At 37.5% G+C, this 62,446-nt stretch overlaps 4 protein-coding genes, 1 long non-coding RNA gene and 1 pseudogene across 7 annotated transcripts; 3 read left to right on the top strand and 3 right to left on the bottom strand.

Moving 5' to 3' along the window:
* Positions 1 to 20,657: 20,657 nt before the first annotated feature.
* LOC148295785 (uncharacterized) lies at positions 20,658 to 22,175 on the bottom strand. The gene is made up of 3 exons (XR_015834783.1): positions 22,065 to 22,175; positions 21,802 to 21,979; positions 20,658 to 21,253 (listed from the first exon to the last, which is right to left on the bottom strand). It is a non-coding gene; the product is annotated as an uncharacterized LOC148295785 (long non-coding RNA).
* A 9,842-nt stretch (positions 22,176 to 32,017) lies between these two features.
* LOC110766982 (G-type lectin S-receptor-like serine/threonine-protein kinase At2g19130 pseudogene) lies at positions 32,018 to 34,758 on the top strand (annotated as a pseudogene).
* A 2,576-nt stretch (positions 34,759 to 37,334) lies between these two features.
* Positions 37,335 to 44,347, top strand: PYR4 (pyrimidin 4). 3 transcript variants are annotated; one of them, XM_021970403.2, is made up of 9 exons: positions 37,335 to 37,492; positions 37,672 to 37,738; positions 37,839 to 37,984; positions 38,074 to 38,255; positions 38,850 to 38,986; positions 39,780 to 39,945; positions 40,099 to 40,215; positions 40,431 to 40,591; positions 43,929 to 44,347. In XM_021970403.2, the coding sequence occupies exons 2-9, from the start codon at positions 37,709 to 37,711 to the stop codon at positions 44,121 to 44,123; spliced, it is 1,134 nt and encodes a 377-aa protein (XP_021826095.1). In that variant the 5' UTR covers positions 37,335 to 37,492; positions 37,672 to 37,708; the 3' UTR covers positions 44,124 to 44,347. The 3 variants fall into 3 exon arrangements, with proteins under 3 accessions (XP_021826095.1, XP_021826096.1, XP_021826094.1); XM_021970404.2 differs by having other exon boundaries at positions 37,349 to 37,492; positions 37,615 to 37,738; XM_021970402.2 differs by having other exon boundaries at positions 37,359 to 37,423.
* Positions 44,348 to 45,135: 788 nt separating this feature from the next.
* On the top strand, positions 45,136 to 45,444 carry LOC110766993 (uncharacterized). The gene has a single exon (XM_021970416.1). It carries the CDS (start codon positions 45,136 to 45,138, stop codon positions 45,442 to 45,444), a length of 309 nt encoding a protein of 102 aa, XP_021826108.1.
* A 1,606-nt stretch (positions 45,445 to 47,050) lies between these two features.
* Positions 47,051 to 47,815, bottom strand: LOC110766983 (ubiquitin-like domain-containing protein). Its single transcript, XM_021970407.2, has one exon. It carries the CDS (start codon positions 47,813 to 47,815, stop codon positions 47,051 to 47,053), a length of 765 nt encoding a protein of 254 aa, XP_021826099.1.
* Positions 47,816 to 56,491: 8,676 nt separating this feature from the next.
* Positions 56,492 to 58,311, bottom strand: LOC110766984 (transcription factor bHLH162). The gene is made up of 3 exons (XM_021970408.2): positions 58,034 to 58,311; positions 57,178 to 57,522; positions 56,492 to 57,083 (listed from the first exon to the last, which is right to left on the bottom strand). Exons 1-3 carry the CDS (start codon positions 58,211 to 58,213, stop codon positions 56,934 to 56,936), a joined length of 675 nt encoding a protein of 224 aa, XP_021826100.1. The 5' UTR covers positions 58,214 to 58,311; the 3' UTR covers positions 56,492 to 56,933.
* Between the last annotated feature and the right edge of the window lie 4,135 nt (positions 58,312 to 62,446).

Genomic DNA, 62,446 nt, shown 5'->3' with positions numbered 1-62,446 from the left:
TGCGATACACATGCAGTAAACAATCAATAAACCTTCAATAAACATCCAATATTCGCGCTATAACATGCGATATACATGCAGTAAACAATCAATAAACCTTTAGTATACGCCAATAAACAATCTACCTATTTCAAGAACAATAATTTAAACTCAATGCCAATCCACCTATTTCAAGAACAAATATTACAAAATGGGTTTGAAAACTCATTGGTGGTGTGTGCAACATGTCTTTTTGGGGAGAACTTTTACAATCCTTGAAACTGTGCACTTAATTGGTCATTAAAAGAACAAATAATATTAAAATTGATAAAAGTAATAAAACTAATACCAAGTCCTTAATGGACTTCAGCATATTCAGCACCGTAGCATCATACGTGTCATCTGGCTGTTTTGCTTGAGCGGAAGTTACATCAACCCATTCAAATCCATTGCAACTGGTGGCTCCCTAATTGCAGGCATCATATATGCAAAATAATTGTGTCAGAGTTAGACCAAGGTTTTTTTCACCCACATACATATTCTGGAAATGAAAACTTACATAGGAGGTTAGGCACTTCCAAAATGGCTTCCCTCGATTTTTGTCTGATTTTGAAACCCGAAGCACCATTGCAGCTCCACAGTACGGACACCTCTTTGTTTGAGCGGGAGATGAAGACGAAGACATGTTGAATCTTCTCACTTGTACCTTTTCTCACTTAGATCTTCTCACTGAAACCTCTTTGGAATCATACCTTCTCACTCAGATCTTCTCACTCAAACCTCTTCGGACTCAGAGCTCTCTCATCTCTGCCCAAATGCGATTATATCCTCTTTTCTGTCTGTGGGTGGGTTGGGCATGCTTTCGACACATGTACCGTCAGATATGGGGCACAAACCAATATAATATTTAACTACCAAAACCCAATATGAAAATGGAGGGAAAACTGCCCTAAACCCTATATTATTTTCATTATATTTCATTAAACCAACTAGTTGGATAAACATCCATCACATTTTAATAACATTACTACTATATTTCGGTGTGGGAAAATGAAAAGTTATGTGATGGGACGTTCTGTGACTAGTCAGTAATCCGTCACATTTGTTTCATTGACATAAAAAGGGCGGGAAAATCCTAAAATTGCCTATGCATATAGGTTCTTAATTTACTTTTTGACTGTCTGACTTTGCATTTCGATGACATTTTCCTTCTCTTTTGTTTTTCTCTAGTTTTAGGGTGTTGGTTCAGTTTCTTTAAAAAGGGTCAAGTGAGAAAAACCTCAAGTGGAAACACATTTTCCAAACGGTACAACAAACACACCCTATAACAGAACCAAAACCCCATCTATTCTCATTTCTCCCCTCTTCCACTCCTCAAATCGTTCCATTCCAAAAAAATAGAAACACATGAATTCCAAATATTTCACTACAGTCGGAGGAAAGAGAAAGAAGCATATCCATTTGGAGATGCCCCAAGCCTTCATCCCGGAGTTGGCTTGGTTTAAAGTGATGTTATACGTGGCAACCCAATCTTCGGAAGATCTCTTCCGTATGGCATCTGTGTGCCCATTATTCCGGACGTTGGCAAACACTCCACAAGTGTGGAACACCATTTCAATGGCTAAGTACCCAGACCATCCTAGCTGGTACCATGCTAATCCTGCGGTCCAGCTTTTCTTGCAACAATGCAGAGCTTGCGAGAACCCTGAGTCGATATTTAGAGAGGCGTTCGAAGTGTTTTTCATGCATGGTAACGTGGAAGCGTTGTATGGGATGCGCATCGCAGCCACGGCAGGCCATATGGAAGCGGCATATATAGTTGGACTTCTTGGCATGTCTGGAATTGGTCAGTCAAAAGAGGATGCATTAGAATTTTTGTGTTCTTTGAATCAACGTAACAACATTGATATGAAAGGAACCAGGGATGCTTTGAGACGAAGATTAAGCCGAGTTTGGAATGTTGCAAGACATATTGTAGATATGTTTTACTATGGGAAGATTAAGTTCAATCATTGCAGCGCTTGTAACAACAACGAATGGTGTTTTGTTATTGAAGGCTGGCCTACTGAAGCAAAGATAAATCCTTCGTTCTGGACTTGTTGCAATCGATGCAAATGGCACCGTGAGAGTGTTTTTTGGTTCAAGGTAATGCGTGTGTATGTTGTGCCAGGGAATCCATACCCTTATAATTAGTTGTAGTATGTTTTTAAGGTTTTTATGCTTTCTTGACTTGCTTCTCTTCAGTTCTACGTTGGCTGGCTACGTTGGCCAAATGTTGGGTTTTAATGTATTTTGTCTGGTGTTTGTGCAGTCATAAACCGTTTTATATATAAATCTACGTATATATATTTGTATACTTGAATGCTTACTGACATCAGAGATGGGTAATATGACATCTTACTGACATAGATATTTTGCCCAACTACAATCTTAATATTTGGTAAACGAAAAGGCGTGCATGGAGTGAGCTGTCTGTTCACCAGTGCTTGGAAAAGACATTTTCCCACTTATCATATCCAAAACTAATTTTTTTCTGATGCCATACAATGGTTGACATGTATTTTTTTCATTTACTTTTTCAAAACATCCCTTAACCCTAATAAAAATTAGAAGTTAAGAAATTGAAGAAGAGAGAAACTAATTGGCACCTGAAATGGTCTTTTCGCATAACAAAATTACAAAAAAAAAAAATTAGGGTCAATAAAATTAATAAATATAGAAGGTAAAAAGTCATATAATAATAATTTAGGGTCAAGAACAATATCATAATAATTTAGCGTCACCACGAAACGGGGAATTCAGTAAGAAAGATGAAGCCTCAATGAATTCGTAGCAATTTTCGGAAGTTTTTTTTTATCATTTTTGTGTTTTTAGTTATGAATTTTGTAAGGCAAAACAATAAAATAAGAATTTAGGGTAAAAAGCAAGAATGTTTGGTTGCAACTGACGTACACTTGTGCAAGTGGTGAAAGGTATGCACTGAGATCGCGTCATGTGTCAACTTGCGATTATTTGGGGTTTTTTAGTGCAAACAACTTGAACAAATTGTAAGAAATAGTCGGAAAATCGTAAAAATGCCCCGAAAATTACTCCGGCCTCCTTGTGACGTTATAAAACTAGAGGAACCTATAAAGCATCCATTTCGCAATGAAAAAATCCAAATTGTTTCAGAGAACTGACTTTCCTCTTAACCCTAAGTATATATGTCTGTTCACTTTAACAAGTATATTTCCTTAATATTCGTTATATAATTTGTAATAAGACAAGAAATAGTTTCCTTTCAAATATAAGGATGTAACATAATCTGTTTTTGTTTTGTTATAATAATGTACATATATAATAATTGCACACTGCTTTGAAGCCATCATTGCAACTGCGCCTAGAGCTTTGAACACGTCAGAGGTATTCAATAAGTAGTCCATATGCAACTGCGTCTAGAGTTATGAACCGTCACAGGTATTCAATAAGTAGTCCATCGGGAATCAGTACAAAATATCCATCATGTCCAATCACATAAAATAATGCCATACTTTTTTGAAAAACCTCACACCACTCAAGCAATTTTAAAATATTAGTGAATATTTGTCCTAGTCTATATAAGTGATTATATATTCACTCTGCATTTATTTCACAGTATATGTTAACTTTGAGGGATTCCACAAACATATAATATAAAGGAAGAAAACAATAGTAGGAGATGAACCAGTACAAAAAAACAATAACATAACGCACTCACAAATGCTTTTCCATAAACCTTGCCCTAACATATAATAAATAAAGGCAACATTGCATATGATGCAACCATGTCCAAATCTGATACGTGATCACACAAAAATGGACATGGCAGCAACATATGACTGAAGTAGATGGCCACGTTGCATCACGTGTTCTCATCATTAAAGACATCAAAATATGAAGGTTGAAATCTTCCATAATAGTAAGCATCAAAATAGGTTTGAAGCAGAGTTGAACGAAAATTCCAATTCCACTGATTTGCCTCTGCTCAAACACGATAACCAAAATGGTTACTTCCCTTGGTGAGTATATTTGTTAACGTCGGAAAAGGTAATAGATGACCAATCAAACCCGGGTACGACGAGTTTTGCATAGGACCGGAAGTAGTCGAATCCAGCTTGCATCACACGCTTCTTTGACTCCACTGCATTAGATGAGTTCTTGTATTTTTGAACAGCTACACTCCGAAGTCGTTTGTGTCTACGCTTCATGCGCTGCAACTTCGCCCTATCCAGATTGGCCTGCCTTTTGTCATCTTCAATTTGGCCTTCAACAAATTCCAAACGTGCCCTTGCCCTTTGGATTTCATCACCAAGTTGAAGATGCCTCTCCTTCCAGAATCCAAGAACCCTTTCAGACTCAAAACTTCCAACAAAATGGTCATTCTGTCTAGGAATGTGACACTGCTTGTCTGGTGACTCACTTGCGTGTCGAAGGCGGTCTTTGTTTGGAGGGGTGTTTATTATGCTGACATCAAACTTGGTTAGTAAATCCATTCTATGGAGGGAGAGAGTTTCAGTCGATGGAGAGAGATTCGGTGGAGGAGTCAGTTTTTCGTGGAGGGAGAGTTTCTATGAAGGATGTGATAGTAATACCAATAAAAAGGTTCCCGCCAAAAAATATTTGGTTGACAATGTATAAATTAATTTTTTGTCTGATACAATCTAAGTTTAATCCTAACCACTGTGGTTGGGTTCACTAACTAGATGTCACTGCCATTGAGTTTCTTTCAACGACTGACAGTGGTGTAATGAGGTTGACATGCTTGAAAAGCAAAACCTGACACCTCTTTTTAAAAATTAAAGTAAAGTACATATGTTGACTACACGCAAGCTTTAGTATGTTGGTCTATAAAGCTATGTCCCCTTCCTCAAACGAAATTGCATATGCAATCCTCATCCTCTAAAAACAAATAGGATTATTCAAGCATGTCATTGATCGGTTCATAATTGTATATTATTTCTTACCCTTCTAGCTTATGATTTGGTTATGTTTTTGAGTTAAACTTGTGCTTTTAATCCTTTTTGTGTTTATCTTTCAGTTAATTGAGCTTTAGGTAACAATGATGGCTTTGGAGAACATAATTCATGCAATTCAAGCATGTTAAGGCCTAATTTGGATGAATTGATGAAGAGCTTAAAGACAAATTCATTATGGCTACAGCCCCCTGCCAGTCCAGTTCCGTAGGTCATATTGCAAGCTTTGTTTCAGCAACCTACATAGCTCGGATGAGGCCACATTCTTCATGAAAGTTTCTCCAATTGGTGTGTACTATAACATATCCAAAATTCAGCCCCATTGGATAAATCTGGAGTCCGTTACCTAGCAAACACAGAACCATGCTCAGGATGGATCTTATCAGCGCGGAAAATGAGTTAGCAATTTGTTTCGGCCTTAACTTCTTCCTCCGACCTTGGATTGGCCCAAATAACATATGGATGGAAAGAAGACATTCTGAACTTCAATTTAGAGTGCTTAAAGTCCTAATTTGATTAAGAGAAGCCCAAGTTGTAAGCCCTTGAAGTTGCTGGTCATGCTGACCTCAGCATGTGCTGGTTGGATGCTTGGTCATGGTGAGCTAGGTATGAGCTATCATTTCTGGTTGGAAGCTTGGTCATGGTGACATGAAGATGAGCTAGGGCTGCTGGTGGGATTTAGTGGTGAAGTGCATCAACCAATTCAAGATTTTCTAATACAAGTGCATCACCCATTTCAGATTTTCTAATACAAGTGCATCAACCATTTCAGATTTTATAATTCAAGTGTTGTATGCATTAGTCTTATTGAATTCTGATTTTCACTTCCCCTAGGCCTATAAATAGGGAAGTTCTCTAAGCTTGTAATAACACCCCAAGGGGGGGGAGCTCTCAAACACTTCTCTAGAGCTCCCTTCCCTTCTCTCCCTCAAATTCTCTTAGTTTCCCTTTGTAGTTCTCAATTGTTGTAATATGATCCTTTTACTAAATCTTCAAACACTTCCCAAACACTTCTCTATTCTCTTCCAAGCATTCTCCAATTCCTCAAACACATGTCTCTTCCCTTCCAAAGTTCTCAAAGTTCTCCAATTTTCCAAACACTCTCTCTTCCAAAATCCACAAAGTTCCCAAACACAATTCCCATTCTCTTCCAAATTCCCCATGTTCTCAAACACTTCTCCCATTCCTTCATCAAATTCTCTAAACTTCTCAAACACCCTTCTCTCCCTTCCCTAAGTTCTCAAATTCTCCAAGTTCATAAACATTCTCCAAACTTCTCAAACACTTTCTCCTCCCGTCTCTACGTTCTCAAATTTTCCAAGTTTCCAAAATCCACAAAGTTCCCAAACACCACTTTCCTTTCTTCTCCAAAAAGCCTACATATTCTCAAACACTCTCCAAACACTTCTTCCATTCCTTCATCAAATTCTCAATGTTCCCAAACACTCCTCCCTTCTCTTTCTCAAACACATCTCTCCTCTCTTCCAAAAGTCTCCAAATCTCTCAAACACATGTCTCAACCTTTCCAAAATCCTCAAAGCTCTCAAACACATGTTCTTCCAAAATCCTCCAAGTTCTCAATACTTTCTTCTCCCTCTCAAAGTTCTCAACACTTTCTTCTCTTCCTCAAAGTTCTCTTAATTTCCTTAATGTTTTCGTAGTTGTAATTTATTTTTCTTGTAATGTACATTCTTTCTTCTTGTTTTGTTTCTTTTGTTTTTATTTATGTTTTGTGTAGGAAAACTGAATTGGATCATTCAATCACCAATCCCTGTGGAATCGACCTCGCACTTACATACGCTAAACTATCAACGGTTCGTGCACTTGCGAGTATCACAAGTTGAGGATGCAGTTGAACCCATTTTGGTGCAGCTGAATCTACGCAACAAGTTTTTGGCGCCGTTGCCGGGGATCGGTAACATTGTTTGATTCTATTTGGCTTTCCTACTTTATTTTTTTTTTCTTAACTGGACAATTTCAAGTTTTAAAGTTAATGACATTAATGGACAAGTTGTGTTTGTAGTCCAACAGAAAAGGACAATTGCCCAACAAGCAAGAGAACTGGGTTTAAGTCCCAGCTTACACAACCCATTGGTGCTTGTTGCTTTGAAGCATGGAATTGGACGTGTGTTGATTTTTCCTTTTCATTTTTAGTTTTTTTTTTATATTTTGTAATCCTTTAATTCTGTTTCAAGTTTTTTGTGTTCGTTTTAGCAATTTATGATAGCTTAATAAAAATGGAGAGAGATGGCAACCTCAATCATAAGAATGGGGAGTGTGGAGCAGTGGGAGAAGTCGCGACCTCCAAATGCATCCATGCTCGACCTAATCGCTTCAAGGGGGAGTATTCCAATCCTTTCTCTTTAGTTGTTTTGTTATTATTTTAGTAATTTTAATTTTCTATTTCTTTTATTAAAAAAAAAAATTAAAAAGATTTTTTATATTAGCTGACTCGTGGTAACTCCAGTGAGCGTCTCCGTCAATACAGTGTCTAGGAGTTCTTTAGGCGACACCTTCGGTGTCTAAGAAGTTTGGGTTTTAAGTGGGACCTTTGTGACCCCTCCAACCTTCCCGGATCCCCTGGCTTTGTTTTCTGAGGCCCTTAACTGGTCATCCATGAGTTGCTTGTATATTTGTGTGTTTTATAAAAAAAAAAAAACAAAAAAAAAATTAAAAAAATTAAAAAAATTGAAATTTGAGTTTTTATTTTTTTTATCCTTGTAAATTGCAATTTGGAACTTCTTTGTTGTTTTTTTTTTCTTTGTGTGGTCAGTTAGTTGTAAATAATAATAAATTAAAATAAAAAAAAAATCAATTTGGAACTTCTTTGTTTTCTTTTATGTTCTTTTTTTTGTTTTGTTAGGTTAGTTTATTTATTTACGTGGTGTGGTTAGTTAGTTTATTTCTGAGTGTTAAAAACACATTTTTATTTCATTTCAAACATTACAAACAAAGAAAAAAAAAAGTAAAACAAAAAAAAAAAACAAAAAAAACAAAAAACAAAAAAAACATTCAAGTAAATTAAAAATAAAAACAACTTCTTCATCTTCATCTTCATCTTCATGGCATGCCTCTATTGTCTCTTACTTGCAGAATCTGCAGCAGCTCCACATGGTCCTCATTTTTTCTCTGCAGTGCTTCCACGTGCTGATTGGCACAGTAAAGCCGCTTCTGCAAGTCCGCCACCATAGCCTTCAAGGAAGTTATTTCCTCGCTCATCGCGGCACACTCCCGTGTTCTCGCCAGCAATCGCATACCCAAATTGGTAGCCGAGACCGCATGGAGAACAGTTAAATTATTGGACTCCTCCACCGCTGCTTTGTCAGACCTCTGTGCCACATGCAGATGATCTGTCGGTGTGAGCTTGCTGCCAATCATGCCTCCAAGCAGCGCTGCTCTGTTCGGCATTGCCTCAGAAAAGTTCGGTATTACCTCAGCAAAGTTTGAGGCCGTACCGTGATGATATGTGGAGTTTGGGAAGACATGGTTTTGAGGAGCCCTTATCTGCGCATTCGGTGGTGCAAGGGACAGTTCAAGGCTAAGATCATCAAGGTGAGTGCATGAGGATGCCATTGTTTTGTTTTTGGATTTTTTGATGTTTTCTCTAAATTTGCAGGAAGAAATGCGGGGTGCTCTTCTACTTCACCGAGATGAGTTTAAATAGACTTATGCAGATGAGGGAGCCGAAAGCACTTCGGATCTCGAGGGTGCTATCCTGTGCTCTTTTCTCTCGGATCCCTTCATTTCTGGCGCAAATTGCGAGCACGTTTTTTTTTTAAAAGGGAGCATGTCTACACTTTCACTTACTTTTGCCTCCCTGTTTTCTGATGTTTGTGTTTTTGCTTTTTCAGTTTTTATTTTATTTTATTTTATTTTATTTTATTTTCAATTATTTTCTTCTTGTTTGACTGGTTTCTTAATAATGTAGTTGGAAGAAGAGACAAAATTAAAGATGCGTCTTGGACACCTGGTGCAAGAATCCCAACTCTTCTTTTAAATTATTGTTTGAATTGCGTGTTTATTTCAGTTTATTTATTTATTTATTTATTTATTTATTTTGTTTTTTATTTAATTAGGTAGTATAATTTAAAACTCATAGGATATTCTTTGAAGGAGCTAAATTTTTGGTAACTCCAGTGAGCAACCGCAGTCTATACAGTGTCTAGGAGTTCTTTAAGGCGACACCTTCGGTGGCTAAGAAGTTAGGGTTTTAAGCGGGACCATTGTGACCCCTCCAACCTTCCCGGAACCCCTGGCTGTGTTTTCTGAGGCCCTTAACTGGTCATTCTTAAGTTTTTCTCTTAAAAGAAGAAGCAGTTATTTGTGTATTTACTTAACTAAAAATAAAAAATAAAAAATAAAAAAAAATCTTGTTTGGTCTTCGTGTTTTTGTTTGATTGTCGTTCTTTACATTTAGGGTCAATCGTTTCTTTGAAATAGCTAACGTTTTTATTTCCCAATTAAAGAAAAAAAAAAACACACATACACTTTAAAATTAAATAATAAATAAAAACTAAAATCATTTCTTCTTGGCGCTCGGTGTCTCGACCATAGGAGCTTTGAGTTTGGCCCTCTGGCTGTCCTCTTCCGGGGCTTCACGCACAGCCTCTTGGGGCTCATCACTTGAGCTCCCAAAGATCGCAATCTTAGCTTGAGCGTAACTACTCTCGCGATCCGCTTGCTTGCGTTTACCCGGTCGGTCTAGGTCCTCCAATTGCTTTCTCATGTCGCGAGAGTACAACTCTACCATCTTTGATAGATTTTTATTCTCGTCTCGCAATACTTCTAGCTGGTGTCGATTCACCTCCACAATCCTTGACCTCTCCCTTTTCAAGCTTTTTATAGCACTCTGACAGTCTTCAACCAAACTTCGCTCCGCCGCCAACTGAGCTTTAAGCACCTCTACCTCATGGGACTTCGCAAGTAGGCGATGACCCAAACTTGAGACACATGCTGTACTCTGCACGCTCAGTGCCAGGGCATCACTCGTGACCCGGTTGTCATCCCTTGTCCCGAACACACGTATATCTTTGGGAGTCACTAAATTTCTGCAAACTCCAATGGCAACATCGTTGTCCAGGAGTATTGAGTCATTGACAGTCACAGGCCCCCGTGCGGAGGCAAAGTAGGGCATCCATACTGGTGCTACTGCTTGGCCTCGTGTCTGAGTCGGTGGAGCTAGGTTGAGATCTAACGAAAAGGGGTAGGAAGAAGCCATTTGATTTCTCACTTTTTTTTTCTTTTTCTTGCTTCTTTTCTCTTTTGTGTTTCTGAGTTTGTGTGTTTTTTGTTTTTTGTTTTTTTCCCTTCTTTTTCCTTCTTATAGATGTAGTCTTTGACAAACAAACCCTAGCCGTTGCAGCGTCTAAGCGTTTTCTGAATATCCAGCGTTCCTCGAGTCCCACAACCTTCTCACTTTCCAACCGTTTCCAACTCATTTGTCACGACTTGCTTTGTCTGAACGGACGCGTTCAGCAAAGTCGTCGCGCCTTTCCATGAGCCCGTAATTTTCGCTTGTGGATCTGCGGCGCCTCTATGCGTCGACACGTGGCTCCTGCTTTCTGCCCGTGACTATCCATGAAACGACATCAGGGACCACATTCCCTCTTTTTAGAAATCCCGCTTTGCGCTCATAATTCACGTTTTATCTTTTTAAGAAAAAAATTAAATTTAAACGTGTGGGCTTCAGATTTCATGTTGGGTCGGGTTTTACCGTTGTTGGGTTAATTTCATTTTGGGTTGGGCTTTCAATTGTTTGGGTTTCAGTTTGTGTAAGATTATCTGTTAGGGCTTACTGTTTTGAGTGTTTTACTGTTTCGTGTTTTTTTATTTATTTATTTTATTTTATTTTATTTGATTGTTTGTTTTGTAATTTTTATTTTGTAATTGTTTTATTTTATTTTTGTATGTTTTGTGATTTTTATTTGCTTTAATACCCTTCATTTGTTGTTATGACATTGGTTGTGGCTAATTTTTAAACATTGAGGACAATGTTCATTTCTAGGTTTGGGGGTATTGGAGTTTAGCAAGTAAATTTGGTTTTTCTTAAAATTAAAAAAAAAAAAAATTGAAAAAAAAAAAATTATTTATTTTTTTGCTTGTTTTTATTTTAAGTATTGTTTTGTTTTGTTTTTGTTTTGAGTCACTTTCCGAACACTTATGATGAGATAGTGATAAATGTTTGCATGACTTAAATAAAAATTGGATTTCATTTTATTTTAGTGTTTTTTTTTCTTTATTAAAAAATAAAAAAAAATTTGGCATTGTTCTAGCATGATATGTTTGAAACCTTCTTTACACTTGCCATTTGTTTCATAATTTTCCAATTAAAGGATTTTCATGACCCAAAGAATTGTATCAAGCACAAATTAGACTTATATAACCATATAAAGTGAGCTTTTGAGCCTTGTACTTCAATTCATGAGTGTTATATACATACTCTTATTTTCTTGTCATCAAAGTTGTTGTTTGATCTCATTATTTATTGATTTGGTTGAACACTTAAAAGCCATTCATTCTTATGCAATTTGACTTCACGACATTTAAGAAGTGATATTAAGGCCCTCTTTGGATCGTTTGTGCCTTTCAAGCTAACCTTATGCATGCTTAAGCATGATTTTCCATTGTTAACCATTTTGAGCCTACATGTAAACCTTTTCTTTCATTTAACCAATTATATTTCCTCGCCTTAGCCTGAAAAACAAATATTTACCTTTCTAAAGAACTCATGAGCTTTAATTGGGATGTGTTTTTCATACTAAGTTTGGGAATTTCGAAGAAAAAAAAAATCACACAATTGGTGAAAGAAAAGAGAAAAGTTGTGATTAAGTGGTGGTTGAATGAAATTTCATTTTTGGGCCTTCAAAATAAATTGGTGGTTGTTCAGGAAAGGAGTGAATCAATGTAAATGAAGGGTATAAGGAGTTTTGATCAGGTAAAAGAAAAAAATCTAATCGTGATGATTCGAAGTCTTGTAAACAATTATTTTATGCTCTTGCATTGCGAGTTCCTTGGACTTTGTATTATCCATATCCTTCATTTCTTACTCACCTTACACCCTTGGCCCCATTACAACCCATGTTAAAGACCTAAATTGATCTTAAATGTCATGTGGTTGAATTGCATTCATTTTTCTACTTTTAAGTGTTTGACATCCTTCTTGAGATCATATTAATGCAAGTTCTTCATATTTCTATTGCGAGTTAAGTCCCTTATGGTTTAACTCTATTCTCATGTTTATAACTGAGTGTGCATTATAGCCCTCTTCTGAGTGATTCATTTGTGAGAGGACAACTTTGGTGAGATTTGAAGTTGAACTTATGCTTTGTATGATTTTTGAAATTGTGTGAAAACTAAGATTGGGGAATTTGTTGCATTTGGCTATCACACTACTACACTTTGAGCATATTGTGTTTAGAACTTTGCCGCTTTGTAAATAATGTCTAAAAATTGAGCTTTTATTGTTAAAACGTTTAAGTCATGTGCATGAGTCATTTCTCTTCAGAAAATGTTCGGAAAAATTGTTTTAAGTTCTTTGTGTTTTTGTGTTTGTTTTTGTTTTTGGTTTTGCTTAAGGACTAACAATCTTTAAGTTTTCTAATTACTTTGTTTTACAGAGTCAGTAAAACGTTTGTGGGTATCGTATCTGTTAAACCCTCAGGAGACACAACTCCTCCTACTAGGGATGCCTAGAGGTTTAAAGGCTTGTTGCATATGCTAAATGCAATCGAGTTACCTACGAAAGTGGTTTAGTTAACTTCTAGTTTTGTTTTTAACTTTGTTTTGTGTTGTTTTGCTCGAAGACTAGCAAAATCTAGGTTTGGGGGTATTTGATCGGTTCATAATTGTATATTATTTCTTACCCTTCTAGCTTATGATTTGGTTATGTTTTTGAGTTAAACTTGTGCTTTTAATCCTTTTTGTGTTTATCTTTCAGTTAATTGAGCTTTAGGTAACAATGATGGCTTTGGAGAACATAATTCATGCAATTCAAGCATGTTAAGGCCTAATTTGGATGAATTGATGAAGAGCTTAAAGACAAATTCATTATGGCTACAGCCCCCTGCCAGTCCAGTTCCGTAGGTCATATTGCAAGCTTTGTTTCAGCAACCTACATAGCTCGGATGAGGCCACATTCTTCATGAAAGTTTCTCCAATTGGTGTGTACTATAACATATCCAAAATTCAGCCCCATTGGATAAATCTGGAGTCCGTTACCTAGCAAACACAGAACCATGCTCAGGATGGATCTTATCAGCGCGGAAAATGAGTTAGCAATTTGTTTCGGCCTTAACTTCTTCCTCCGACCTTGGATTGGCCCAAATAACATATGGCTGGAAAGAAGACATTCTGAACTTCAATTTAGAGTGCTTAAAGTCCTAATTTGATTAAGAGAAGCCCAAGTTGTAAGCCCTTGAAGTTGCTGGTCATGCTGACCTCAGCATGTGCTGGTTGGATGCTTGGTCATGGTGAGCTAGGTATGAGCTATCATTTCTGGTTGGAAGCTTGGTCATGGTGACATGAAGATGAGCTAGGGCTGCTGGTGGGATTTAGTGGTGAAGTGCATCAACCAATTCAAGATTTTCTAATACAAGTGCATCACCCATTTCAGATTTTCTAATACAAGTGCATCAACCATTTCAGATTTTATAATTCAAGTGTTGTATGCATTAGTCTTATTGAATTCTGATTTTCACTTCCCCTAGGCCTATAAATAGGGAAGTTCTCTAAGCTTGTAATAACACCCCAAGGGGGGGGAGCTCTCAAACACTTCTCTAGAGCTCCCTTCCCTTCTCTCCCTCAAATTCTCTTAGTTTCCCTTTGTAGTTCTCAATTGTTGTAATATGATCCTTTTACTAAATCTTCAAACACTTCCCAAACACTTCTCTATTCTCTTCCAAGCATTCTCCAATTCCTCAAACACATGTCTCTTCCCTTCCAAAGTTCTCAAAGTTCTCCAATTTTCCAAACACTCTCTCTTCCAAAATCCACAAAGTTCCCAAACACAATTCCCATTCTCTTCCAAATTCCCCATGTTCTCAAACACTTCTCCCATTCCTTCATCAAATTCTCTAAACTTCTCAAACACCCTTCTCTCCCTTCCCTAAGTTCTCAAATTCTCCAAGTTCATAAACATTCTCCAAACTTCTCAAACACTTTCTCCTCCCGTCTCTACGTTCTCAAATTTTCCAAGTTTCCAAAATCCACAAAGTTCCCAAACACCACTTTCCTTTCTTCTCCAAAAAGCCTACATATTCTCAAACACTCTCCAAACACTTCTTCCATTCCTTCATCAAATTCTCAATGTTCCCAAACACTCCTCCCTTCTCTTTCTCAAACACATCTCTCCTCTCTTCCAAAAGTCTCCAAATCTCTCAAACACATGTCTCAACCTTTCCAAAATCCTCAAAGCTCTCAAACACATGTTCTTCCAAAATCCTCCAAGTTCTCAATACTTTCTTCTCCCTCTCAAAGTTCTCAACACTTTCTTCTCTTCCTCAAAGTTCTCTTAATTTCCTTAATGTTTTCGTAGTTGTAATTTATTTTTCTTGTAATGTACATTCTTTCTTCTTGTTTTGTTTCTTTTGTTTTTATTTATGTTTTGTGTAGGAAAACTGAATTGGATCATTCAATCACCAATCCCTGTGGAATCGACCTCGCACTTACATACGCTAAACTATCAACGGTTCGTGCACTTGCGAGTATCACAAGTTGAGGATGCAGTTGAACCCATTTTGGTGCAGCTGAATCTACGCAACAGTCATCCTCTTCAGGCGCCAACAACACAGTCGAATATGAAAAATTGGAGTTGCAGGCTCCATTTCCACGTTGTACTCGCCGACCCCTTCCATTTTCAACATCATTTGGGAGTGAGGGGGACTCCGATGATCCATTAGAGGCAATACATGCAGTCAGTAGCAAGCTAGATTATAATTCCAGACTGATCAATTCGTGGCACGAGAAATGTGTTGAAGACGAGGCCATTCTGGCTGATCTTAACATTAGAGTTAACAAAGCGTTCTCCCAAAAGAACAAGTACTTGAAGTTGAGTCATACAAGGAAGTTGAAAGCAGAGGAGTTGGATACAGTAATGAATGATGAAATTAAAGGTTGTTTGATGAACCATATGCGATGCGAAGAGCACCATAGTGAACTGGAGATGGCATTCAACGAAGGATTCGAAAATTTCCGAGCATTTGCGGCAACTACTCATACAAGTTATAATTGGGACTATGTATCCCCTGATGCTGTGAGAGAGATACTAGACGATGGTGGTGACATGAGTGAGCATAAGCACGTCAAAGCTGCTCGGAAGAAGCCGACCAATACGACTGACTAATTGCGGCTACGGCTGTTCAGTTGGTTGGGGTCATCGTGGTATTGCTAACAGGGACCAAATAATATGCTTTGCAATGTAAAACTATCTTATGGGACCATTATGTCAGTCGTCAGTAATTCGTCAATTTTGTATGAATGAATGAAATGTTTGGATGCAGTAAATTAAGCTATACAAATAATGGGTTATTCATGGACTTTTTTCTGATGTTATACAATACTTGGAATGTAATTTGTTCTTTTTATTTTTCAAAACATCCCTTCACCCTAATAAAGGAAAAAAAAAATTAACAAATTGAAGAAGAGAGAAACTGATTAACACCAGAAATGGTCTATTCTCACTCAAAATAACAATAAAAATAATAATTTCGAGTAAATATAATTAACAAATGTAGAGGCTAAAAAGTAATATAATAATAATGTAGGGTAAATAATAATAAAATACTAATATAGCGTAACCATGAAACAGGGAATTCAGTAAGGAAGATGAAGTGTCAATGAGTTCGTATCAATTTTCGGAACATTTTTATCATTTTTGTGTATTTAGTTATGAATTTCATAAGAAAAAACAATAAAATAAGAATTTAGGGTAAAAACCAAGGATGTGGCCATGTGTATTGACGTACACTTGTGCAAGTGGTGAAAGGTGATGCGCTCAGATCGCGCCAGGTGTCAACTTCCGATTATTTTGGCTTTTTTTAGTGCAAAAATCTTGAAAAAAGTTAAATAAATTGTAGACAAATTGGAAAAATGCCCCGAAAATTACTCCGGCCTCCTTGTGACGTTATACAACTGGGGGAAGCTAGAAATCATCAATTTCATAAAGAAAAAATTTGAATGCCTTTAGATAACTCACTTTCCTCTTAACCCTAGCTATATATGTTGTTAACTTTAACCTAGATAACCTACATCAACAAGCATCTCCCGTGAATGCTCGAAATTGTCTTTTAAAATGAATAACCATGAAACGGGGAATTCAGTAAGGAAGATGAAGTGTCAATGAGTTCGTATCAATTTTCGGAATATTTTTATCATTTTTGTGTATTTAGTTATGAATTTCATAAGAAAAAACAATAAAATAAGAATTTAGGGTAAAAACCAAGGATGTGGCCATGTGTATTGACGTACACTTGTGCAAGTGGTGAAAGGTGATGCGCTCAAATCGCGCCAGGTGTCAACTTCCGATTATTTTGGCTTTTTTTAGTGCAAAAATCTTGAAAAAAGTTAAATAAATTGTAGGAAAATTGGAAAAATGCCCCGAAAATTACTCCGGCCTCCTTGTGACGTTATACAACTGGGGGAAGCTAGAAATCATCAATTTCATAAAGAAAAAATTTGAATGCCTTTAGATAACTCACTTTCCTCTTAACCCTAGCTATATATGTTGTTAACTTTAACCTAGATAAACCTACATCAACAAGCATCTCCCGTGAATGCTCGAAATTGTCTTTTAAAATGAATAACCATGAAACGGGGAATTCAGTAAGGAAGATGAAGTGTCAATGAGTTCGTATCAATTTTCGGAACATTTTTATCATTTTTGTGTATTTAGTTATGAATTTCATAAGAAAAAACAATAAAATAAGAATTTAGGGTAAAAACCAAGGATGTGGCCATGTGTATTGACGTACACTTGTGCAAGTGGTGAAAGGTGATGCGCTCAGATCGCGCCAGGTGTCATCTTGCGATTATTTTGGCTTTTTTTTAGTGCAAAAATCTTGAAAAAAGTTAAATAAATTGTAGGAAAATTGGAAAAATGCCCCGAAAATTACTCCGGCCTCCTTGTGACGTTATACAACTAGGGGAAGCTAGAAATCATCAATTTCATAAAGAAAAAATTTGAATGCCTTTAGATAACTCACTTTCCTCTTAACCCTAGCTATATATTTTGCAACAACCAACATCACAAGTATATTTCCCTAATATTAATTATCTAAGTTTTAATAATACAATAATTAGTTTCCTTTCATATAAAAGGCTGTAAACGTATCTGTTTTGTTATAATAATCCACATATATAATAATTGGACAATGCTCTGAAGCCATCATGGGTGCGTGCATCTAGATCTTTGAACACGTCAACGCTATTCAATAAGTTGTCAATATGGCTCCGTCTTGGGTTCGTAGTAAATATCTCTATCATGTCAAATCACATCGTTCGATGGCCTGACACCAGTCAAGCAATTTTGAAATAGTACTGAATATTTGTCCTAGTCTATATGAGTGATTAGAACTTCACACAATATTTTATTTTTCACAGTATATGTTGCTTTGAGGGATTCCCTAAACATATAATATAAAGAAAGATAGAAAAAGTGTCACATGAAACAGTACAAACAACAACATATAACTGGGACAAATTAGAAGTATATTTCCTTAATGTTCATTATCTAATTTATAATAACACAAGTATTACTTTCATTTGCTTCATATATAATTATTGGGACTATGTATTGCAATTCCTTGTGTCTAAAATTGTATTTTGCAAAAACTGAAATATTATTCAATAAGTTGTCAATATCACCACGCGTTGGGAATCAGTAAAGTCGCATTATCATGTCCCTTCACATTAAACAGATGGCGTACTTTTTTGAAAAAATTGACACGTCAGTCATAAGTAACACTCTCCTTATTCACTTTACATGCCAATGTGCTATACATTCTTTGGTGAATGATTTATGGGTTATTTATATAACAAAATATTACAAATATTGCTGAATATTTATTTCGTCTATATGAGTGGGGACACGAGTGACCATAAGCACGTGCAAGCTGCTCGGAAAAAGCTGACCCATACGACCGAGTGAATATGGCTACCATTGTTCAGTTGGTTGGGGTGATCGTGATATTGCTAAGAGGGAGCACATAAAATGCTTTGCAATGTAATTTTCTTGTGTGTGCGAAATTACGAGTAGTTGAAATGTTGGTGTACACTTTAATATTCTCCAAGCATTCGAAATGTGATTAGCTGCAATGTACTTATCATGCATAGAAGATGTTGTATTGTAGTTTGTATTTTACACGCTGATTTCTAATCATTGTGTTCCAACATAGTGCAAATTTCAAGTATCCTTCAGGTACGAATGTTTACAAAATCGTGCACCAATATTGCTTCATAGTCAAGGTCAGATCTTAATAACTAGTCAAGCACTAGAACATAACATTAGGAAAAATTGGTTGCTGCTGTAAATGATTAGTGTTGCTAGAAATGATTCGTGCTGGAAATCATTACTGCTGATGGAAACAACAGCTCCCTGCTGGAAATGCTACATTACCCTGTGATATAATCAATGAATCTGTGTCACTCGTTCATAATTCAGCATAAACTACCCATTGTACATGGTAAAAGTCATTGCTTCTTCACAAAACTCAAAATTTGATACTTTATCAAATGTCTATGAAAATTTCCAAATAGGGAGAAGACATGTAAAATTAACATGTGTCCAAATTTCATGCAAGAAGTAAACCAACCAAATTTCCATTTCAATTAGCAGTGGACATGAACAAACAAATAAAATAAAACTGCATATAGAAAACTTAACCTGATCATTAGCCTTCATAACAACCGGCCTTTGTATAATACAAACATAAATCATTCGGTAGGTCCGTACATCCTGTAAATCATTCGGTAGGTCACTGAGATCTATTGGAGTTGATTCCTCATTGTTTGACGGTGATGTCCTGCATAAACACCAAACACAAGCACATAAAAAATTTAACTATTCAAATTTTAGGTGTTATTATAAATAGTTTTAACATCTTACGGTGTGTTCAAATTTCTTGGGCATTGTCTTCTATCATGACCAATGTCTCCACACTCCCGACAGTGTCGAATCCCTCGCTTCATTGGCTTTTCCTTTGCTCCCGTTACTTGTTTCCACCTTCCTTTGCACCTTACTCTCTTAGGGTCTTTCATATATTGTGTTTGAGAGCTAGACCCTCCAACTTCGTTATTACTTGGTCCATCCTTCAACAACTTCAACTTCACCCGCAAACTTTTTAGAGTCTCTGACACTAGCTCACATCCTTCTTCACACATTAATGCATCCTCAACCACATATGAAGCAAGTCGGGACATTGTACTCCGCTTTATTAAAAGACCAGGATCTGCAGAGTCTTTAATTTCGTTGCCATTTGCATCTGACACCAATCCAGCTTTCGTAGTTTTCTTCCACCTTTTCAAAATATATTTATCGGGCATATATTCAATCTGGTCCCTTCTGAACAATGCTAGGATGTGCTTGCAAATAATCCCAACAAATTCAAATTTTTTGCAGCTACACGATGCGTGGTCAGAATCTTTGACATATACAACTTCTGCCACTCTTGTTTGCCAATTTTTCCTTTCGCTCACATTAAAGACAACTTTTGAAGCATCCTCTGTTTTGAGCTCTAGGAAACATGTTGTACTTTGTATTAGTTCTTTCTCAAACTTTTGAAACATTGCCCTTGTGTACAAGGTAGCCATTTGTTTGTTCATTGGCATTGGTAGAATACATTGAGCCACTTCAAATGCATCTACGTGATCAGCAGCTAACTCTTTTTGACGTTGATGGGAAAGTGCCCTCTCAAATCGTATTATGAAATCCATCAACGAATTTCTCCTTGATATGTATTGCTTGAAGAAAGCATGAGAACCTTCCGCTCTTTGGCTGCTTGACATTCCAGCGGCAAAAAAGTCTTGTGCGTAGGCTGGAACCCAAGATTCCCTTAAATCAAACATTGAACTTAGCCATTGATGGTCAGTCAAACCAGCCTTTGTAACCACAATATTCCACTTTGCATCAAACTCATCCTTATTGTCAGTATCCCATATGGCTTTCTGAAATTCACGCCAATACTCCTTATAAGCAGAATGTGGTAACTTAACATGGAACTTTGATGTGATGTGCCATATGCAAAGCCGATGAAATGTAGTCGGGAAGGCTATTGAAATCGCTCTGGTGATGGCCGCATCTTGATCTGTAATGATCGTTTTAGGTTCGCCACCTTGCATGGCTTTCTTAAACTCCTCAAACATCCAAATAAACGACTCAGTCGTTTCCTTGCTCAAAAATGTGCATGCTAAGACAATTGTCTGACCATGGTTATTAACTCCCAATATTGGTGCAAATGTCAAGTCGTATCGATTCGTGTTGAATGTGGTATCGAATACAACAACATCTCCATACAACCGGTATGCCCGTCTAGAAGTTGCATCTGCCCAAAAACATCGACTAAACCTGTCTTTGCCATCTCCCTCAATCTTGAAATAAAAAGCCTCATTTTTTTTTTCTGTTCAGCCATAAAATACTCGGTCACTAGTTCAATATCGTGGTTCCTCAGCTTCCCATTCACACTGCATTCAAGATTGTAAATATCCTTTTTGATAAAACCGATTTTATCCATTCCTCCGGATTGCACCTCGAAAATACTTACCTTCTGATGAATGGGGATATTAACCGAACCCAACTGTTTTGTAAGTACTTTTGTAGAATCCGAAATACGACGGTGTGATCTCAATAAATGCACTCTTTCTGAGGCTGTCATCTTATGATTGTGTCCCTCTGCAAAAAGAGAGATGGCATACTTCTTGCTCCCATTTGTCTTCACAACCACAATCTTAGCTTTGCAATTGCATCTACTTATTCCCCGCTGTCTTTTTCTCTCCCGAGTTTCATCTTTCCTGTATGCACCTTGTTTGCAACAAACAAATTCTTTCCTCAGAATCTCTTTCTTATATGTCCCCCGAAAGCTGGAATGAAGTCGAATACCAAAGCCAGCCAAGAATGCATATCTGTTATAGAAATTATAAGCGAGGTCAAGCGAGTCGAACTTCATCCCAACCGCTGGTGTTTCCTCATTTCTTACTTCAGGAATGTAAACCATCCCATTAGCTGTTACACAGTCATCACTCTCTGAGCCCCCAGACATTTTACCCACATATATTTTTGAACTACTTCTAAATCACTGCATAGCAAATATTAATTCATTAATCAATCATTACTGCATTACAACATATCAATGCATTCCACTTACAATAAACATCGCCCAAATTGACACAAAAAAGACGCATAGCCTAGCTTGTTTGTAAGAGCCATTATTACACAAAATTTAATAATAGTTACGTCATCTCTTGTGCAATAATCTGGAAAAAAAATAACATTAGAACCAACATATTCAACTAAGAACACAAATGTAATTCAAACCAGCAATTACAGAACTTCTCTCAATATCCTCTCCAAATGCTTACTCCTAATGCCATTAAGCCTAAGTTTAGGATCTTTTACCTACATTTTATAATTTCCCACCCCCACCAAAAACAATCAACTAAATATATTGAATATTCATAAGGAAATGACGCATTATTGACAGAAAACTGACGCATTATTGACGGCAGAATAACACATTATTGACCGCAGAAATGACGCATTATTGATGCCACAAATGACGAATTTCTCACCCTCACAAAAAACAAACCAAACCCAATAAAATCAATCCAGCAACAGTAAACTTACCTCTCAAACTCAAGCGGGAGCTCCGAAGTCAATCAGCTTAAGAGAATGTGGTGGACATTAGAGAAGACTCTTTGGTAGTGGAGACTCCATCTCTACCACAATCGAGGAACAAATGCTGCTGCGGCGTCTAGCTACAGAACCAGATATGCTACTTTGCTTTCATTTGGAATCTCGTGTGCTGAACGAAAAAGAGAAGGGGTTTTCACTTCAGCCATAGAATCAAAACAGGGCAATAGCTAGATAAGAGCCATTAATCGTCATACCGAGGATGCCATAGATCGCAGGCCTCCCAAGGAGCTGATGACAATGGAGCGACTATAGGGTTTGGGAGCTTTGGATCTTTCTAATTCTGGGTTTGCGTTACATTCAAAAACAAAGGATTGTGTTCTTGAATTTTTCAGAGAGGGAAATATCTTCAACTGAAGTTGGGTTTCCAACGGGTCAGATTCAACCCGGTTCTACATGCACCCTCTTTTAAAAACTCACCGTTGGATGAAATCCAATGGCTCTAACATACCCCTCAAAAAAACCCCTTATAACTTTCCCCTCACTATAGAAGCTCCCGACACAAACAACTGAATTTGGGTTTAAGGATTCAAATCCAAATCCACACCCCAAATCCTCCCATATTCAAATAGGCCCTAAATGTTGCTAAGAGCCCAAATTAAGTGTCAATGGTAGAAGTTGATCAATGAGTTTGTCATTGAGTAGCCCATTATAGATAAACATTATTGTAAGGAACATTTTAAAATTATAATTTTCAATATATCATAATATTTTGATAAAAAGAATAATGAAATCATAGTATATACAATTAAATAACTATAATATTTATGAAATATTGTTATTTATGATTTATTAAAACTATGAAATAATTCAGTTGTATTTTAATATGTGATTAATTATGTAATAAATGTAGTTTGAGAAAGAAAAAAAAACAATGATGTTACAATACACAAAAGGAAATAATTATTTAATTTTGGCATCTGTAGAAATGGAATATAGTTATCTTAGAAGCTCCTAAGCACGAATGAACATGTAGCCCAATTGGTAAGATGAGCTTGTTACTTCAAAATGGTCGTGGTTCAAATTCTACCCTTCTAGGGCATAGTCCAAAAGAGGTGATGGAAAACTTTGATGCTCAAAAGAAATCACCGCAAATGACTTTCTATTCAAAATGTCCGCGAGACTTTCACGAACTCAAAAGGAAACGGAAGATGAGAGGAGAGGGAGGAGAGACAATGACGCTTCTTCCTCCTTCCCCTATATGGAGTGTTTTATTTGACACTAGGAGAAATGATTTTGTAAAACATTACAAGATGAGAGCTAAGGTACTTCCGTTATGATGGGATATCTTTCTGTTTTTGCTTCTCATTATCCAAGTAAGATAATAGCGCATATTTGGGTTGTGCTAGTTAATCAGGGTAATGTGTCAGCCATTTTACACCCAAGTTCAAATTCCCTTTCATATATATTAGAGTAATTTTTAGAATAGTTTAGATTAGGGCTAACATCAACAGACCCCTCAAGGTTTGAGGTTATTCTCAATATGGGCTCCCAAGTTTTAATTTCATCAATTTACGTACCCTATTGTTTTCAAATCTGACCAATTTAAGCTTTTCATTAAGTTGACTGTCAGAAAATCCATTAAGTGATGACGTGTCTTTTGCATGGCCCACTTTTTTTTGCTTAGTTCAAAGAAAATATTAATAAAATAATAATTAGAAATTTTAAATTGAATATATAAATTTTTTGTTAAAGTAAAAATAAAACTAACCCTTGTCCCCGATCTACCTACCTCTCTCCTAGCCCCACCACTTCCCCACCCTCCCTACACCTCCATCGTCACCTCAACCCAGCCACCCTACCCACTGGTGGCTCACGCCCTCTCTCTCCCTTTCCCCTCTCTCTCGTCTTCTGATTCCCACTAGTGCTAGACTTTAGTGACGAAGTCATCTTGCTTTATGTTCAGATGGTGGTGAAGGGAATTTTGCTTGATAAGTTCACATTTCTGTTTGTGCTGAGCGCTTGCTCCAAGGTTGTGGCTTTTTGTGAAGGGGTTCAGCTACATGGAGCACTTGTTAAGATGGGTTTAATGGAAGATGCATTTATTGAGAATTCTTTGATCCACTTCTATGATGGATGTGGGGAGTTGGATTATAGTAGAAAGGTGTTCGATGGAATGGCTGAGGTTAATATCAAATTGATGGGTTTCTTGTTTATTAAAGGCTTAATTGCTACAGTGCACTCTGAAACATTGGTCAATTCTCACTTTACCCCCTTAAAGTTAAAGTGACCCACTTTGCCCCCTTGACCGATGTTTTGTGTCTCACTTTGCCCCTCACCGTCAAGTCTGTTAAAAATTATGTTAAAAAAGTTGATGTGGCACCAATGGGACCCACTATTTGGCTAAACTAAGTGCCATGTGTGAAGAAAAAATATTAAAAATTAAAAATTGTCTTTTAAAAATTATGGATTTAGGGCTTTGACCTCACCCATACCCCACCAATATTCATTCTCTTAATAAATTAGGTGTATATGAATATTTAAATATAAGAAATTAAAAAAATTAAAAAACCCATCATCCCCAAGCCACCCTTCCCAGAAGGATTTCTTCTCCCTCATTCTCTCTCTCTCTCTCTCTCTCTCTCTCTCTCTCTCTATGTGATCTCCCTCTCCCCTCTATATTTTCTTCTCCCCAACAACCTAGACTACCCCCAACATCAGTGGCAACCCAGGCCAGGGACGGACCCAGGAATCGTATCTCGTAGGGTCATAGTGTAAAAGTTCAAATTTTTTTTTAAAGATTTGTGGGAGGTGGAGATTGGGGAGTTAGGTTTGAGGTTTAGGAAATGGGGGTTTTGGAGTTCTGAGGGTCTGTTACAATCTTCTTTTTTTTTTTTTTCAAAGACCTGGACCAAAACGACGTCGTTTTGGCCAGGTCTTTTAAAAAAAAAATTCATTGCAGCTAGTCCAAAACGACGGCGTTTTGGCCAGCGCGTTTTAAAAAAAAATTCGCTGGGCTGGTTCAAAACGACGCCGTTTTGGCCAGCCTGTTTTTTTTAAAAAAAAATTAGAAGTTGAGCCAAAACGACGCCGTTTTGGTTAGCTTCTTTGAAGAAAAAAACCAGAACCTCTGTTCAGCTTCTTCTTCCTCAGATATGCAGCCTGCTCTTTCACCCATTCATGGGGTCACACACCAATTCAAAGGCACCTTCTACCTTGCGTTCATGTAGTCCTTAGGGTCGTTTGACCCCACTGTGGGTCAGTCCCTGACCCAGGCCCCACTCCCACCCCCAGCTGAACCCAACCCACCCCTCTCTCTGCAAATTCAAAAACCAACAAATTGAAAGAAAAAAATTTCATTGTTTTTGTTGTTTTGTACTTGAAGGTTTGCAACCAAATTTGATGGCTTTCGAATTCAACAAGATGGAGATGGTGGGTTGTAGCTGCTGGAGGTTCGACAGAAAGAGAGGCCAGGGCTCATATGGGTTGTCGATGACTGTGCGGAGGGTTGGGGCTGCTGGGTTTTAGGGCTAGGGGTGGGAGTGGGGCTTGGGTTGCGGCTGGAGGTGGGGGTGGTCTGAGTTTTATACAACCCATGTTTCTAAAATTGGTGTAACAGATTAAGGCATTGGCATGCACAGAAAGATTAATTGAATATTTGTTTTGTCTTGCTAAAAGTGGAAGATGTTGGATTGAGGAAGAGATGTGGCAAAGGTTGAAGTTGGTGGGGTAACAAATTCAGCACAGAATTTCAGGGGTGGAACTTGGGTCTGTGAGAGAGGAAGAGAGAGGAAGAGTCGTTGTGGTCATGGTGGTGATGGCGACTGGGAAGGGATGATGGGATTGGGGGAGGGGAATTGGGTTTTTTGTTTTGTTTTAAAGTATTATTTTTATTTTTAATAGTTAAATTAAGAATTTTAGAAGACAATTTTTAATTTTTAATGTTTTTTCTTCACACATGGCACTTAGTTTAGCCAAATAGTGGGTCCCATTGGTGCCACATCAGCTTTTTTAACAGAATTTTTAACAGACTTGACGGTGATGGGCAAAGTGAGACACAAAACATCGGTCAAGGGGGCAAAATGGGTCACTTTAACTTTAAGGGGGTAAAGTGAGAATTGACCAATGTTTCAGGGGGCACTGTAGCACTTAAGCCTTTATTAAATTATAATTATAGTCTTACTTAATTGACCTGGTCAAACTATTTGACTTTGGTCAATTGCTCCGGTCAACATGTTGACTTTTGATCGTTGACTTTGACATTTGATTATCAACCATTGACTTGTGTCTCCTCATTTATAGCTCTAATCACATTCTTTGGGTGTGCAGATCCGTAGGTTCCCTTTAGTAAGGTAGTGGGTTGACTCAACTCCTCATAAATGATATACTAATTAAATTCCACAATTAAATTCTTCCTATTAATAAAGATTAATTGAAACCTTTTAGGACATCCACAAACCATGGTTGTCACCTAGCAGCAAGTCATGGTTATCAGAGCTAAATGAGATGTTGTGAAAGAACCTATTCAAATTGGAATGACCATTCAATTGAATCCTTCTCTTATGTCAATACTCCTTATTCACATTATTAGATCATGGAATCCGATTGTTAATATCCGAATGTGAATCATTCCTTTTATATGATTATCCTGGTAAGATTTGAAGACTTCTTCTTTCAAGTCTTATCCACTACTTTGTGCAAAGATTTGACCAATCATATCTTGGAGTATTCTATCTTCTTTACTAAGAGTAGAGATTCCTTGTTGTACATTCATTTGCTTCCATGACTCTATTGGAATCCTGATGAACACCTTTAAGCTATGCCTAATTCAGCATGACCGTATAGTGTCCTCAAAAATTAACAACATAGCCACAAAACATCTATGATGCCTCAGGTCTAAGGATTAGTTTGCACCATTGCAATTTATGAGTTCCAGCTTGACATGTGAGTAAAGACTTCCATGCTGTAACTCATGTGTTGGATCGCATTCAGTGTACTTGTTCTTCTCCAAGCACCTCCACACATATATCAATGTGTCTCCACACTTAATGACTTGAGACCTTGCCATTCCCTACATATAGAGACGATACTGTGTGTACTGGTCCTTGCGGAATATTGACGTCCAATCAATATTCCTATGACTAGGAACATATTCAGGATTTAGGGATGATGAGAAGTCTCCATGTATGTGTTTGTGCCTGATAAATCACGGCCATGAGCTGGCCGAAGGAGCCCTTTCTCTCGGCTCTGGCACTTGTTCGCAGAAGCTGAAACGCAGCGTTTCGCCAGGGTATTTCGCCTTCCTAAAAATAAAAGAGGAAATGTTAAGGCATGATCATCTCGGCCTCAAGCGTAAGCCGAGGCCGAGGCCGAACAAAATTGCGGCCAAGACATTAAAGGCAAATCATCACGTGACAGTAGGGTCCCAGGCTTCATTTAATGAAGTAGTGCCTGTTTAATGCAGCAAACCCATTGGCCACAAAGAAGCATTTAATGCATGAGGGAAGGTGGGAAGTGACTGAAGTCAGGATTTGGTGATGAGGATCAGAGTGATTAGACGTGGACATTCTCACAAGAATTCTGACAACCTGAGATATTGGTTCACCAGCTATCCAGGCCATAAATGTGTCTCCACGGCCAGAGGCTCAGAACCCCACGATCAAGAGCGGCGGCCGAGATTCACCGGGATTTCTGGGGTCTCACCACCATACTTCACGATCCCAAATGTCGATTGGACTGCCCACTTGATCTAATCAGACTCCACTATGTGTAAATTCAGCCTCGATTACTCATCCAGGGACTCTTCTTATAAATACAAGACTCGAGCTACATTCAAAGGGTTCAACACCAAAACAAAGCCTCCCACGGAGCAACTTATTTTTTCCTGTAATGCACTTTCAATATATTTACTTGCTTTCCTAGGAGTAGTGGTAGATTGTAAGGAAAATCCATTCATCAATATATCATACGACCCTTGATTTTCAAGGCGCCGGAGCACCATCCTTGTTATTCGTTCACTCACCCCATATATCACACGACCGTCGCTCCCTGAGCAGCGCGCCGGAGCACCGCCCAAAACCTACCACCAACACCATCACTCAACGGCCTTGTAGTTCAGGCCGTGAACCTAACAGCCGAGACCAGTTCCTCTCTCGGCTACAATCGTTTGACTAGGAAGACAGATCAAACAGGCGCACCACTTATCCATCCAACACTCATCAACACATCAACGCACGGTAGACCGTGCTGGCACGCCCACGCACAACCGCACCGCACCCAAAAGCAGGAAACCCCGTGTTAACGCACATCCCCTCGGCCCGGAACTCCAGGCCGTGAGATTTGCGCGGCAGACAGTATGCAATCTCATTATATAGCTCTCATATCCACTTGTGTATTCCTTGGACTATGGTTGTTCTACATATTGAAAGATAATATAGGATGATTAATGTATAAAACAACATTTCTTGCCCATTGATAACATAATATGTCTTTTATTAAAGATATCCTTAATTCTAACTATTATATAATTAGTTGGCTTTAAGGGCATATTTCAAACAATCTCCTCATTCTAGTCTTTTTTGGTGACTAGTATTGGATTGGATTGGATACTCTCTATATTAGAAATTAAATTTTTTTTGATCAAGTTGAAGGTAGAAGATAGAGTACTCATGAAGAAAACTTATCTCATCTAATCCCCACAAAATAGTAGGATAGCAACACCTTATAAATAATCCCTCCTAATCCCCCAAACATGAAAAGTCATTCATCTATGCTTTCATTTCCTCTTTCAACTAGAGCCGGTCCTGGGTTTTCTAAGGCCCATGGCAAATTTTCTCAAGTGTGCCCCTTTATACAAATTAAACACTAAAATTATAAATAAATAAAAAATATGGGATATTTTGAAAAAAAAAAATAATTAATTAATACAACCGGTCCGGTTCGGTCCAATTCGGTTCTACAATATGTGAAATCGGAACCAGAACCAATTCAAACCGGTCCGGTCCGATTCGGTGCCAATTTGTTGACTTTTTTAGTCAACCGGTTTTTTTTCCGGTTTTTTCAGCTTGGTTCGGTCCGGTGTTCCGGTTTTCCGGTCCCAATGCCCACCCCTAGTGGGAGGGGTGGGAGGCCTGGGAATCAAAAGATTCCTTTTTTTTTTTTTTTTTCCAGTAAGTCCAAAAAGGCAGCAGTGGAATGAAAGTTCAAGTTGCGTTGGAGAAAGAGAGAGGTTTCCGAGAAGAGAGGATTTTCTAGTGCAAAGTTACATGAACATGAGGCAGTTGGAAACGAACATATTGGAACTTAAAACTCGTCATTATCCAAACAGGAATTGTCGGTACAAATAAGTAACACTCATTGCGGTTAGTTGTAATGAAAAGACTTGGGCAAAATAAATACAACGACTAAGGGAGATTTTTCCCTTTGACAATTTGGGTCCATTTCATTCCATTTTCAACTCCATCATGCAAGAGAAGAAAAGTATTTAAAAATATTTCAAAAGGTCCATGCGCATATTAAAAAGGTGTGTTGAAAAACCAAAAAGAAGTGGGGCCGGATTTAAGAACGAAAAAGAAAAGGAAAAAGCCAGGAAGGAGTGGGGTTTGGTTAGCCCATTTTTGGATTTGCATGGAGTGCGGGGGGAATGTTTACCTGTCCCTCAGGAAAAAGGTTCAGATTCAACAGATTCTTTTTCTTTTCTCCGAAAGTTAATTCAAATAGAAAAATAATCGTCCATGTCCAACCACTCCATCTTTGTTAAACAGGCGTGCTCGTGCAGACGAAAAAAATTCAAGATATTATACAAAATATTATTAATGTTTTTCTTAGTTTATATTATTTTTCATAGCTTTTGCGTTATCATTACTGTGATTGATTCCTATTGCTCTGCATTGGTACCTACCTCCATGTGTGCACATGAGACACGACAATGCATATGGTTTATGATTGATGTGTTTTGGGTATTTATTTAGTTTTTTATTTTATTTTATCAAAGGGTTTCATTTAGTTAACTGAATTTATACCAACTATTTAATGTCAAAAACTAAAATCTCTAAACTATTTGAGTTTGGCGTAATCTCTCTAGTTCTTCAATGATAATGATAAGAAGTTTTCTCAACTACTGTTCAATTTACAATACGATGTTCCCTTTTATTTATTTTAGATATAATATAGAATCTTTGCTTACTTATGAAGGGAATGACATAACCAAACCGGTTATTAAATTGATCGGTTCGGTTTGGTTTGGTTATACTATTAGTTTGCGGTTTGAAACCTAAATTAAATCAAAACAGATCATGTCCACCCCTGTTCAAATATTAGCTTTTAATAAATACACCAATTCTAACATGACATTTTATACAAAAAATCATTAAAGAGCTTATTTGAAGAGAAAAAACCCTAAATTAGCCACTTGTTATTTTTTAATTGGTTCTTAGTGTGTTACAATTTTCTCTAAGAATTTTTTGTATAAAATGTCATATTAGAATGAGTCCATTTGTGAAAAACCCTTAAAATATCAACCTATCAACCTATCAACATATATAAATTTTTATGTGCATGGAAAAATACTTAATATCATTTTCCTCTCGAATTAAGTGATATGCACATCGCATCATAATATCACAAAGTTCAAAACATGTTTATGGACCATGAGAATTCCATGCCACTCAGGTTGAAAAATAAAGTTGAATTGTCAAGCATTCTACAATGTATTTTCGACCATGTATACAGGCATCAAAAAGGCTTTGTGATATCAAAATCGGCGGCTATGGTTTGATTCTACCCAATGATAATGGGAAGGCCTCGATGTGGTTTCAGAAAAATTTTGGTGAGCCTTTTAAGGTCTGTTTCTAGAGGATATATCCACGGATTTGATTTTATATATATATATATATAAATTTTTTTGAGAAATATGATATTCTAAATTGTTCTAATATATGGGTTCGAGTTTGGATACAAAAAGACGGGTGCACAATTTTAGCCAACTGATCTAACTCACATTTGCTATCCACTGATTATTAGGTGACTCAAGTTGGTAACTCATGCTGACAAAGGAGCTGTTAAGCCACCATGCTGGAGTAACCAGCAGTTAATTTTAGATATTTTAGCCCTTCTCTTTTGTCTCTATCAGAGTTTAAATTGGAGTATTTGTAAAGAGAAGCTAATTTTATATTATCTATTATTAGTGGGGTCTAACTCAATGAAAAAGGGTCTTCACTTATAGATTAGTGGTCTCAGATTCGAACCCCTATGACATCGTTATGGTATAAGTGTGAGAAACCTTCCTTCCTGTAGTTTAAAACTATCACTTGTATTAAGAAAAACAATTTATATTATATGTCTCGAGGATATTCAAGGCTTTAGGAGAGTTTAGAGGTTGTACGTTCTTTAGTGAGCTAAATAACTCGATTAATTTTTTATAGAGAGATTCACCAATATAGGAGCCCAAATTATATTTAAAAAAAACCTATATGAAATGAACTTTAGAAACACACCCAAAAAAGGCTTTTAACTTCTTATAAATTACAAAACTGCCATCGATTTCTTAAAACAAACCCAACCCCAAAACCTTATAAAAAAAAACCAAAACACTGAATAGGGCATTAAAGTAATTTAATAATCAAATATAAATTCAATAGAGCCAGCTGTCATTTTTTGGGTTTTTTTTTTTTTGATTTGTTTATAAAAATTAAATGGTATAGGATTTATCTATATTATTAGTGCTAAGAATAGATATATGACTAAATATCTATTTTTTATAATAAGACTTTGAATCCATTAAGAAGATAATGGAAGACAACCAATACAAATTATGTTCTAAATACAAACTATCCACTAAAGACAAGCCAAACTGAGCAGTAACATGAGCTGCTGCTGCTCTATTATGAGACATTTGTCATATTCTATATTGGAGGAGGAGATAATGGGGAGAGGAAATAGGAGAGCATCCAAGTCTTCTTTTTATTATTTTTATATTCATCAATTTTCATTATTAATATTATTCTTCTAATCTCAACAGTGACCTAACATTGTGAGTAGTGAGACGATTTTGAGTAAAAATATGTTGGCTTTGAAAATTCATTGACCACACAGAAAGCAAAGTAGTCCACTTTGTTGCACAACACGTGATACTCCTCTTTGTCAGTAAATATATACATATATTTTATATATATGTACTTTCCTCTTATGAGCTCCTAGAAGGTGGCTGAGCCTCATCAAAAAAAAAAGAAGGTGGCTGAGAACATTTCAGAGAGAGAGAGTGAGAGAGAGAGAGGCCAAGCTTGGGTTCTGGTCATAGAAAATATTCTAGCAGTTTTATGAAGAGATGGATATGAGTAGGAGGAACAGCTTTATTTCTCAGTCTGTTCTGCTTCTGTTATGCTTTACCTTCAAAGCTTATACTTCCAAGGCATCTAACACCATCTCTCCAGGCCAATCTCTTTCTGGGAACCAGACAATCACATCACCAGGTGGTATATTTGAATTGGGTTTCTTCACACCAGGTAACTCTCAAAACCACTACATAGGCATCTGGTACAAAAAGCTACAAAAAGCAGTAGTTTGGGTGGCAAACAGAAACCAACCTGTTTCTGATCCATCTTCTTCAGCATTGCATCTCTTCCAAAATGGAAACCTAACCCTACTGAACCAATCCAAATCTGCAGTTTGGTCAACCCATGATCATTCTCTGCCAATATTTTCCAATTCTACAAAAGCAATGCTTCTTGACAATGGCAACTTTGTCATAACAGATGCATTTAATTCCTCTGTTATTATATGGCAGAGTTTCGATCACCCAACTGATACTTGGCTGCCAGGTGGAAAGCTTGGATACAGTAAGGTTACCAATGAAAAACTAACTCTCACTCCTTGGAGGAGCCCAGAAAATCCAGCACCTGGGATTTTTTCTCTTGAGATTGAACAAAATGGAACAAGTTTTTTGTTGCTGTATAATGGTTCTATTATGTACTGGACAACTGGGCCTTGGACAGGGAAGATTTTTACAAATGTTCCTGAAATACAGTTGAATCATTATGTTACAAATGTTACATATGTTTCGAATGAGATGGGGAGTTATGTTTCTTATGCTGCTGTCTACCCTAACGTATTTATTAGATACGTGCTTGACATCTCTGGCCAGTTCAAGGCCTATAAGTGGGGAAAAGACTTCCCCCAAGGGAATTCGATTTGGTTGCGACCCTCGGAACATTGCGAAGTCTATGGATTCTGCGGTGCGTCCAGTATTTGCAACCAGCAACAAGTACATCTTTGTGATTGCTTGGAAGGATTTCAACCCAAATCCCCAAAATATTGGGAATTGGCAGATCACACAGATGGGTGTGTGAGGAAAGTCCCTTTACAATGCAGTGCAGGCAATGGGGGAAACGACGCGTTTGTGGTGGTACCGGATGTGCACTTTCCTGAGAATTCGAAGACTTTAGCAGCCGAGAACATCAATGAATGCAGATCAGCATGCTTAAGGAATTGCTCATGTACAGCTTTTGCTTATGATAATGGGTGTTTGGTTTGGACAGGGGATCTGTTCAATGTACAACAACTTACACTTGATGCGAAAGTAGGCAAAGTGTTGCATCTACGAATTGCAGCATCTGAGGCAATAGGGGTGAAGAAAGAGAGCAAGACCCTTTGGATTGTCATTGGAGTACTTGGAAGTTTGTTTGCCGTTTTACTCATTATTGCGGTAATTGCCAAGAATGAATGTTCTGGGGAAGGATTTGAGGCAGTGGAAGGCTCATTGGTGATGTTCAGGTACCGAGTTCTAAGAAGTGCAACAAAGAACTTCTCTTTAAAACTTGGGGAAGGAGGCTTTGGTTCTGTTTTCAAAGGGACATTGCAAAATTCTACACCCATTGCAGTGAAGAGACTTAACTGTCCAAAGCAAGCAGATAAGCAATTCCTTACAGAAGTGAGGACTATTGGGAAAGTCCAACATATTAATCTTGTTCGCCTCCGCGGGTTTTGTGCAGAAACTTCAAAAAGATTCTTGGTTTATGATTACATGCCAAATGGTTCTCTAGAATCAGTTTTGTTTCAAAAGAGTCCCATTGTCTTAGATTGGAAAGCTAGATATAACATTGCAGCTGGAACTGCAAGAGGACTTGCTTACCTTCATGACGAGTGTAGAGAATGCATCATACACTGTGACATCAAACCTGAAAACATTCTGTTGGATGCAGAATATGCCCCGAAAATAGCAGATTTCGGTCTAGCAAAGCTCATGAGCAGAGACTTCAGCCGGATAATTACAACCATGCAAGGAACCAGAGGCTACATTGCACCAGAATGGATTTCAGGAGAAGCTATCACACCAAAAGCTGATGCTTTTAGCTATGGAATGCTGCTTTTTGAGCTTATATCAGGAAGGAGAAACAGAGATCTTTTAGGTGATGGGTTACAAAATTACTTCCCGACTCGCGTTGCGAATGTGGTAACCAAAGAAGAAGATGTTATCACATTGTTGGACTGCAGGTTAGAAGGAAATGCTGACAAAGAAGAACTAATGAGAGCATGCAAAGCTGCTTGTTGGTGCATTCAAGATGATGAGAAGCATAGGCCAAGTATGGGGCAGGTTGTTCAACTTCTGGAGGGAGTTATAGAACTTGGTATACCACCTATTCCACAGTTCCTTGACCGTTTTTCGAAGAGTCTTGTTGAGGCCATTGATTACAATGACTATATTTCCAGTGCTTCAGATTCAAGGCATGGCTACTCAAGTAATATTACTATCTCTGGAGCAAAAACCTACTGACTGTACCTTCAAATTTCCAATTCTTTTTTTTGTTTCAATTAACTTGCAACTGATTGTGAGATCCCTCATCTCATCTTCATTAGTTTTGTAGTGTAAATATTCATGAAATAGTTACCCAAAATTCAGCTTTTTATTTCCTGTTGTAAAGTTCTATTTCTTCCATAAACAATGAAAGCAGAAAAATTGAGGAAAATGCAGTGCAGGGCCTTGTGAATGTTTGTTTGTTGTTTTTTTTTTTTTTTTTTTTGTGTGGTTAGTTTTAGTTGGTGTAGGAAATCTTGCAAAGAGAATATATCCACTAAAGAAATTCACCTTTTTTAAGTTTCCTATAAGCTGATTTTGTTTTTCAGATGGTTGATATCAAACCAATTCAGTTCTTTTGGGCACAACTTCCTATTTTTCTTCTAGTGTTTTTGTGGACTTTTGCAATTCCGGCAAAGCATAGCACAAAATGGGAAAGCCGTAATCTATCAATCAACTTATGTGCAACTAATGAAAGATTTCTAACTCGAGCTCAAATGAAGAATGCTAGACTTAGGACATTTTTATAGCACATTTGTATATCATCTTATGTATCAAGCTAAAGGATTCCTTCGGTGGAAGGAAGGTGGGAGTGCCAATGGAGTGCCTTTGGAGAGCCGGCAGATAGGGAAAGGGAAGTGTAGATATATGATCGAAAGGAGGGAAGCACTAGGAGAAGCAAACATGAAAGCTTATTAGGTCTAATTTTTCTGGGTTAATTTTTTAATTTTTTTTATTAATTAAAATCGTATAGAAAGAAATAAAAGAATTTTAATTGACGTGGTTGTACACCTCAACTCGCCATATAAGATGGTAGACAAATGTGTGACATATTGTCTCGGGTTTACTACAAGTGGTTATGGTACATGATCGTTATATCCATTGCATCATGCAGTAGACCCAATCCCTTTGTTTGTTACACAGGACTGTCTTCGCATGGACCATATTTATGGACTGTCTTGACTTGGCTTGGCTTGACTTGATCTAAGTTGGATAACACTTATCTTGCGTTTGGTGTATGTTTGGACTAAGACTATATTTTATATGGGAGCGGATCCGCTGTCCCCAAATTGGTGTCCTCTCCATGTCCCCTCTCTAATTTGCTAACACGTGTCAACTAACATAACAGGGAGTTAACTCTGTTAACTTTTTTATTTGACAATTTTAAAAATTAAAAAAAATTAAAAACTACCCAAATATCTGAGCGAGCTAGCGAGCGTCTTCGTCTTCTCTGCGTGAGCGTCTTCTCCTCTTCTCCACTTGCAGCATCAATTCCTTCCTTGCAAAACCCAACCATACCCACTCTCCTCCCTCATAATCTTTGCATCTTCTCCACCATCAACTCTCAAATGCTTGCAAAACCCAGTTCTCCTCCCTCCTAATCTCTGTTAGGAAATTTCAGAGAAGAAAACCAATTAATTATACCTTTTGTTCAAGCCCTGTGTATTGGAAACTTATATAATATACACTAAATCAAAGTATTATTTGTTCAATTTTCTTTGTTAGGTTTTATCTTCATGATATGTAGAAGTTGAATTTTTTTGTTTTGTGTACAAGTTCTTGGTTTTTCAAACATAGAGAATCAATCCCTGTCTCGATTACAAAAAAAAAGGTGATATGTTTGATTTCATATTCATAGTAATCAACCTTTTGAACAATTCCAGCCATAGGAATCAATCCCTATCTTGAATAAATTAATTGTTTTAGTAATCAATCCTAGCCATAGGAATCAACCTTTTGATTTCATAGGAATCAAACCCAGTCATAGTAATCAATCCATGTCTCGATTAAATTAATTATTATAGTAATCAATCCCAGCCATATGAATCAATCCCAGCCATAGTAATCAATCCCTGTCTCGATTAAATTAATTGTTATTTGATGATTATTGTTTTATATATAGAAATTTAAATCTTACAAATTATGTGTTGCCAATTTTCTCAAGGACCCAGCCATAGTAATCAATCCCTGTCTCGATTAAATTAATCCCAGCCATAGTAATCAATCCCTGTCTCAATTAAATTAACTGTTATTTGATGATTATTGTTGAGTTTAATATATAGAAATTTAAATCTTATCAATTATGTGTTGCCAATTTTCTCAAGGACATGAACGTAGAAAATAATTACAGAGACGATGATGGAACTCAAGCAAGTCCTAAGCTAATTTTTGAAATGGGTGGGACTTCAATGCTTTTGTAGACAGTGAAAGTAATGAAGAAAAGTTATCAGAAACTACACAAGGTAACACACCCAAAGCCCATTTACAACATAACAAAAAGGCTTTTAACTTCTTTTAAATTACAAAACTTCCATTGATTTCTTCAAACAAACCCAACCCCAAAACCTCATAAAAAGACCCAAAACACTCAATAGGGCATCAAAGTAATTTAATAATCAAAATTAAATTCCAATAAGGCCAGTTGTCATTTTTTGGTTTTTTTTGGGCTTGTTTATAGAAATTAAATGGTGTAGGATTTATTTATAGTTTTAGTGCTAAGAATGGGTATATGACTAAATATCTCCTTAGAATATTGGGCTTGTGATTTAATTAAACCAAATAATTAATTAAATATTTAAATTATTTTAAAATTCAAATATCATGCATAATTTTTAAATTTATTCCCCAGTTTAATTAATTAACTATTTGAATTTATTTAAAATTCGAATCTGGCATAATTTTTTAAAATTGTCTTGTTGGATTATATCTCTAATAAATACATGTTTCAACACGTGCCAGTATTTATAATTAAACACAAGTCTCCAAATTTTGGATCCTCACTAGAAAACTCACATGTTTTTTCTGCACATTCGCAACGTCTATGAGGTAAAGTTCTGATTTTGCTGCTTTCTCCAACTATCAGCTTCAAGCATCAGCCCTTCCAATTGGGACTCTGTAAGTAATATAGACTAAGCTCGGAGTTTAACGCCATTTCTTTGGGTTTGGATTTTCGCACACCAACTGTTTGAATTATTGTCTGAGATCTGAGTCCAAAACATTTATTGCATTTCTTCAAGGAGTAGGGCCGTGTTCAGAATATTTTGTAATGTAGTCTTTTACCTCTATGGAAACAGTCAAAATTGTTCTAATTCAAGAGGACTGGCATTTGGAATGATAAAGACTTTGGTCTTGCCTTGCAAGGTGTGTTTATTATCTTCTTCTTAAGATACTATGGCATTGAAGTTTTTATCTGCCAAGTTTCTCTAGTTTTGATTTTTTCAATATTTTTGTTGTGACATAGGCATTGAAGTTTCCCTCTGCAAAGTTTGAAGGGTCTAACCAGTTACAGCACAAAGGAACAAAAATGGAGCTCACTATAACACGCCCTGATGATTGGCATCTTCACCTTCGTGACGGGGAACTTCTTCAAGCTGTAGTTCCTCACAGGTTACTTTTGATTGATAATGAAAATATATGCGCATATATGTTCTTGTAGATTATGGGTTGTTGTTTTCTGATGTCAATATTACCTGCAGTGCAAGTCACTTTGCAAGAGGAATAGTGATGCCAAATCTGAAACCTCCCATCACCACCACTGCTGCAGCAGTGTCTTACCGAGAATCCATCTTGAAAGCACTGCCTGCCGGTAGTGACTTCACTCCTCTTATGACTCTGTATTTGACAGATACCACAAATCCTAACGAGATCAAGCTTGCAAGTAAGCCCCCCACTTTATTTGATATGCAGCTAGCTTTCGATGCCTGTTTTTAAATTAAATCATGCTTCAACTCTAGTCAACCCATTTAAAGCTTCAAAAATCTTCTTTTTATCATTCTTTTTGTTTTTCACGATTCAAAATGATGATAGCATAACTGAGAGTTGATAGAGTTGATATTATCCGTGGTGATATAGTTGTCCATTTTCTAGTATTTGTTTTCTTTAAGTATAACAAATTGATGGTTTGTTTCCACTGCTAAACCTTGTATGCCTCATCAAAGTTTTTCCTTTCTAATATTGCCACCGTATATATCAACCTTTTATTCTTTTTTTTTTTTTTTTCCTTCGTTTAACTGTTTCCTTGTCTGTTTGTTTGTGATAAGTTTATATGATTTATCAGTGGTCCAATTTATATGATTTATCATTCATTTGTCTAGTTAGATGCATGCAGGCATCTTTAAATTTTTTTTTTTCCATATAGCTTTTCTTCTCAAAATGGAATATGCACTTTTGTTTTTAAATTTTTTCTTTCTTTTTCTTTACTTTCTTAGATTAGAGAATAGTGTCCCCTTGTTGATTCTTATTATATCGACAGAAAGAAGTGGGGTTGTGTATGCTGTGAAGTTGTACCCTGCTGGTGCCACAACAAATTCTCAAGATGGGGTTACAGATCTTTTTGGAAAATGCCTACCTGTCCTTGAGGAGATGGCCCAACAGAATATGCCTCTGCTGGTATTCTTACTACCTCAAAAGCTTGAACTCTTTTCTTTGTCCGCTTATACTGAAGTGTTGGTTAGGGAGTTTTGATTGTATGTTTTCTTTCAATTGTAATTGAGGACATGAAAAGAAAATTCATTAAAACAGCTAGTTCTTTATAGTCACAATGTTAGGCTGGCCAGCATTGTTTTTAAAGATCCTTATGCTATTTCATAAATTAAGTCAAGTAAAATCAGACCCCAATTTCAGGTTGATGTCTTCACAATTTACATCTTGCTGGCATGTTTGTAGAAGAAAGCATTTAATTTTAGGTATATGGGGAAGCTCAGAAATTAATTTTTTCTTTATTATTCAGAATTGGAATTTAAGGTAAATTGTTATGTTTTCTTTATAATTATACTGGAGGTTTCCCATTATAGGCACATGCAGAAGCTTAGAAAATTGTGTTTATATTTCCTACAATTTGAATACTATAATTACTTGCCTTTTGTGTTATCATTTAGGGTTTTAATTATTACGTTATGTTAAATCTTATTTAAGGCTTTTCTTATCATTATGGAATTGCCTACATATAGGCCTTATTGTAATAGATTTTACAGACATTTCCTATATCTGTGCATGGTTTTAGCTAATTTCGAGCTGTTAACTGACTCATTGTTTAACTTTGATGTGAGTTGTACTACAACGTATAACGGATTACATGTTGAAGTGTACTTCTTTCCTTCACAAGTTGTGTTTTAGTCCATTTGTTGACGACATCATCTGGAATGACAACCTGTAACGAACAACATGTGCTATTTTATTTTAGGTTCATGGAGAGGTTACAGATGCTGACGTTGATGTATTTGATCGTGAAAAGGTTTTCATTGACACTGTTTTACGACCTTTAATCCAAAGACTTCCACAGCTGAAGGTTGTGATGGAGCATGTCACTACTAAGGATGCTGTTAAGTTCGTAGAGTCTTGCAAAGAAGGTATGCATAATCAGTTAAACGCAACACATCTGGGTTCTTGCATTCATGATTTTCCTCCTCTTTTTGGACAAGAGATGCATTTCAACAACTGGATTTCCTTATTATCCAAGTTTTGAATTGAACTTGCCAATCTCATGTAGTTTTATTTTCTAGGTTTTGTAGCAGCAACAGTTACTCCACAACATCTTCTTCTGAATAGAAATTCTCTTTTCCAAGGAGGATTGCAGCCTCACAATTACTGTCTGCCTGTACTCAAAAGAGAGATTCACAGTAAGTTACATTAAAATATTTCAGATGCTGCAAACCTTTAAGTGCTCAATTGGACTTTCAAGAATTGTTGCTGGTTTGTCCTCGTGGTGCACTCTCATATTATTTGATCTTGCGGAGTTGCATGTTTCACTTGTGATTTATAAACAACACAATAAGTAATCAAGTCTTTTTTAGTTCTCTCTTTCTCTCAAGCTGATTTATTATTCCTCATCTAGGACAGGCTATCGTGTCAGCTGTAACTAGTGGAAGCAAAAGATTTTTTATTGGAACTGATAGTGCTCCTCATGAGAGACGAAGAAAAGAATCTTCTTGTGGGTGTGCTGGTATATACAGTGCCCCTGTTGCTCTATCATTATATGCCAAGGTCTTTGAAGAGGTAATAATTCGTGTATCTGCTTATTTTGATAGGGCTTCCTGTTTGCACTTATGTTTCACTTTCTTTTTGCTAATGGTTAATTTCATATGTAACCAGTGAGGCATCATAGAAACATAGTTTGGTCATGTCTAATGTTGAGGGTTTAGGGTTTATAAAAGCAATATTTTAGACCTTAATTAACGCCACTACTAACGAAACTTACATTTGCCTCATTCTGAAGAAGCTTAATGCAGTTTGTGTAGGAGATTTTAGACCTACAAGCTTGGTCTCAAGCCTGTACAAATTGATTGCCAATGTTTTGTCCCATAGGCTTAGAGATGTGATCGGTGATACAATTTCATTAGTGCAAGGGGCTTTTGTGAAACGGAGGCAGATTTTGGATGCTGTGCTGGTTGCGAATGAGGTGGTCGAAGAAGTGCGGAAGAAGGATATCGGTTTCGTTTTCAAAATTGATTTTGAAAAAGCATACGATATGGTGGATTGGATTTTTTTGGATCGTATGCTGGAGCAAAAAGGTTTTAGGAGTGTTTGGAGGGGTTTTAGGAGTGTTTGGAGGGGTTGGATTAGAGGTTGTGTTTCATCGGCCAATTTTTCTGTCATTATTAATTATAGACCGAGAGGAGAATTTCGGGGCGATGAGGGGTTTATGACAAGGTGACCCCCTTTCTCTTCACTCTTGTGGCTGACGTTTTGAGTAGGTTGGTCGAGAGAGCTAGGGAGAGTGGCCTTGTGGAGGGTCTTAAGGTTGGGAGGGATAGCGTGGAAATCACTCATTTGCAATTGGCCGATGACACTATTTTCCTCTTATCTAACAAGGAGGGGAATTTATGCAATTTGTTTCGGGTGATTGACATCTTTAATGCTTGCTCTGGGTTAAACGTGAATGGAGCTCAATGTTCCATTGCTGGCATTAATTCTCCTGCAGGGTTGGTAGAGAGCATGGGCTCTGTGTTAGGATGTGAGGTGGGGGGCTGGCCCTTGAGTTACCTTGGCCTGCCCCTTGGGAGTAAGCCTAAGGCTGCTTGTTTTTGGGACAGTGTGGTAGAGAGAGTCGAAAAGAAGATGGACGGTTGGAGCAAGGCGTTTTTGTCTAGGGGGGTAGGTTGACTCTCGTTAATTCTGTGTTGAGCAGCATGCCTATTTACTATATGTCTTTATTCAAAATGCTTGCTTTGGTGGGGAAGAGACTGGATAGGCATATGAGGAATTTCTTCTGGGAAGGTTCTAAAGAAGGGAGGAAGGATCATTTGTTGAAGTGAGATGTGGTGACTCAACCTAGAGAGTGCGGTGGCCTTGGAGTGGGAAATTTGAGGTTGAGAAACAAGGTGTTACTTGGGAAGTGGTTGTGGAGATTTCAGACTGAGACTGGTTCCCTGTGGTATTCCGTTATTCAAAGTATCTATGGTTTGAACGAGAATGGTTGGATCTGAAGTGTGTGACTAACGGCTCGAGTTGGAGCCCATGGATTGCCATCTCCAAGGGGATTTCTTCTTTCTTTTCTCTCTGTCGTTTCAAAGTGTGTAATGGGGAGAGGGTGATGATGCGGACATCATTAGTTAGTTTCCTGATTTATTAGTTTCCTAGATTCTCAAGTTTTCCAGATTTCACTAGGATTTTAGTTTCCAGATTTTTAGTTGGATTTGATTTAAGTTTCCTAGTTTATTTTTACTTAGTTCCTTGGTGGATTAGGATTTCTGTTTTAGTAAGGGATTTTTATCCTATTGTCTCTAGGTTTTAGTTTGCTATAAATACCCCCCCATGTAGTTCTTTAAAATTCGGTTGTTGAGATATAAAGAAAAGCTTATTTTCCAGAGATTGGAGACTACTTGGTGTGAAGCCAAACCCCTGGTGTGAAGCCAAACCCCTGGAGTGATTCCAGACCTATCCCTTTTGTTCTATTTTCTGTTTTCCATTGTTTTCGCTTCCGCTAAACTACCTAAATACTCAATTCACCCATATCCTACATCAGGTGAGATTCTGGGAAGATGTTTGGGTGGGGAGTCTTCTTTTTGCAATTTGTATCCTCGCCTTTATAGGCTTTCTCGGTACCACAATGCCTCGATTGCTAATGTTTGTGCTGACTCTTCCTCGCTCCCTTTGAGTTGGGATTTTGGGTTCCGTAGGAATCTTAGTGATACCGATGTGGATGAATTGTCTACTCTTTTGGTTAGAATCGCGTCGGTTTCGTTGTCTCCTCTTATATTTGATGGTAGGGTGTGGACTCCTGAGTCCTCAAGTGTGTTTTCTATTAACTCCTTTTATAAGAAGATTTTGAATATTCACCTGATTTCTCTTCCCTCACCTTTCCTTGTGATTTGGAAAGCCAAAGTTCCTCCCAAGGTTCGTCTATTAGCCTGGTTAATTGCTCATGGTAAGATTAATACTTGTGATATGATTAAGAAGGGACATCCTTTTCTCTCTGTCCCCTAGTTGGTGTGTTATGTGCAGGTGTAACTCTGAAAGTATAAACCATTTGTTTTTACTGTGCCCGGTTGCTGTAGCTTTGTGGGTTCGCCTCTTTTTTGAGCTTGGTGTCCCGTGGGGAAATTTTGGTTCTTGTTGGGAGCTTCTTGGGGCCAGCTATCATCTTTTTGGCCGTAAGACTCGGAAAGATATCCTGGGTAGCTGTGCTTTGCTGGCAGTTTTCTGGGTCATCTGGATGGTTGGAATCATAGGATCTTTGATAATGTTATAGGCGATGGGATAGCTGAGCTTTGGGATAGGGTTCTGTTTTGGGGGTCCTTGTGGGCCTCTATTGTGCCTGAGTTTAGGGATTACTCGCTTCACCTAATCTGCCTGGATTGGAAGGCTGTAATGTACTGATCTTGGGTGTTTTGGTTTGTAGCTGTCTGGTTGTCTGTCAGCTCTTTGTTTGTTTGTTTCTTTCTGGTGTTGGTGGATTTCTCGTCCACCTGTTTCACCTGTTTTTGTTGTATTTGGTTGGTTCTCTTTTTAATTGAATGTTTCTTATAATAAAAAAGTGTAATGTTGAGATACAAATACACAGTGCAAAAGAGTGAGCTGATCCGAGTAGGATAATCAGAGAGTGAAGGAAGGTCAAGATAATCATGTGGTGAATTCTAGTTATTACACTTGGAAAAATAAATAAATATAGTTATGACAAATTCTACAAAATAAGGATCTTTGTAGCCAGCCCTATACATTTGGTATTCCAGTTGAGTTGAGTAGATAGGTTGGTAGTTCCATCGACTTATTCTGTGTCTGTGCTATTATATATTTAAATGAAAACTGTGATATTTGCTACATTTCTGCTGCCAATAGTTTACATGTCAGTGACACTGACACAGCATGGTATTACAAACTTTGCTTATTTCAGGCAGGTGCTCTTGACAAGCTAGAGGCCTTTGTAAGCTTCAATGGGCCAGACTTTTATGGACTTCCTCGAAACACGTCAAAGATAAAGCTGAGCAAGACTTCATTTAAGGTACCAGACTGCTTCTCGTTTCCATTTGGAGAAATCATTCCAATGTTTGCTGGGGAAACACTTGAATGGCAGCCATCCTTCAACTGATTCATCTTTCCATACTCACGGACCAAGTTGTTGGAATTTACTTGTTAATTATTCATCGTTCTCCTAATCTGGAAATTCAAATTAGAAGCGACCCCGGTTTTTATGCTTATTTCATGTATACAGAATGTGAAGCTTAATTTAAAATTGATAACATGTTTTAAATGCATGATCGATCTTCTGATTGTGATTTCCAGGAAATAAATGAAGACTGAATTGATATGTAATTTCTGTAGAAAAAATTCATTCATAAGTAGAACATTAGAAAGATTCTTTGCTACTTGTAGGTGTGGGAAAAGCTTTAATAAAATTACTGATTAGGTATCTGGTTTTTGCAACACTCCAGCTTCTCTCTTCTTTAGTGGATATTACAGTCTTTCTTACTTCTAAGAAAATGCCTCTCTGTAAATCCTCTCCGTTTCAAATCCATCTCCACACAAAGCTTTTCCTTCCTTTTGACAAATGATACAATTTCGTTCACTTGTTTCATATATTTTCATTACGTTGGGGACGCGAAATATGTTCAATTTCATTTCGTTGCATAAATAAGTCCACATTATTTTTTCATTTATTGCCATTTAATCTGCCTGCACTACCATATATGCTTTGTTCCCTCATACATTCTTGTTTGAGCTTGCATGGCCAAAAACTTATTAATTTCTTTACACTCAGAGATCCAATCTAATCCGGACGTACGATTTGTTTTTTTAATGTTACACTGCGCGGTGTTGTCAACCATCAAAATTATAAGATGTGATAGTAATAAGTATATATTTTAAGGTATAACATTAATGTGTGAATTGATAACATCACGTGACGGTGTTATTAAATTATCACACTTGCTTAACACTAAAAATCAGCCCATTCCACCAGCATGCAACAAACTAACTACCGAGAATGCAGCATACGTGACCACCTTTCAATTCCTACGCAATTGCCTCTCTCTCTCTCTCTCTCTCTCTATTTAATGTGTTTGATAAGTAGAAATGGAAAAAGGTTGCATTTGTCTTGTACAATGAAGGTGGTGGTAGAGAATTTGACAGGAAGTCTCTTTTATGTTCAAGTGGGCAACAATGCCACGGTTGCTGATCTAAAGCGAGAGATTGAAACCCAACAGAAACTCCCTTACGACCGTATGATCTTGATTCTCGGCGCTGATGATCATAGACTTATGATGAAGGACGATGGCGATGATGGGGTTTCGCTCGTTGATTATGGAGTTCAAGATGAGTCCCACATCTATATCTTCTTTGATCCCCTTGATGACGGCTCCACTCACCGTTTTGTACTTACCTGGCCTGATTCTCTCTTGGGGTGGGCATAGCTGAGCTCCCATGCCGAAGACCAAACATTCCAAGGCAGAAATCACGGAAAAATTAGATGGAGATTAAAATAGCAGATAGTGAATCTGGGATTCATATATTTCTTATCTTTTCTCTTTTATTCATGACCTTCTGATGGTATGGATAATCATTTGTTACCTAGTGCTTTACAAACATTACATAAGAGGCTTTTTTGTAGTACAAATTAAATTGTTTTTGTAATATGCTTTTATGCATTTTTTTTATTTTTTTTCTCTTTTAGAAATTTACACACAGCATTAATTCATTTTAAAATATCTTTTTATATATAAGCGATAGTCTAAACTACTTTTCTATTGTTGTTGAGAAAATAGTCTAAACTACTTTGTATGTTAAATTAATCTAATTTACAGAGAGGAAGATTTGAACTTAGGTGCAAGGAGACGGGATAATTGCCCTAGTCATATAGTGTCAAATGACATAACCCACGTATCTTCATTAAGTTTTAACATAGAATCAGAGTGTTGAGTAGTCTCAAATAAATTGATTAGGGCAATATTAACTTTGAGTACTTAAGAACAAGACTTTTTTTGTACTTAATAATTGGGAAAGTTTCAGCAATACTATGTGGACTTGAAGTCGTTGGACACTTTGACCCCCTAAACTTTGTTTGTATTTTTATTTATTTGCGACATTTTACGACCTAAACTAAACTTTGGTAGAAAAATATCATATGTTGTCAAGACTTTTAGGATTTCCCTTAAAAGAGTCGCGTGCAAGTCACATAGCACATGTACTTTCTTTTTTGCGCCATATGCTGCATAAATTTTTTTAAGTTAAAATCCCACACTTATAGGTCTATTGGGCATAACTCAACCCAAGATATTAGACCTAGGTGGTTAAGGAGGATAATATCGGTGCATGGTTTGGATAGGAGTTGGGCTCCTATTGGGCCCGTTGGTACAACAAATCATAGCCTGGTTCGGGTACACCACACTTGGTTCAAGGTGGAGCTATTAACATGTTTGATAAGGCGACTCAAGCAAATTCGTAGACCAACGGAGAAAGGTTGAGTGGGCTAGTGAAGCAAAGTCAAAGGCTCTAGGAAGTCCTAGTGGCGGCAAACTAGGTGGACTAAGGGCTCCTAGTAAGGCTCAAGAAATCCTTGTTGGAAGAGGTAGAGTTGCGGGAATATGTCAATGTCATCCTTGGAAAATGCGAGTGTTGTAACGGGCGGGTTACCTTAGCTTGGATCTCATTAGAGAATACAACAATAAACTACAAGTTCAAATATAAATGGTCCACTTCTAATTGCACCGATGCATTTTAAGTTAAAAATCTACACCTAAAGGTCCATTGGACCTAACCCAACCCAAGGTATTAGACCTAGGTGTGATTAAGGTGGGGACAATAATGGTGCATGGTTTGGACAGGAGTTGGCTCTTATTGGGCCGTTGGTACAAGAAAAATGTCGCAAAAAAGTAAATAAATAGATAAATAATTGAGGTGGTCAAGTGTCATGCTAAAATTTTGCCTTACTAATTTTGTCTATAGTTAATACAATACAATTACCATAAAAGTTCTATAGATGGTTAAACCAAGACTTTTGTAGTTAATAATTCTTGCATGTCAATATCCACTGCGACAAACAGCACCTTTAAATACATATATCGAATCTCCATCATCAACACCATGCCATCTGAGGCTGCAATTGTCCCTCATGATCCTCTGCTTGTGTATGAACAAATACTCATCAATTGGCAGAGTTTTACTGCTCAAAAGTAATTGCCTCAGGTCATTAACTGTGCTTGAGTCCTTCATTTCCAGTGGAATCATGGCAGCATTAAGTAAACTCGAAGAAGTTTGTACCACTACACTCAACCTTCTCACGGGAAGCTCATCCCTTACACGACTTATGCCCTTGAAGAACACAATGATTTCGGAAAATTCACGTATGCCGTACTCGGTTAAATTGCGAAAATCTTCGTGTAGCTCAATCCCAGAAAAGAAGAGTGACATTCTTTTGATGGGGGTACCATCCATGATGTGTAATTTTTCTTTTAGGCTACGCACGGTTTCGGATCTATCCACCTCTATGTGAAGTTGCCTTGCTGAAAACTTTATGGTAATTTGAATTTTACTAGAATGGTATGAATTTAAAGGAGGCCCCATCCATTTGATGGTAAGGTGAATATTTGTACCTTCAGTGATAATTGGATAATCTTCCATGTCTAGTCCATCTAATAACTCCCAGCCAGAGACTACAAGGATTTGTGAAGCCACTGGGGCACCCAAGATTTGTTCTATCTTTCTTTTGATTTCAACAACGGGTTCTTTGAGACTCACTTCTATGCTAAATTTGTGTCCCCATGAAGTAATAATAATCACCCTCATCCTATCCTTATTAATATGCTAAATATACTAGATGTGTGATAGGGTTTTTATTTTTCTTTTATGGTGCCAAATTAGCTTCAAGAAAACGCAAATATCACCTTTTAGTGGCTAGGCAACGAGCGGTTTTTAACGTCTGGATTGAGAAGGGAAATCAAATTTTGATGTTAGAGTCATGTCAAAGGAATGAGTATTCCCATATATTAATCGCATGCGATTGTATTCTAAATTCATTCAGAAAGCATTATCGGATGCTTTGACCAAAAGAAAAAAAAGCATTCTCAAATTTTGATCATGATTCATGACCAAGATTCATGCATGCATGAAACTCTCTCTCTCTCTCTCTCTCTCTCTCTCATGCATGCATGAGCTTAAAGAAAAAATCCATCTGGGATTTCGTTTGACCGTTTGAGTATTCTTTTATATGTGTTAGGCCCTGTTTGGTTCACAGAACAGATTTGAGGGGAAATCACTTCCCATATCATTTCTTAAGGGATGAGAAAAGGAAGATTCCTTTCTCACGTTTGGTAATGCCGGGAAAGTAACCGGGAGATTTCACTTTATTTCCTTTCCCATGTTTGTTTTGAGTAGGAATGGAAAACAAAGTTTGTATAATTTTTCAATTATACCCATATTAAATCAAATAAAAAAAGAGTACATTTAATGATATATTGTAATTCTAAATTGTTAATGGGGACAAAATGATCATGAAAAATGTGCATTTAATATTGGCTCATTTTCCCAAACTTTCCCATTAGAAGGGAAAACAAAACCCAAGTTGGGAGTATGGCTTCACTTTCCCTCCTACTTTCCCATATGTCAGACAACCATTTCCCATGTATGGACTTACAAAACATGAGAAAGTAAATCCCCAAGCCTCCTTTTCCATGAACCAAATAGGGTCTCAGGGTCTCCTTGGTAAGACCTTCGTCGTTAACTTATCAAGCCATTCCAATGCAATTGCCTTCTATGACCGTAGCCGTGTCTAAATGCTTCATCCTTCTTACCTTGAGACAAAAATGTGTCAACCTGTAAAGAGAAAAGGTAATCTTAAATACATTTATATGTACATACTAGAACACTATCTGATCAAATTATTAAAATTTAGCTTAACCTCTTCAAAGTTATTTTTCCTCGATTACAACCCATATCTTTATTTTTGTTTGAATAAAAATCATGTTTTTTTCTAAATAAAACCTGATGACTAGGATCCAACTCGGCAAGTTACCTAATCAAGCGCAAAATCGAATTTATTGTACTTTTCGATTCCTAAAATACCCCAAACTAAGCCATTATTGCATTTTGTATATTAATGTAGGAACCAATATAGAAACAATTTTTAATTGGATTGTAACTAATGACACATGTTGAATTTGAAAAGATCCCCAAATGGATGTAGAAATTAATTTGGAAACTTTTTTAAATTTAACAATAAGATTTAAATACCTAATCAGTTTATTTAATAAATAAATAAATATTTATTTATTTATGAAGTATACATGATTAATTATCTATTATATTATTGTTTTATAAATATAATAGTGTACATACAATTTTATGTTGAAAAAATAAAGTAACTATTACTTCTACCTAGTATAAATTTACTTATTATTCAAATAATATATCCAACTTTAATAAATACATTTTGGATATAATTTACCTAATAATTTCCTATTATGCAATAATATAACTTGTAATTTACCTATTATGGGGATATTGTAGGTATATTAAAGCCAACACATTTATAAGTATATTGTGAAAATAATTTACCTACTCATATTGGATATATACAAGATATAAAGGTAAATTTGTAGGTACATTATATTGTATTGATAATAATTTACCTATAATATTTTATTGGGACAAAATTTGAGGGATTTTTTATTGGTTGAAAATTTAAGGATTTTTTTATTGGTAGAAATTTTAGGTATTAGAGGGAATGCCCAAAAAAAAAAAAAACGGGAGTCATTGATATGATATAAATGAGGAAGTATTAATTAGAAATGAGGGACTTAATGACATACTTGAAAATCGTCAGGTTGACTTATCTGAAGTCTGGTGGCAAACAATGTAAATATGTAGGATTACTATGACCTTTTATTTCTTACGGGGCATTTTAGTTTGAATTTGGATTTTATACATAGATTTGAAAATTAATGGGTAGATGTCTAGGAAATGGAAATTGTAGGGGCATATATTAGACCAGCCCTAAAATATTTTGTACTCTAAAGTGATACTGAAACTCACAAAAGAAGATGATATTGAACAAAAACCGTCATCTCAATGGTACACAGACGACGGTATTGAACAAAAGTCTCCACCAACGTAAAAAACAATATTAATACTATCTTGCAAATTCAACACAAAACCACTACAAGGAGATACTTAGGTATCCACAATATTGTTTTTTTTTTTGGAAAGATAACCAAAATGCTAAAGAGTTAATTGATAGAATTCGGTCCAAGTTTTCAGGGTGGAAAGCTAACACCCTCTCTATAGCAGGGAGACTAGCCCTAATTAAGTCTAATGTTTCTGGTATGCCTAATCATGTTATGTCCTGTTTTAGATGTCCCCCTAGATGGCCAAAGAAATGAACAAATCTTGTAGTACTTTTTTCTGGGGTAGTGATAGGATTCCTCCTATCTCTTGGAAAGTTGTCTGCCTTCCCAAAGATCTGGATGCTAGACATATCTTATGTAAAGGTCTTACGTGGGTGATGAGAAATGGCAGTTCCATCTTTTTCTGGACCTCCCATTGGGTTTTGCCTTTCCCTCTTCTTGACCTAATCCCTCAACATCAAAGACTCCCCTTAAATCTTAACAAGAAAGTCTAAGATTTTATTACCAATCACAAATGGGACATAAACAAACTTTCTCAAGTTTTGGATGATGATTTGGTTGATAAAATTTTAACAATTCCTCTTCTTATCTCAAAGTTGCAAGATCAAATGGTTTGGGGCCCTAACCCTAGTGGCTCCTTCACCGTTAACAGTGCCTACAACCTCCAAGTTTAGAGCATCCCTCCCATCCTCTAGCCCATCTTCCATGAAAATGTGGAAGCTTGAAATTCCTCCTAAAGTTGAGATTTTGCCTAGATGCTTATAAGAAAAAAGCTTTTCAAGTGGGAACTAGACTTCACAGATTCATGCCTCGACAGTGCCATGATTGCCCTTTTTATCAAGAGCAGATAGAGAGAGAGAAAGGGATGGAGGAGATAGAGATTGGTTAGGTGCTGGGAATTTGGGATAGTGAAGGAGGGAGGATTTTGAGATTTTGGTTGCCAATTTTCGCGCCCCGAGGAAGAGGTAAAGACCAGCTTTTAGCGTGGGGTTTTGGTCTGACAAAATTGCCCTTCCACGTGAGTGGCATGTGGTTGCTTCGTTAAAGAAATTGACAGAAATTTTATCTTGTCCTTGAATTGCTACAAATATGAAACTATATGGTCAAAAGTGACGAAATTAAAACTACACGGTCAAAAGTGGTTGAAGTGCCAAACTACAGGGACGAAAAGCGACTTTTGGCCTAGATTATTTGTTAGCATGCAAGTTTTTTTAATTAGTTTTTTCCATTTTGGTTGAGTTAAAAGTGTGCTTTTGGATCTTCAATCTCTACTATGGAAATAGTCACCGCTAATTTGTTAGAAAGTAAATACAATTTAGATAGGAAAGAAATCTGTAATTGATCCATATCCAATCCTTACCTTAGATGGTATTCCTAGATAGTAGGATTTCTTATTGTACAAGGAATACTTGTGTATATATTCCTATGTTATTAATAAAATATTCATTCCAGCCAAATATCTTTTTCTACATGGTATCAAACTCAGGTTTCCAAAACCTAGCTCCTCTTTTTTTCTCTCTCTCGTCTCTCACACATGGGTGACGACAGTTCTTCTACAAAGGGTGGCAGTGACACTGCTGACCCTCTTTTTCTCAACCATTCAGACCACCCCAGATTGGTCCTTCGTTCAAAGAAACTCAATGGTGACAACTACAATACTTGGTCTCGATCGATGAGTATCTTAGTGCCAAAAATAAAATTGGATTCATAGATGGATCTATCAAGAAACCAAGGGCATATAAGAAATCTCTTGATTCTGGCGGCATGTGTGAGATCCCACATCGACCAACGGAGAGTGAGTGATGTGCTTTATATGTACACACCCGCATCCATATAGCACGAGGCCTTTTGGGAGCTCACTCGGAGTCGTAGGAACTCCGAAGTTAAGCGAGTTGGGGCCAGAGCAATCCCAGGATGGGTGACCCATTGGGAAGTTGGTAGTGAGCTCCTAGAAACAAAACTGTGAGGGCCAGAGAGGGGGGCCCAAAGCGGACAATATCGTGCTACGGCGGAGCCGATTCGGGATGTGATAATTTGGTATCAGAGCCACTCTGCCGTGTGGTGTGAGTGTGCCGACGAGGACGTCGGGCCCTTAAGGGGGGTGGATTGTGAGATCCCACATCAACCAACGGAGAGTGGGTGATGTGCCTTATATGTACACACCCGCATCCATATAGCACGAGGCCTTTTGGGAGCTCATTGGCTTCGGAGTCGTAGGAACTCCGAAGTTAAGCGAGTTGGGGGCCAGAGCAATCCCAGGATGGATGACCCACTGGGAAGTTGGTAGTGAGCTCCCAGAAACAAAACCGTAAGGGCCAGAGAGGGGGGCCCAAAGTGGACAATATCGTGCTACGGCGGAGCCGACCCGGGATGTGACAGCATGTCAGTGGTGCAACGACATGGTAGTGTCGTGGCCTTTGACTTCCCTAGAACCCAATGTGGCTGATAGCGTCATCTACTTGTCCACCGCTCACAAAATTTGGGAGGACCTTCGCAAGCGTTTTTTCTCAAAACAATGTCCCTCGTCTCTTTCAAATCAATCGCGAGATCGCCTCTTTCACCCAGGGGCAGCTTTCGATTGTTGCATACTACACCAAATTAAAGGGCTTTTGGGGTGAGTTGGCCTCTTTCAGTGAGGCCACATCTTGCACATGTGGTGCACAGAAAGAAACCAATCGGCTTATGCAATGTCTTATGGGATTACCCGAATCTTACAGTGCAATTCGTGGGCAGATTTTGTTGATGAAACCTCTCCTGATAGCTCGACAAGCATATTCCTTCATCTCACAGGAAGAGAAACAGTGGGAACTTGGCTCCACCCGTCCTCTAGATTTGCAGACAGCAGCATGGCCATTCGTAGCTACTCTCGCACACGTCCAAGAGGGGATTGGCCTCCACTTCACTACACCTACTGCAACTATGATCATCATACCCGAGATACCTGCTATCAACTTCATGGGTACCCACCTGGGCACCCACGCTATAGACAGAAGCCCACTCCATGCCACAACCACACTAACAGCAGCAGTAGCAGCTGGCACACTACCAACAGCGCCGGCGGTAGTGGCCACCGTTCTCATGCCACCTTTTTTGCGCACCAAGTCATCGTCGCTCCTCCAACTCTCCAAGACATTCAGTATGCAATGCCTCACTTATCCGCCAACCAGTATCAACAAATCATGTCTATGATGGCCGAGACATCCAGCTATCCTCCTTACAACCCACAAGCACATGTCGCTTCTGCCAGTTCTTTTTCCCATGGTTTGTCACCCATCGTCTCCTCTCATGGTCAATGGATCATTGACAGCGGTGCAACGGATCACATCATATCCTCCCCTCATTTATTGACAAACAGTACACCCACAAATCATTCACCTCCAGTTTCCCTACCTAGTGGAGACAAAGCTCCAATTACTTCGACATGAAATATTCCTTTAAATTCCCATACACAATTGCAAGATGTTTTATGTGTGCCTAGTTTCAATATTAATCTTTTATCCGTTGGTAAAATTACAGATGGGTTACGTTGTTCCGTAACTTTTTTTCCTTCTTAGGTTATTTTGCAGGACTTGGTTTTGAAGACAACAGTTGGTGTGGGTAAGCGACGAGGAGATCTTTACTACCTATTGGCACTCGGCTCCACCACCACAAATGACCGTACACCTGCCTGTCATCTTCTCACCACCTCCGCTGACCTTTGGCATCGCCGTCTAGGACATGTTTCCCCAGCCCGTCTTTAATTCTTAGCTAGTACTTCTTTAAATTGCTCTTTTGATTCGCGTCATGTTTGTGATATTTGTCCGTTGGCGAAACAAACTCGCCAACCTTTCGGACTCAGTTCTATTTCAACTTCTAGACCTTTTTCTCTTTTACATTGTGACATTTGGGGTCCTAGTAAACATCATTCTCTTATTGGGGCTTATTATTTTTTATCCATCATTGATGATTTTTCTTGTTTTACTTGGGTTTTTCTTATGAAGCATAAACATGAAACACAACTCCTCCTAAAAATAAATTTCCCTATGTTGAAACACAATTCCATCTCAAAGTTCAACAAATTCATGTCGATAATGGGGGAGAATTTTTCTCCATGCGCAATTTCCGTTCTGACCATAGGATCATTTATCAACACTCGTGCATTTCAACACCCCAACAAAATGGCGTTGTGAATGGAAACATCGCCACCTCCTCGAAAGTAGACGAGCCCTTCGTTTTCAATCTAATTTACCCATAAAATTTTGGGGGAATGTGTTATTACTGCCACTTACATCATCAATCACCTCCCCACCTCTCTTCTTCACAAAAAAAAACCCCTTTTGACATTCTCTACAACAAAGCCCCATCTTACCTCCATATGAAAGTTTTTGGTTGCCTTGCCTATGCCACCTCTGTTCACCCAAGCTCCAAATTTACTCCTCGGGCCCAAAAATCAATTTATCTGCTACCCAATTGGACAAAAAGCTTACACACTCTACAATCTTGAAACCCATAAAATCTTCACTAGCCGCAACGTTCTCTTCCTTGAAGACACCTTCCCTTTCTCCACTCATGACATTTCCACACCTACCCACACTGGACCCCCTCCCTTTATTGCCCCTCATCGGCCCAGACTTCCCCACCTCATCCTTTTCGGCTCCCCACACTAAACCTTTTTCTTCCTCTCCTCCTCCATCCGACACAAGCTCCAACACCGTCCCGCCTCTTGACATCACCATCCCCACGAACCCACCTTCTCCCGACAGTACCTAGGCGCCCCCCCCCCCCCATGACGACTTAGCCCCCGCCAACCCACACCTAAACCACCTCAGCCCACCTGTACTTCCTCCCGTATCAAGCAACCCTCCACACGCCTCAAGGACTTCGTTCGCTCGCAGGTGATACTACCCCCGCACCATTCCTCATCTTCATCGACCAGTCCACCACCAGGTACTCGTTTTCCCATCTGTAATTTTATCTCTTACCATCAATACTCACACAAGCATCTTTCTTTTGTTAACTCCATTAGTCGAAGGGTGGAGCCTTCTTCTTTTGCAGAAGCTAGCAGTGATCCTTGTTGGCGTGAGGCTATGGACTTCAAACTTGCTGCTTTTGCTGCCAATCACACTTGGACACTTACTGCTTTGCCCCTTGGCAAATTTCCCATTGACTGTTAATGGGTGTACAAGATCAAACACCGTGCTGATGGTTCTATCGAACGCTATAAAGCTCGCCTTGTTGCCAAAGGATTCACCCAGACAAAGGGCCTTGATTATCATGAAACTTTTGCTCCCACTGCTAAGATGATCATCGTTCGTTGTCTCTTAGCTATCACCTCCAGTCAGCATTGGGTTATCCACCAACTTGATGTCCATAATGCTTTTCTCCATGATGATTTACATGAAGAAATATATATGTCTCCTCCTTCTAGTGTTCAACAATAAGGGGGAATCTAAGGTGTCGCCTTCACAAATCTCTTTATGGACTCAAATAGGCCTCTCGACAATGGTTTGCCAAGTTTATAGAAGCCATTCTTGTTGCTGGTTTTATTCAGTTAAAGTCCAATTATTCTCTTTTCACCCTCAAAGATGGCAAGTCTTTTATAGCATTGTTAATTTATGTTGATGGTATTCTGATTACAGGCAACGATATTGATGCAGTTAATTCTCTCAAAAGCTTCTTACACACTCATTTCCGCATCAAGGACTTAGGGGATTTGAAATATTTTTTGGGTATTGAAGTCTCTCGTTCCAAGAAACTTGAGATACTCAAGGATTATGGGTTCTTTGGTGCTCGCCCTATTGATTTTCCAATGGAGGAAGCCAAGCTTTCTGACAAAGGTGAATTGCTGAAAGATCCTGAAAAATACAGAAGATTGGTGGGACGATTGCTTTATCTGACTATTACACGGCTGGACATCACTTATTCCGTACATGTCCTGAGCCGTTTCATGCATCAGCCGCGACTACCTCACATGAATGCTGCTCTCCAGGTTGTTCGGTACCTCAAGTCTACTCCGGGTCAAGGTTTTCTTTTTCAGTCTGACAATAAGTTAGATTTAATTGCTTATTGTGATTCGGATTGGGCTGGTTGTCCTATAACCTATCGTTCAACTACTGGATATTGTGTATTCTTGGGTAATTCATTATTTCCTGGCAAACAAAGCGACAGAAGACAGTTTCATTATCCTCAACTGAAGTTGAATGTAGCGAAATGGCTTGCACCTGCTGTGAGATTACTTGGTTACGTTTTTTGTTGCAAGATTTACACTTGCCATCTTCCGGTGCATCTCATATATATTGTAATAATCAGGTGGCACTACATATAGCAGCAAACTCAATCTTTCATGAGAGAACACGACATATTGAGATGGATTGCCATTTTATTCAGGACAAAATACTTGATGGTACTATTTCTACATCGCATGTGAACTCTTCGCTCCTAGCTGATACCTTTACAAAACCATTGGGCAAGGAGAAATTTTCAATTATGTTACGCAAGTTGGGTGTTCTTGACATTCACTCTCCAACTTGAGGGGGAGTGTTTGAAAATAAATACAATTTAGATAGGAAAGAAATCTGTAATTGATCCATATCCAATCCTTACCTTAGATGGTATTCCTTATTATACAAGGAATACTTATGTATATATACCTGTGTTATTACTAAAACATTCATTTCAGCCAAATATCCTTTTCTACATAATTGATTATTCAGAAAGTACAGATCTGTGTGATTTTCCCAATCTAGCTACTCAATCTGGGAAATTAATACAAATGATTTGATTATAGCTAGCAGTACCAATATTCAGAACTGATCCCATATTGTCTCAGGATAGATTTCAAAGTCCCAAAGGTACTCTCGCTGCAGTTCTTCATCGCTGGTGGATCCATTCACAAATCTTCTCAATTTCTCAGTTATTTTTGCAGCCCCAAAATCAAGCATAGACTTGCCCATCTACACAAAAGAAAATCCAAATGAATAATTCTAATAAATATCAAAACAAAACCCAATTGATATCAAATTTCTTGAAAAATTTCCATTGCTCTACCTCTGCACGTATAACGTGAAATATTGAGTCTCCCAAAGTTGATAAGCTCGCATGCACAACATCTGCTTGTTCGTCGTGAAGTATACGAATTATTTCGTTGAACATGAACTGGTAATTGTCTAGCCCACTGATCAATACTACCTCCAGTGTGGACCCCATCTCATGGATTTGGATTTGCGGTGGTTTTGAGCTCCTCATGCTATCAAAGTTTGTGCATGCAGTATGTGATCTTTTTCTCTTTCCCTTTAAGCTATCCCTCTTCTCCTGGGACTTCTGCAGCTTTGACTCTAGGCTTTTTATGTAGTTTATGGCTTCATCTATTTGATCAGGCAGACTTAGTGGCTCCTGTATTTAATTGGTGTCAGAACAAATTAAAGCATTATTTACTTAAATTCTCTGTCTTTCAGCATAAAGCATTATTTACTGTAAAAAAAAAAATATATATATATATATATATATATATATATATATATTTTGGACAAACTGGTACTTGAATAGAACCAGGGTGCAAACAAAGCACCAATTACAAATAGGCAGGAGTCCAATGACAGGGGACTACAGGCAAATGAAACATCAAAGTGAACATAGCTTGTGGATACAGATTGGAAAGAAAGAGACGCTGCTTCAAAAAGCCTAAAGTCGTCACAAACCAACCAGCATCGGGAAAAGAATATATGCAGTGATACCTATTTTATAATATACTCAAAGTAAGAATCAAAATCTCAACTTGTTATTACTAGCTATAAGAGAACATATGCGGCTCATACACTCTAGCTAGTTTTCACAGTTAGTGTACACGTATGTGCAATAAGATCGTAATCTAGACGTATATATATAGAGGGAGTGAGAGAGTGACCTGGGAATTTTGGCGAGGGAGGAGAGAGTTGAGCTTGGAGTAGAGGACTTTCATTTGGTTTCTCCTGTTCTTCTCTATCACCCTCCTTTCTACTTTGGTTGAAGAAGACTGACTTCCTTGATTATGATCCATTTGAATTTGATGATCTCTCTCTTCCAAGTTGGCGGCTAATAATCCCATGAAGCTGAATTTCCCAAGTTTTTGTAGTTTGAATTGCTCTTGCTTTGAGCAATACGCACATGCATTTATATTCTAACTCCAAGTCTCTTCTAGCGAGTCTCCCTAGTGATGATAAAAGTGCGAAAAGGGAAGAAGTCTTCAAGTGATGAGAAAACAGAGGGAAATTAATGAGTAGGGTCAGAGTGAGAGCTACTCGATCGTCATCCAGACTTACATCAGCCATACGACCAGTGACAGCCGTCAACTTTGAAAAATTTGAGATTTGGAACAGTTGGCACGTGGATTTATTTAGCTTTGTCCTTTCTTGGAAATTAGGTCCCTCCATTAAGCCAATTTAAAGTCAGAGAGGCACGTACACACTGCTGTAGCTTTATTTTCTGTTGGTTTGTAAAAATTTGAGTGTCCATATGTGGCAGGCTTTTCTCTGTTACGCGGTGTAATCGCATTTTTCACGTTCTTAATTTTTATATAAGTCTAAGTCAAAACCCAACCATCTCTCGCTAAAAGAAAAAGAAAAAGTTAAAAACTCTTGTCTCAACCAGCATTCCTATCGTGGAAGTTTTCAAGTGACATTTTCTTCCTTATCCATTGTTTCTAGCTAGTGGTTTACGTTTGAACTCGAGTGGATAATGAAATAGGGGGAATTTAATTTCGTGATCTCTTCGGAACTACAAACTAGAACCTCTTTAAGGGAAATGTTAAATTTAAATTTAATGGTTTATGTGATTTATAAAATTGGAATAATGTAATGTCGGTACAACTTGAAGAGATCACATAAACTTTGTAGATTCAGCAAATAAATTTATTAAATAACTATACTATGTATGGAATTCCACAAACTCTCACTAAATTTCTTTAAGCAAGTACTGGGAAATGAAATTCCTTTATATACTTTTAAAAATGATAATTTATTCAATTTATCAACTCCTTGTTTTAGGAGAAAAAAAAAATTATCTTCATTGAAAAGTTTTATATATTTTTTCCTTCCACAGTACTCCTCCACCCATTGCTTTCCCCAAAACTATAAGAGCATCCACAGTGGGGGGTGTATTTTCGGTGGTGTAAAGCCACTTTTACATCCCCCTTTACACCTCCGGGGGGTGTAAATACGCTTTTTGCTCTAATGGGGGGGTGTATTTTCGGGGGTGTAAAGCCACTTTTCTCCATTTTCCTCTCCTTTTTGTAGATGGGTCCCACCTGCAAGAGATGTAAAAAAAGATGTACAATTGCATCTAAATATACATCTCCAAGGTGATGTAATTTTACATTCATGTACACCCCCCCACTGCGGGTGATTCCGATCACAACGAGTGTATATTTAACATACATCCCCTTATATATCCCCCCACTGTGGATGCTCTAACTCTATCTCCAGAAACCCAAAATAAGCCTATTTTATTCTCCTCCGATTTTACTGATGACTTCTTTACCACGTCACACAATAGTAGTTGCATTATGATCAAGCCCGTGATTGTCTAACCTCTCCCAATCTTTCCAATCCTTCCCACCATCCTCCTCAACCACAACATCTCCTCTGTGAAAAGCACTTGGAGCAGCTGAATAATACGACCAAGAATAAGAAAATTCAAAGAGATCGATTAGACGAAGATAGATTCCAATAATCCCATGAATAATCGTAAATTGAAAGATAAGAAATATCTAAAATTTGATTCACTCTCTCTCTCTCTCTCTCTCTCTCTCTTGGGTGCTGCTCTAAATTCTTATAGATGGTCGAATACGTTCTTTGTGAAATGAACGAAAATGAAAACCTTGTATTTTGTAGGACAAGCCTAACAAGTTTGTAGTTGTCCACTGTTCCAATTGTAAGACAAAGCAATTTTGCTTTGATTGTATGGAAAGATGTTGACATTTTTAATTTGAATGAGCAAATTGTGCATTATTTTCATTTATACCATTAAATCTAATTTTGTATGTATTTGTGCGAGTTTGGTTGAAAGTTTTAATTTTAGTGAGCTCATTGTGTTTGCATTACGAGAGAGAGAGAGAGAGAGAGATGAGGAAGTGGCAGTGGTGGAGAAAGAGAGAGGTGAAGTGTGGTTGATTTGTGTAGTGGAGGGATGTAAGAAGTGGTGGAGAGAGTGGCGTTGGTTTTTGGCAATCCTAATGATTTTTTTTTTTTAAAAGAAATTACATTGGACACAAATAAATAGTTTGTATGCGTGTACAAAAGTCAAATCAAAAGCAGCAATCAATGATTATCAGATATATGCCATATTCGTGTCCAAAAGTCTTGATTTTAAGACACAAAAAGTAAAATCATGCCCTATGAACGATGAAAACTCCTATAGGAAACCGACTATTTTAAATTGACTTCATTGTGACTATCAAACATAGAGCATGAATAATTGTGTCTTTTGCATCAAAGAGCACGAATAACAACGGTACTCAAAACCAGATATAGTACAAGTGAACGCTCTGAAAAAAATAAATAAAAACTTTAAAGATTGTATGTATTTGTAAATTTTGTATGCGTGACAACGCATTCCGATAATTGATATTGGTCTTAGGTCATCATGTAGGCACTGCTCCTTTTGATAATCAATTCATGCACATGGGGTAATGGGTCCAATCAGACCCACTCGGCTCCCAGATATAGTTTGGCCCTTCAGATTAGTGGTGAAGGATGAAGCTTCCCGGGCCTTCACTGTCTCAGAAGTGGATTTTAGTGGTGTGCTTAAATGGGAATGGAAAATGTGAATGGGACTGTGTAGATCCCCGCGGGTCCAATGAAAAAGACTTTGACTTTCTAAGTCTTGAAATCTTTCAATTAAGGACTTTCTCATGTTACTGTTGACTTATTATTAGTCACCCATGGCCAGAGAGTCAACAAAAATCGATTTGGGTTGTTAGGCTTTTTAATGGAAATATTTTTGCTCATTATTTTAACTCAAAGTGTATTTTCACAACTATTCTTAATGTTTAATACGTGTTCATAAGCATAACTATGGTTATAACTTTTTACGTTATATTTATGGAACTATGGTTATGCATATAGACATGTGTCAAGTATTGAGAATGATAATGAGGAAACACCTTAGGTCAAAGTTGTGAGCAATAATGCTCTCGATTCTCGATACCTAAAATTTTATGGATAGGACAATATGATGTTTGGTTGTTAGTGATGTTATTGTCAACCCAATGCAATCTTTATAATAGTTTCTATATATGCACGTCATGCAATAGACCATTGATATATTTATTTATCCCTAATTTTATGTTTGTTAGTACAGATTAGTTTCATTTATTTGAGCTCATTAGGTTATTTTTCATATTTTCCCTATTTTTGTAGGTCTACGAGTCAAGTCTGTGGAAACAATGCAAATAGCTAATTTAAGTCAAGAGTCAACTGGGAATGTGTACATCTTTTTTTTTTTTTTGGTTTCTGAGGGAATGAGTACATTTTTTCAAAGAGATTCGTCTATTTTTCATATATATTGTATTTATATTTTCATTTAAAGATTGATTTTTTTGTACCGTTTTTTATTTTATTTTAATTAGTTAAACAAGGCTCTACTATGTTATAGTCACATACACGTCAAAAATTGTTTTTTCTTGTTTTGTCAGTAGTAGGTAGGAAGGGGGAGGGGGAAGTAATACATATGGATATGGGGCTTCTCTTGATGTCTCCTCTCTGGTTCGAATCTGTGCCATGGGGGAGGGGGCAGCACCTCAACCACTCAGCCCATTGGCATGGCACCGATACTTCAAAAGTTAAGACAATACAAAAACTGATAGAAGCTTTTATGGTGTTAATATACTATTACAAATTTCAAAATATTATCCAAAACATTTCATTCTATATCAGCGATATCTTTTATTTATTATGGTCTTTTATAGCCAAATAGCTCCATGGAGAAATTAAAAATATTTTTTCAAATTTAGAAGAAAATATAAGGGTTAATGTAATAAATATTGAAAAACTATTTTGATTGCTATAATTCCACAGAACAAATATTAAAACATGGATTTTTATATTACCATAATCAATATTTTAATACATCATAATGTCATCATTTATCATCATTTCTTGAAATGAACTTACAATTGTTTTACCTTTCATTTGGATGGAGAAAAATAACTCGGCATTTAGCTAAAAGTCAGAAATTTAAATTTTCATTGTTTGGCAATGTAAAGATGAAACTTATTAAATGACGCACAGGAAAAATTTGTGGAAATTGGGGATCGAGATTCATGAGTTGAGTTTCTGCCAAA

The sequence above is a fragment of the Prunus avium genome, chromosome 3 (assembly GCF_965620075.1).
Source record: "Prunus avium chromosome 3, drPruAviu1.hap1.1, whole genome shotgun sequence".
NCBI lineage: Eukaryota > Viridiplantae > Streptophyta > Magnoliopsida > Rosales > Rosaceae > Prunus > Prunus avium.
This window is presented reverse-complemented; position numbering and strand designations above follow the sequence as displayed.

Bases quoted from the DNA above. Each gene is read 5' to 3' on its own strand.
- PYR4 (XM_021970402.2), top strand. The intron at 37,985-38,073 runs GTTACTTTTGAT...TATTACCTGCAG, and splicing joins CAAGCTGTAGTTCCTCACAG to TGCAAGTCACTTTGCAAGAG. The intron at 38,987-39,779 runs GTATTCTTACTA...ATTTTATTTTAG, and splicing joins AACAGAATATGCCTCTGCTG to GTTCATGGAGAGGTTACAGA.
- LOC110766993 (XM_021970416.1), top strand. From the start codon at position 45,136: ATGAAGGTGGTGGTAGAGAATTTGACAGGAAGTCTCTTTTATGTTCAA.
- LOC110766983 (XM_021970407.2), bottom strand. From the start codon at position 47,815: ATGAGGGTGATTATTATTACTTCATGGGGACACAAATTTAGCATAGAA.
- LOC110766984 (XM_021970408.2), bottom strand. From the start codon at position 58,213: ATGGGATTATTAGCCGCCAACTTGGAAGAGAGAGATCATCAAATTCAA. The intron at 57,523-58,033 runs GTCACTCTCTCA...AATTAAATACAG, and splicing joins TCCCTCGCCAAAATTCCCAG to GAGCCACTAAGTCTGCCTGA. The intron at 57,084-57,177 runs GTAGAGCAATGG...TCTTTTGTGTAG, and splicing joins TTCACGTTATACGTGCAGAG to ATGGGCAAGTCTATGCTTGA.